Here is a 72089-nt window from a genome sequence, read left to right as displayed (position 1 = left end):
GGATTCGAGCTCTTACAGGTAGCCAGTGTAGAGAACGGAGAAGGGAAGTTGTGTGGGAGAACTTGGGGCAATTGAACACCAGGCGAGCTGCAGCTTTCTGGACAAGCTCCAGAGGTCTGATGGCCGACGCCGGGGCTCCGGCAAGTAGAATGGCGCCTGAACGCATCATAATGGAACTAAATGTACTTTATAACAGCAGCTGATAGCTGCCAGCCTAAAGGTGCGTTCACACCAAACGCGTTGAACGCGTTTGGTGTGAACACGGCTTAAGGCTAGCACTAGAAAGCTTTAAGGCCAATCTCCAGATCGCAGATCTTTACTGGATATCAGCTGACTTCTTTTCACACTATGATGGTTAAACTGTAATTATTCACATGAATTCCTGGTTATTTTCTATATCCTCACACGTTGCCGATATAAGGCACTTTTTCTGGTGGATATAAGGCTGCTGACTGTTTCACAGCTCCTCGTCTCAACCCTTCGGTGATTGGCATGACTCTCACACACACACACACACGTGTGTTACGTTGGAGAGAAGAGTTCACCGCACGCACAAACGTGTCTCGTGAGACTCGTTCTCACTGGACAACACTGCAGGAATCAGGACACCTTAGCTATCATCGCGGGTATGAAAGCGTGACTTATATAACCGCGGTTACTGCAGAACCAGTTGGTCCTGACATCCTGAGGTGTGCCCCATGTCTACAAAGTATAGAAGACTCTGCAGATAGTAAAAGCATGTGCTAGTGGCTCTGACAGCTACAGCTGAGGGGCTCCACAAATACTGTGCACGTGTTTGTCCATGTGTTGTACACAGCAGTACAGCACACAGTACCACACCCCTTCTCAATGTTTCGTCTGTCAGAGCTGCATCTACTCAAGGCCTGCTGCTGCTTCCACATGTCATGTCTGGGTGTGGCCACTGGATTCATGCCCTGCTCAGGCTGTGTGATGGCATGTGAGCGCAGGGTGATATCTACTGAACCCACGGTCTACCCCTCACCTACTGAACAGAAAATAGAAAGTAGCTGGAGGTCATTTCACAAAATCCAACAACATGAACGATGGAGCTGAATGAACTGCTGAAGGTGAACTAATCTGTTGTTGTGTGGTGAAGAGCTGAAAGCAAAAGTAAACATGGGATATATGTGTGAATAATTAAAGAGCACCAGTGAGACACATTAAAGTGAGTGAAATGTATGAGAGGGGGAGAGAGGACAAAGAGGCCTGAGGCAGGTGGAGAAAGAGACCGGCCATCTGGTCCTCATTGTTCTCTCTACCATGACCCCTCTCTGCACACACACACACACACACACCACTGCAGACTGACCAGCAGGCGGGCACATGTTAAGGTCGGGTCATGCTTTATGCACAAGGGTGTTTGTGCTCCTCTACCTCATGAAACCGTCAACAGCAGTGACTCTGTGAGAAAATCCAGCTCCCATGGTGAGCCAGCACTTCCTCTTCCTCTCTGTCTGTCCAATTCTAGACATGGCTGCCATTCACACAGGTGTTTTGGACACAACTATGTCATTTTTGAAGTGATGCATGTGTCATAAAAGCATGCACATGTGTCATGTAGACCTCAGCTCACTGTTTACCTGCATCTCCTCACAGCAGCCTGCTGCTTCACAGTCTTGCATGTGTCGATGAAACAGCCTAAATCTGATCTGATATCATGTTATCGTATCATTTATCAGCTCATCGAACAACACAGAAACAGCAACAACACGTGTCACTCGCTGACCTATCCGCACCCCCTGCTGACAGCTAAAGTTAACTAGCATGTTAGTTACATTGTGGAGCGTTCAAGCTCCATTCAGTAAAAACAAGTGAGTACCTCGGAGCAGCAGAACGATGAAGGGCTGACGGACGGTTAAGGAAATGACTAAACTCACGTAATCTATGTGAGGCACTGTCAAGGTTACAAATAGAACAATACAATGAAGGACAGAAAACAACAGAAAGGTGAGACGGGAAGTCAGAGGAGCCGTGGGACAGTTGTGTCAAAGGTAAAGAGAGACGGGGTGAGGAGGGAGAGAGAGACGGGGTGAGGAGGGAGAGAGAGACGGGGTGAGGAGGGAGAGAGAGACGGGGTGAGGAGGGGGAGAGAGACGGGGTGAGGAGGGGGAGAGAGACGGGGTGAGGAGGGGGAGAGAGACGGGGTGAGGAGGGAGAGAGAGACGGGGTGAGGAGGGGGAGAGAGACGGGGTGAGGAGGGAGAGAGAGACGGGGTGAGGAGGGAGAGAGAGACGGGGTGAGGAGGGAGAGAGAGACGGGGTGAGGAGGGAGAGAGAGACGGGGTGAGGAGGGAGAGAGAGACGGGGTGAGGAGGGGGAGAGAGACGGGGTGAGGAGGGAGAGAGAGACGGGGTGAGGAGGGAGAGAGAGACGGGGTGAGGAGGGAGAGAGAGACGGGGTGAGGAGGGGGAGAGAGACGGGGTGAGGAGGGAGAGAGAGACGGGGTGAGGAGGGAGAGAGAGACGGTGTGAGGAGGGAAAGAGAGACGGGGTGAGGAGGGAGAGAGAGACGGGGTGAGGAGGGAGAGAGAGACGGGGTGAGGAGGGAGAGAGAGACGGGGTGAGGAGGGAGAGAGAGACGGGGTGAGGAGGGAGAGAGAGTTGTGAGACAACACAACTCCTTCTACCTCTTCATCAATATATTATATATTGTATATTGAGGAAGAGTTTCTCTCTGGCCTACATGAATGGAAGCCTCCTTCTTCACAGCTACATTTCCATACAACTGCCAGCACAGTTAGGCGAGGAATGTTTCCATCAGCAGGGTTGAAGGGAATAAATGATCTTCTTGGACATGAGAAGAAAACATAACTATCAAAGCTGATGATTGGATCATTGAGTGGAGTCTAAAACACATCCTCCTTTTCTCCGTGTTCTGCTTCCATCTGGTTGATTCCCCGCTCATACCTCATACACATATACGTATGATGCTCTGTAGGTTGGACAAACGGATCAGAGCAACATCCATTCTAAATAGTGACAGAAACATAGAGATAAGCTTGGATAGAACAGCTATTCAGGAATTTGTAAATCCACTTAAATTAATGTATCATTGCACTTTAATAAAGTTGTGAGATTTACATTTTATATTAAATAATGATCCAAAATGAAATCAGCAGAGGTTATCTGTCTGTCGGTTGCCGTCTGTCCATCTATCTATATCTATAGCTATATCTATATCTACCTATCACTCTCTAAGACACACACATTCTCTGGCACTACTTCTGTCTTTCTTTTGTTCCATCTCATCTCTTCGCCTCCCCGTGATCCCCTCTAAACCCCATCACATGAGAGTCATCAGCCACAGGCAATCCACTGTGTGTGTGTGTGTGTGTGTGTGCGTGTGTGTGCGCGTGTGCGTGTGCCTGGTCAGTGCTTCCCACATATAAAGATGTGACTGGTGTGCTTGCAGTGTTTGAAGGGCTTCTGAGGCGATGCGTTGTTGTCCATAACCACAGTGGGATGGATGATACAATAACACAGCAGTGACATGAACATGTGATGTCTTCACAGGCTCTCATATACGTCCACTCACTGTGTGTTTCAGAGCAGCCAGTGAGTGATGTCCCCCCCGAGTCCACCCTCAGAGTAACCCGACACGCAGAGTTTCCTCCACCTCTTCCTCTTCCCTGCTCTGGTTTCCTTCCCTCTTCCTTCCTGTGATTTATGTCTGACCATGCCGAGTCCAGTCTGCTAGCTTGAAGCTAAGCTAGTTCTTCCTATCACGAAATAGTGTGAGTTCTATTAATGATGTGAAAGATAATAATAATTCCTATTTTAGTTTTCATGTATCTGCCTTGACAGCTGTATGCAAATATAGGTTAGTGGTTCTTAGAACGATCCGGTCCGATCAGGTCACTTTAATCTTCCTCCTGACCTCTTCCTCACTTCATCTTTTCTTTTTCCATCCCCCTCCCTGCTGTTTACCTTTCTCTAACACTTTTTCTCACCCTCTCTCCTCTGACTGTCGGGCCGCCTCCTCCCTTCAGCTCTCTCTGCGTCTTTGTCTCTACTTTGTCTCACCTTGGTAGAGTCCAATCCCCTGAGTTCTGGGTTCAGGGTCAACTTTCAGCTCCAAAGAGGTAGTGAGAGATAGATCAGGCGTCAAGACAAAAGAAGAGAGACCCTAACCGTTACAGTCAAAATGCATCCAAAACTCTCTACAGGAAGTACTGGATTTGCATATGCAATCATTTATGTACATTTGAATAGTTCTACATGTGAAAACTACAGTAACGTCATTTCTCTATGGAGTTCACAGGTACAGGTAATTGTTGAGGAATTGCTAAAAATCTGAATTATCATACAAACTACCAGCAGTGCGTCTACATGTCTGCTCTGTGAGATGATTTCACGACATCATGTTAACAAGAAGCAGTTTCCATGTTAGACACACAGTTCACACTGCGACATGTCATCTGGACAAAGACTGGTGCCGCGCGGCCAACATCACTAGCGCCAATACATTCTTTTATATATACTTATTTTACAAGTCATCTCTTAGACTTGAAAAGGACTACTTTTCCTTTTTATTTGTCCTCGAAATTGACTCTTCTGTCTAAATATAAGAGGCCATATAAGAACTTTGCCTAAATTCAAGAGTGTAAAACTGGCAAAATTGTGATTGAATGGTGCATTAATGAATATGATCTGCAATGTGAAAGGTGCAGCTGGCAACATCACTGCCAGCTTCAGTCCCACGGCTGCTGTAAGCTACATGCAGACAGACACATTGAGCATCGTGTACAGCAGTGGGTCTCAAACTGTTGGGCGCGCCCCTCTAGTGGGGCGTGGCGGTATTGCAGGTGGAGGTCTAAACGGACGTGAGTACAGCTTCCTGCTGTCACAGTGTTTTAAATACATTGATAAGACAGGGTATGCTAAATGCAGCCTCTGCTCCAAGGAGATAAAGTACAGCAACAAGAGCTCACGTGTCCTCTCATCATACTGACAGACACAGTTCACTGTGATGACAACAGCCAGAGGACTAACAGTCCCACGTGCAGTTAAATCACAGCTATTATTTTACTCTTGAAAAGCTACCTTAGCCAGAGTAGATTATCATTTTCATTGAAATAATTGAACTGGATTGGATGCATATTAATTGCCAAATAGAATATTGGCCACAATCCTAACAGCTGTACAGTAACAGTAGAAGTTAATATGAAGCCATACAGTAATGAAAACTAATCACTTTATTTGTACAGGCGATGGTTCTCACTACTTTTGCTATCTTTGTTTTTATATGACTAAAACTTTTAAAGATTAATAATAATAGAGCTGAAATACTGATTAATAACTGAATAATAAATTCGTTTTTTGCTTAAAGTAAATGTTTTATCACTTAATTTTCTTCTCAGAGTTCACCAGAATGCTACATTTTAAAGCTCATATTTAAAATAGAATTCTCCTGGTATGTGTAAACATATGGAGTCACAAAATGTTATTTCAATAACAGTTCAACATGGACCATTTTGTTCCAATTTTGTTGGGGCGGTGGGGCATGAAAATGTTACTTCCTCCAAAGTGGGGCGTGACAGGAAAAGTTTAGAACCACTGGTGTACAGTGTCATGGAAGCTCAGGTGGTGTGGTTGGTCTAAACCTGTCGTGAGCTGACTCCTTCCACTCACCTGGGTTGTTGTGTGCATGTAAATGTTGTCAGTGTTCATGTTTGGTTCCACTCCCTCCTTCCCCCTCTCTTGTCACCACAATACCCCACCCCCCTTGTGTCTCTGGGGAGTCCAACCCTTGTCTCCCCCCTCCTCCCCCATGACCCTAACACCCCTGGGCATTGTGGGGGTCTGGGAATGTGTCTCCTTCAGCAGGACCAGCTGGAACGAGAGGAGCAACAGGCTGCAGGAGCAGTGAAAAAGTTTGAACAACGCCCCTCAAAGAAACCGATGACAAGTAAGGTTTTAAAAGTGCCATGAAATCAGAGAGGGGGACTTAGCTTGTGTCTCCTAAGGGGCTTGAGGAGTTGTAGCATGTATTCACTGACTAATAAAGTGTACACACACACACACACACACACACACACACACACACACACACACACACACACACACACACACACACACACACACACACAGTGCTTCGTTACTGATAACTTCATACTCCTCATCTCAAACAGACACTCGCTACCGTTAGGCTGGGCTTCACCAGTGTAAACCCTGAGAGTGCCAGGCCGACCTCACCGCTCAGGTAATGAATGACTTACGGGGAAAGTGGCCGCTTGCTCTCTCTGATGGTGAACTTGTTAGTGTCGCGTTGTTGCAGCGGTATTGGATGCGGTTCGGAGTCGTGTTACAAGTACCAGTATGATAGTGGTGAGCGGCTCATGTGGATTTCAAAAAAGGAACTGATAAATATTTAAAGAAACTTTAAAGTGTTTCAAGAAGTGTTTCAAGAATCTCAATAAGATTGTAGATTCTGTCTGAAAAAAACACACACATGAAAAATAGATGGGATGAGAGCCACTACAAGCTTGATGTTGGCAGTACTACTGTGGGAAAATGGCCAGTTCAGTGCAATACACATGTAAATAGACTGTACTTGTATATCTCTAGTCTTCTGACCACTCAAAGCTCTTTAACACTACATGTCATCATTCATTCATACACTGGTGAGAGGGGCTCCCATGCACGGTGCCCATCAGGACTCTAACTAACATTCATACAACATTCACACACCGGTTAAGTGTCTTGCCCAAGGACACATCGACATGGACTAGTGGAGCCGGATATCGAACCGTCGATCCTCTGATTGAAGAACATGTCATGTATAACGTAACATATACGACGGAGAGACAGAGAGGCAGAGAGAGAGAGACAGAGAGAGAGGGAGAGAGAGAAACAGAGAGAGAGAGAGGGAGAGAGACACAGACAGAGAGGCAGAGAGAGAGACAGAGAGAGAGAGGGAGAGAGACACAGACAGAGAGGCAGAGAGAGAGACAGAGAGAGAGACAGAGAGCGAAACAGAGAGAGAGAGAGGGACACAGACAGAGAGGCAGAGAGAGAGAGACAGAGAGAGAGAGGGAGAGAGAGAGAGAGGGACACAGACAGAGCGAGAGGGAGAGAGACACAGACAGAGAGAGAGACAGAGAGAGAGAGGGAGAGAGAGAAAGAGAGGGAGAGAGACAGTAAATATCAGTAAAGTTGTCATGTAATGGTACAGTGTAAGTTTCAGGGTGTCTATGAATAAACACATCAGCTCCTCAGGACTAAACTACTACATGTTTAGCACATGTTAACAACATGTTTACCCCATGTTTACAACATGTTTACCACATGTTTACTACAGGTTTATCCCATGTTTACAACATGTTTACTTCATGTTTACCACATGTAGTAAAACTACATGTTAACAACATGTTTAGCACATGTTTACTACAGGTTTATCCCATGTTTACCTCATGTTTACTACATGTTTAATACATGTTTAGCACATGTTTACTTCATGTTTACCTCATGTTTACTTCATGTTTACTTCATGTTTACCACATGTTTACTACATGTTTACTTCATGTTTACTTGATGTTTACTACATGTTTACCACATGTTTACTACATGTTTACTTGATGTTTACTACATGTTTACCACATGTTTACTACATGGTTACTTCATGTTTACTACATGTTTACAACATCTTTACTTCATGTTTACCACATGTTTACTACATGTTTACTTGATGTTTACTTGATGTTTACTACATGTTTACTTCATGTTTACTACATGTTTACTTCATGTTTACCTCATGTTTACCACGAGGCAGAGTGATCTAGATGTTGAGAGTGGTAGAGCCATAGTCAGTGCACACCTTAGCTTGTGTGATTCCTTCTGCTTTGTCTTTTCTCTGAATTAATTTGTTATTCATTTATATGATTATTATATTACATGTTTACAAGGCTAGAAGTTACAAGTTATTATATTCTACTGTAACTGAAGTTTTACATTAAGATGTGTAATAAAGATAAAGATAATAAAGAATGCATCATACAACACATGTTGACTGTATCCAGCGGTGTGTTGGTCATACTTTAGAATGACTTAGTGCTGGTTGACATTGAACAATGCAGAAGATAAGGATCTTAATTAAAGGTCTGACAGCTCGAAGCCCTGTGAGCAGCCTGAAGAGATGAGCTTAGACATGAAATGACAAGTATGTGAAGCAGTGAACAGCAGCAGGTGTGACTGAACAACTTACCTGACACTACAAAACATCCTGACCAACAAATGACAACATTTATATCATGTGCATAAACGTTCATAGGGACATTTCAGAACTGAAACTGATGTGATCAGTGAGATTGTACTGCTTGTTTGGTCTTGAATGTTGTGTTCACTGCGCCTCTTAAATCAGAAAGAGCTCTACAAAATAAAAGGTTTGATATGGGAGTGTCCGAGTCTAGCAAACCTCAGTATTTGGCCAACCTACAACTGGAGTCACATGGTTATCAGAGCCCACCGTTGACTGCTCTCTTTTCTCTTCCTTCCCTCCATCTCCCTCTTCACTGAACTGACCCCCCCCCCCCCCCCCCCCCCCCAGTCTTTCACCTCCTGTGTGTCTCACAGCCGCGATGGATAACTCACATCTGTTCAACAAAATCCAACAATGGTGGAGGAGCGAAAGACGGAGAGAGGGGGAGAGAGAGAGAGAGAATACAGACTCCCCCAATTATCTCACTCCTTCTGCAACCACCACTCCCAATCTGTGTCCATCCCCCACTGCACACACTCGCACTCCTATCTGTCTATCTCTCCCATGTCGAAGCCAAAACCAAAAGGCCCTTGGGACTTTTGCCTATTGACGAAACTAAACACTTGCACCGGAGAGAAGGAGAGGAAGGGGGAGAGGGTGACAGACCCCAGGGAGACGGGGGAGGGAGAGAGAGAAGGGGTGGGGGGTACAGAGGGAGAACAACTCAAGTGAACTCTCTGCTCATTGGGCCTTGATATATTCCATTCTTTCCACAGAATCAAGGTCTCTCTCTGTTTCTTCGTGTCAGGAGTGTGCAGCTGCTGCGTGTGTGCGTGTGCGTGTGTATGTGTGTGTGTAGTGCTAGTGGATAATAGCTAAAGAATGCAGCTAACTCAGTGGTGCGATGGTCATTTGCAGCTGCTCCACACCATCATATTGTTGAATTTTAACCCAACACAGCCACCAAACGCACACACACACACACACACACACACACACACACACACACACACACACACACACACACACACTTTCTCTTTGTTTCTGCCCGACAGAAGTCCCACTCTTAACTTTGAAAAGGAGCTGAATCAATACAAGGGTGTATAGAGCAAATCAATAGAAGGGTTTAGGACACTAAATAACTGCATGTATGAGCATTTCAACTGCATCAGAGATTTATTCGAATCCAAAGAATTCTATAATAATATTGTTGGATGTGGGTAAAAATTGCTCCATATCAAATCAAGCGCTTCCCAAACTAGCAGCTGATGAAGATGTTTTGTCTTCACTTTGGGGAGCTGTCATGCCAGCAGCAGCATGCGAAAAAGTTTCCTGAATGTTGCAGCTGCGGTCCAGAGTAATACACTCTATTACTTGTTCAACGAAAATGCCCTGAATTCAGGTGAAGAGGGACCTTAATTTAACTCTGACTGATGCAACGATTTGTCAGTTTGCAGGAATGAAGCTCACCACGGAAGTCGAAGCAGCGCTCCGCTCATTTGATTTTACGTAAAAAGTGGTTGTGCAATTTCATTTTGCTTCTAAGAGATGCTCTGTGTCCAGTGTTGATACAAAGGTTTGCACATCAGCAGGGATGTAGCCCAACATGGAAGTGAAAGCAGCGCTCTGCAATCTAACATGTTGGCCCTAAAACTAAAGAACACCTGTGATACATAATGATGGTGTTAATGTTAATCAAAAGGATTGTGGTTATCATTGTGCTACTGTTTTCTCATACTACCATATCAGCATGGCCCTGCATGCAATAGGCTCGTAATAACAGACACATAACGCATAAGGTTCGAATTACAGAACATGTTAAGTTATAATCCCATTGACCTGGACGCAGAGTATCAAACAGCCGTTCTTCTCCTGCCCAGAGAAAACTATCCAACCACCATGCTCAGAGTTTTTGCTGAGTACAGAGGAGAAACACCCACAATTCCTCTTCTCCATAACATCTGCATGAGTCTATTGTGGTGACTTTTTACTCAAATGTTACTTAAACTCTCGAATATGTGTTCCAGGAGTGAGCATAAAAGGGGCCCCCACATCTCTAACAATCAAACAGCACAGCAATGATTTCTGGTTATAACATGGCATTGTTTCCATAAGTGCTGACTGTTGGCACAGCAGGAAAACATGCCAATAAGTGCAATTAAGACAAATTGTAAAGCAGACAGATGCTGTTTTTTTTCTCCTCCTATAACTCAAACTTGACACGTATATGTGTAAAGCAATCACCACCGTATCATGTCATTGTTGTCATCGCCCCCAGATTTAGCTCTGTATACTGTCTATGAGCTGGAAACAATGACTTATATGTAGCTACACTGAAAATACTCACATGTGCTGCTTTGCAGGCTGTCCTAATATCTTAGACCTACACTCTGGAACTACACTTTGTAAACAAAGTTGGTGTCTTTATAAATGAGAATTCTCCACTGCAGGATGGCATTGACTGAATCTCAGACTATTCTGCATTTCCTATATGAGGGGTCCACACAGAACTGATTACGCCTTTGTGGTGTAAGGAGCCACACAGTATTTAGCAGTGGTGTGTTTTTGGGCCAACGATAACCTGAGGCATGCAGGTTGTTCAAAAGCCATGGCCATGATGGGTAGCAACCAGCACACAAGAAGCACAGTGTACTTGAAGGTGCCACAATAGCATGTAAAGCCTAGCACCCCGTTGATAGTGATATGGCCCTGACCACTCAATACAAAGCTCAAAGCCCCCCCCCCCCCCCCCCCATCGCTCCCTGTCTTACCTGTGTCCTGTCTGAACTGGTGCATGGACTGAAGATCGATGATGTACGGCGAGAGCCGGCTGTCCACTTGGCCGAGGACCACGCTCCCTCCGCGGGGGTCGCTGCTTCGGATGGCCGCCTCTATCTGGTGGGAGACAGCGGGGCTGTAGGGCCGCCAGCGTCCGTGTTCGTTCAGCCATTCCCACACCACCACGGCGGAGGCCAGGAGCATGTTGTTACTGTTGGCCCTGGAGAGGAAATGAAGGAGGAATAGCAGGAAAATGTTTAATTTGTTAGCTCGAAGTGTTGCTGAACACCTCGGAGATGTGTTTGCCAAAATGAAGCCTGCCCCCTCGAAGCAGAGGCCAACCACACAGCACACAAGGCGGCATATGCACACAACACATTTCTTTAGGGCGATATCAGTTTTAACCAAGCTCTTTCTGGTAGTCCTTAACCCTCGTGATAAATGAACACTGACCGGCTGCTCCCGTAAAACAAAGCCATTTTTGTTTGTTTCTTACATGGAGCCGCAGCTGAGCTAACGCCAGGAGAAGGCGAAACATTCTTCTGCGTAGACCCGAGCTCCTCGCGTGGCAAAACGGAGAAGAAATCACGGTCCTCGCTCGGCTGTTGTTGTTATAACACTGTAATAGGAGGCTATGCCAGCAGCACAGTACACCGAATGTGAAGCGGCCTGTGTGTTGACGTTTAAATGTGCTAGTCCTCGCTCCAGACGCACCGATAGCTTCTCCGACGAGTCGGTTATTTCCAGCGGCGGCCTTCCATTAATGTTGTGTGGGAGAAACCTCCTCGGTGTGGAGGAAAAACGATTCAAAACTATCGCTCGTCATTTAGTGTGGAGCGGGAACTAGATACGTCCACACATACAGCCCGACAGAAGTAGCATTGGCAGGGTGTAGATAGCACCAGCTCGCGTGTTTTTCTCCGGTAGTTCGGGGCGTAGCATACTGAATGTTGAGAAAGTAGTGGCAACCAACAGCGCAACCTCAGTAGGAACCCGGGTCATATCAGAACAGGTTCAACCGGGTCACTGTACACTGGACGTTTCTACTACAAGGCCAGGTGTTAGGAATCAAGTTTTAGTAGTTGCAGTTATTCTGGAGGCTGCTGCAGCTTTTATATATATATATATATATATATATATATATATATATATATATATATATGTAAATATGTACACACGCGAGCGCGTTCATACATCTGTTCAATCATGCACAGCCTCTTCCACCACTGCGCAGAAATGGTATAGGACCTGCATCAAACACTCACCTGTTGATATGAACTTCTGGGTCCACTCTCCTAGTCCAGGACACTTGGAACAAAAACCCCGGTTCGTCACAGACCTCTTCATGAATTAAATCGACCCTTTAGTCCTCTCGGCTCCCCCATGGCTCTTTCCTTCTCGCCCTCCACAAAGCCATTATACTATATCTATTTTAATATATTTATAAAGTCCAATCAGCGAGGAACTTGATTCCCTCTAATGGGTTGGTGGAAGGGAGACGGTGCGTCCATGATTCGTCGAAATAATGAACGGTGCCATGTTTATCCTTTCGCTTCCATCTTCGCCTCACTGTGGGAAAACTTGGTACGAAGCCACAAAGGCTAGTGGGGGGACAGCAGCCGGCTCCTGCCCCTCACCCCGCCTTGTTACCCTCATGGGGATTGGTGGCCGACAACCAATAGAAAGGCGGTCGCCAAAAACTTTCATGCACACCACCGACGTCTAATTAAAATGCCTTGGTTTGACCTATTTGACAACGTTTTGTTCGTCGTTTGTCTATGTGCCTCTGCACTGTAATCGATAACTACCATCATTGTACACGTGTGAACGTGAAATATGATTAAAGTCATGCTCTGATCATGGTACTTTTGTTTTACTTTTTCTTTGGCCACTTTGGAATTCCCTGACAGGCAGCAGGCAGAGTATCGTCAGGTCTGAGGAGTTGTCTGTGGGCTCTTGTCTTTGTGGTGACATGCTGCCACCTGGTGGATAAATGGGATATTCCAAATATGTTTCTGAAGCAGGTCACAGTCAAAAAACATGAAACTTAAATATGAGAATGTAATGTCGTCACATAACAGGTGTGCATGTAACTGTATTACCGTATCTATCGTCTGCTCAATAAACACTCTATTCCTACTTAAATACTCGCTTAGACAGATATTTAAGTAAGTATGACGTCATACGAGTTTGACGCGGGCTCCATAGCTCAGGGGTTAGAGCACTGGTCTTGTAAACCAGGGGTCGCGAGTTCAAATCTCGCTGGGGCCTTGATAACATTTTTATTTTCTTTGATCTACATATTGCGTTGTTACTGCATTGTTCTACGTAGATGCGCCCTAATTCCGCGGAATCGAATCCTGCTCGTGCCTATTTTGACTCGTTGTGATCATCTAGAAATATGTACGTCAGCAACTAAAATAACCATAGTAGTTGTTACTATGTTTCGGAAAGTTGATTATATTTGTCTTTTATTTAGTAACAAAAGATATCAAAAAATGTAGTGGAGTAAAAAGTACAATATTTGCCTTTGAGGTGCAGTGGACTAGAAGTATAAAGTAACATGAAATGTAAATACACAAGTAAAGAACAAGTACCTCAACATTGTACTTAATTACTGTCCAAACTAAGGACCTTATGTGATGATGAAGCAAACAAAGAATGTGACAAGGATTATTATTATTTATCAACATAGTTAAAAGTTCAGATAATCCTCTCTTGGGTAGATATTCAAAGTTGTAATTTTCTGAGTGAAGTTGTTGTAATAACTAAATAGAAAGAAGATGATGAAGTTATCAACTTTTATATTATAGAAAAACAATAACAAAAATGGTGATAAAGTGTAACATAAAGGACTTAAGGTATTAAATTCAATTCATTTTTGTACAGTCCAAAATCACAAATTTAACGGGGAGAAAAGAGGGAGAGACCTGTGGGAGAGGTATAAATAAACTAAAAATGTATGAAAGGACACACACACGCACGCACACACACACGCACGCGCACACACGCACACGCTTTTTTTTCGAGAGACAGCGAGATCCTCCTTGTGGCACTGGAGTGGCAGGTCTGTGACAGGTGTCGGAACTGTGGCAGGCGAGCGGCACTGTTCGGCACCCGAGCGGCACTAGTTCGGCAGCTGCCGAGCTGAGCGGGCGGAGTGGGCGGAGCCACATTTCCTGAGAACACCCATTGTTGTTACGAGAGGTCAGCTGCCATAAATCAGTTTTATGATTTTAGTTGAGCCACCCGTTCTCTGTATACATCCTGAGAGTAACCACGTTGTACTTTTTTGTTTCTCATTCATTTTATTTAAGTATGATTTTGCTGGTTTTGCAACAAAAGGGAACATAATACACTCTTTCCAAATTATTACTTTTATAGTCATTTACAACAATCGGCTAAAATAATGAAAATAAATCATCCGTTTTATTATCATTTAAAAGTATATATATAAAAACGTTTTAAAATTAAAACCCATAAAATCTCCAATCCAAAAATACATGTCTGAAAATATCTTCCTCTGCTTATATGTAGATGTCAGTAGTAGCCACAAGCTGCCAGTGCCAATAGTTGTCACTGGATTGCCGCCAGCAGTCAGAGGGGTGCCGGAGGGTGCCGCCAGCAGTAAGAGGAGTGTGCCCCCCCTGGTCCGTGTATGTTTTGATAGTCTGTTTTATGGTTTATTTGTTTTTCTTTTGAAGAGCAAAGTAAGACAGGTAGTCCGGAAGTAAGAATATGTCAAAATAAAAGTGAAGGTAATAGAATGATATTCTTTGCTAAATATTCAAAATAATTGCCTTTATTTTAAGAATGACAACAGATTCTGTACATTTATGTTTTTCAAAAAAACTAACATGTAACCTTTTGAACCTTGTGGATGATCATGAAGTGGAGTTGATTAAGATTAGTTCTTTGTCCTAATACATTATGGAAGCAGTTCAGCAGTTGAAGCAGTATTTCACTCATTATGTGAGGAGCAATAGTACACCCAGATGGACAAAACGTTTAAATAAAGTCCCTTTTCTGAAGATATAATGTGTTTAATAAAATGATGGTCCATTGGATTTTCAGTTTACAATATCCAGGCACAATAGCATGAATTTACTCATATGGCCTGTATATTGGGTGTGAATTTATGTTCTGGCTATGTACTGAAGTAACATAAATGTAAAAGCTACAAATCTGTTTTGACACATTACCCTCCTCAGAGGTTTGTCAGTTCAGACCGGGTCCTGACATCAATGCAAATGTGCACATGGACTGACCAGATGCACAGTCAGTACAGTACATAATCCATAGATAATTATTATTGACAGGAAGCACGGCAATAAATAATTATCATATTTTGTTTAAAAGTTTGGGCCCGGATAGCTCAGTTGGTAGAGCATCACACTTTTAATCTGAGGGTCCAGGATTCAAGTCCCTGTTCGGGCGCAGGAAGTCTTTTTATCCCAGAGACTGCGTCCCCACAGCAATGCATAATGACAATAAAACTTTGAAAACTACTCTTGGAGAGATCATGTCAGGTCATGTCTTGTACATTTAGCTGATATTGCTGTTGGCTGTTGTGTTCTCATTCAGTAAGGAATAATCCCCTGGGAATGCATTTCCTGTAGTTGAAGAGAGAGACTTTCCCCACCCCTTTGGATCAGATTATTATTGGCCATCATAGCTTGGAAAGCACAGGTGTGATTGAGATCATTAAGCAAAGCTGCATTCCATCATGTGTGGCTGTTTCAGGGCCTTCATAAATGTTGTTAGTGACAGCTGAGCATTTCCTGCTCGAACATGTTCAAATGTCACTGGTGAAAAAGGTCTACTATGTTAGCTGCTGTTGGTGTTGTTGTCTTTTTGGGTGCTGTTAGCAGTGGGGGTCTTGTTGCTGGTGTTGTTGTTCCACTTTGCTTTGCAGTGGGTGATGCAAACAGCCAGCACCATAATCAGCAGCCCAAAACCCACAACCACACAGTACCAGTGGGGAAAGAGAAACCAAGAGGAACCTGGAGATGAAACTGAGGAAATGCAGAGAGAGAAAATTAAGCTGAGACTAAAATCACAATTTCTAGATGTTTTTGAGAGCCGATTGTCAAAACTGTACGAAATGAAGTCACAGCGTCATGTGTTCTCACATAATCACACTTTCCCTGAAAGCAGCGGCTCAGTATTTCCTCTGGTTGGATTATGCTGCATGTTATGATAAGTCTTTCAGACTTGGCCGAGATTGAAGGGTGAGCTCTGACACCACACATCTCCTATTTGCATTATTACATTTCTGTATTTCATATAATAAGGGACGTCCCTTGGCCAATAAGTTGAGCCAATCCCATCCCAAAAAGGCTAATTTGTTATTTTCGACTGTGCAGCAATTCGGGAACTTGACCAATAAAGTTCAACCTGAAGTTCCCATAGAATGTGCAGGCAAAAACCTGAGTCTGGTTACTATCACTCCCAGCCTTGTAGAAAGACATTGGATTAGTAATAAAGAGTGCAGCTGCCTGCGGCTTTGAGAGAGAAACATGCAGGGTAATCTGCAGCATGGAAGGAAGGCCATTGCAATTCCTACAAGCAATTGTGCATCTAGGCCTGTCTAGTTAGCTACCACAATGCAAAACACATTCTCTTACCTTGAAGCATGGTTCCTCTCCCAACTGTGAAACGTGAGTTCACATTGGCCACACAGTAGTACAGCCCCAGGTCTGTTTCCTCAACACGAGTGATGCTCAATGCCAGAGATCGGTTCATCAACCCCACAGAGAAACGAGGGCTGAGCTGAAACCCTGAGAAAAAAGTTGTAGTCTGGTGAAAGCCTTTTAAATAATACTCCATTTTCTATAATTAGAACTTGCAAAGTTGTCCCTCCTTCCAAACTCAACCATCCACAATACTGTATGCCTGTGTGTCTGCTGAGGACAGCAGCAGGTATACTCAACCTCGACCTCTGCATCTCATGAGGAGTCAGGTGATAAACTACTATTTATCCAAGGCTATCACTCAAATACTCAAAGTTTTCTGTTCTGTGTTTCATACCACATTTGCCACTTAAACAGTGTTATGTACTGTGCCTATAACGTCTGAGTTTCATGCACTCTACAGCCTCAATTCAGTTGTGTTTAGAGCTCAGTTTTTCATGGTTCTATATTTGTTCTAATCAGCATTTAGATCATGTACTACCTTGTACTGGTCGGCCCTCTCTGAGACTGGCGCAGAGGACCACAGTGGGGGTGAGATCAGGGTGGTGCTTAAGCCACGTTGTGTCGTAAAGGTAGGAGAGGTTACAGCCAAGAGTGACTGTTGAACCGTACTGGACATGTTGGACCTCAGCAGCTGGCACAAACGGCATCCAAAAACCAGCCATGGTGATCGACCCTAGAGTGGAGCAAATGGATTTTAACAACTTAACCAATGAATGTTTAGTGAAAGTTTAGTCTTAAACAAACTTTTGATGAAAACATTGTCAACTGACATGAAAACAAAGTTTCAAAGCGAACACATTTTTGGCAACATTGAAAAGTAGGGCTGCCGCTGGGGTCATCTCTCCTGCTTCCACGGCCGTGCTTAGCGAGATATTTTTGACATATTTTTATTTTTTGGCAGTTGATGGAACTTCCTTCTTCATAGCCCCCTCTCTTCCGGTGTTCCTCTGGGATCAATCCTAGTTCCCCTTCTTTTCTCTATCTATCATTTATTCTTTTTTGGGTCCCTTGTACAACATGCAGTTCCACTGTTATGCAGTCATTGTCACAAATCAACTCCTGTTACCTATTGTATGTCATGTCTCTCAAAAATTGTTCCTGTCAGTCCCTGTCCTTCACACGTTTCACGTAAACGAGTAAAACTGCTTTGTTTGTTATGTCTGTAGATTGGTCCATTTGTAATGCAAAATGACCACTTGTCTAAATTCAAGCTGTGGTCTGTTGTTTGATGTCATCCGACACGTCTTCAATTCGCCTACTTAGTGTCATTTGACAGAGGAATAGTTTTCAGTTTATCTGCTGTGGATTGATCCAACAAATGCCACTTCAGTTTTGACGGCTTCATGCTTTCTTGTGCAAGAATCTCGCTGCACAAAACACATTGAGGTTTTTGCCCTCTTTTGACCTTAATGTAAGAAAATCTATCTATGTAGTCGGTGTCGTACTTGCATATCACCATGCTCAATTAGCACATGAAAACAAACGTTGTGGGTGTTCTTCTATACCAGGGGTATTCAAGTACATTTTCAAAAGGTCCAGATTGAGAAAATCTCCTTGTGCAAAGGTATACATTACAATAATATCTAACTTGCACTATTTAGTGCCATATATATATATATATATATATATATATATATATATATATATATATATATATTCAAGAAGTCTAGTAGTAGTAACGTCTCTGTGTAGTAAACAACTGTCAAATCAAATGAAGAAAGTACACATCAATTATATTTGAATACTTATTATGAATGAATGTGTTAGGATTCTGATGATTTTGGGCTCTTCAGCTTATTTTCTGTGTCTTCAGTTTAGATGTGAGTGGGTAGATTTGCTCCACATGAGACACACTGTTTTTAAGATGCCCGTGGGAAGAATTCACCTATACGAGTCTGTCCAGTCTTGGTTAAAGACTCTGGCCTCTCTCACCATTTTTCTCTTCTAGCGATCATCCTGTGATTTGACTTTCTCAACTAACATTATAATTGTCCTGCTCTGCTACCTATATCCTCATGTGTCACGGTCTTAGGTCCTGGGTCCGTATACAACGGCGTCTGGGTCCGGACCGCGGTCCGCCCATTAGTGACCCCTGTTCTATACTGTGAAATTGCGGGTGTCTATTAGCATTTCAAGGTATTAACGCCAAATACTGTTAAGGAGTGTGAATAACTCCCCTGCATAAAAAATCCCCTTCAAAATAAAAGCACATGTTACTCGCCCCCTAGCCTTTTATTTTACAATTACTATTATTATTAATGTATCCTCACTTTGCTCCCATTTAACATTTGAAATGATCCAAGAAGCAAATGAAACAGCCCCATCCTTCTGCTACCTCCACAGTACAAACACAGCAAGGTGTGACAGTCGCTGAGTCTGACTCGACCTTCATCTAATGAAAAGTGAATTCTCCTTCCCTATGAATAAAGGTAACTTTCTGTCTTTCTTTCCAAAATGATGGTACTCTGGGGTGCATTTATTACTCACCAACAAGAATGGTTGTTATCCAGTGGGACTTCATCTCTTTGTATCTTTATAAATCGCTATTTTCTCCTGAACGTGATGTCTGTGACATTATGGTCTAACAGACCACAGACTTCCGTTTTAGCTGCAAAACCACTGTTTCCACTGAAGGCCCACTCTCTTTATATATATCCTCTTTCGGTTTGGTTGTGAGAGCATTTTATTTCAAACTTCAAGCATTCGGACCAGGAGGAGCTGAAGATCTTTAGACTAACTGTTCGGTTAAATGCTATATTTTTGCCAATCTCTTGCTTCAGATGTTTTATAGTTTTATTTTTTAAATAATCTTTAGTGTTGTCTATGTAATTGCTTATATGTTATTTCACTTTTATTTATTTTCAGTTTCAATATATAATATAAAATATAATCTGTATATAAATTATGATATTATTATATCAGAAAGATGTACTGCTCACCAGGGAAAAGTCCACAAGCTACCCAGCAGTTTTTAAAGTAATATGTAAAATACATTTAAATAAACTAACATAATAATCCAACTAGAAAGCTGCACTCGGTGTAGATCTGTGTCTGCAATGACCACTGCTGTAATCTTTGATTGAATGAATACAACCCATAATTGGCTAACCTTGCATGTAGACTGCAAGTGTGAGACTTGTTTTTTCCCCTTACACGTCTCACACAACAGGTACACTCTGGTTTAAATCAAGACAGATGGCTGCACCCACTCTGTGCAGGCACGCATCTCAGCTCCATCTCACGGACTTGAAGCGTTTAGTTAGGCTTGCAGTCAGCTGTGTGTAAAACCGTTAGCTGTTAGCCAAACACCGTCCAAAACAATAAAAGTCGGGCAAACTGTTTTCCACTCAGCTGTGTTATCAATAGTGGCCTCTACCGGCTGGGGGCCGGTTACGAGTAGTGAGTGAGGAGTCAGTGGCAGTATAAAACAGGCATTTTAAGGTGTTTTGAGAAAGTGTGGATGTTTTTCAATATGCTAACTAATGCTTCATGCGTCCTCCAGACTCTCTTGACCCCTGACATTGTTCCCCCTCTGCATCAAGGAGGATCTTCTGATCCCTTACATGCACCTTGTGGAGAACAGGAGCGAGGAGGCTTGTGGAGCGGCTGAGATTTGTATTCATAGGTTGTAGTTATTGAGATCAAGCTTTCTGCCCCTCACTGTTTGTGCAGCGCCTCATCACACATCCACATTCCTTAATGACGTTTCACCTGATATTACTTATGTTTTTATATTAAATAGGTTACAATTCAACTGCTATAATCCTGACATGATGCTTACAAGTGCAAACAGCTGCTGACGTCAAATTATTATATAAATAATAACGTTGAATATATATAGATATATAGCCTGTGTGTTAAATAGAAATGTCACGTTATGCCACGTTGTGAATAAAATTTTTCGGAAATATCAAAGAGACCATAAAATCCACACCTGTTGCCTCGACTCATGTCTCTTCCTCTCCTCCTCTGAGGAAAGGATTTAAAAGACATGTTAGCATCTTGAAAAGCACCCACACAATAACTGCAACCATGAGAGGTCCTTGAACATGCAGCCATAACTGGCCATTGAAAATATTACGCAGTTTGCTGCTGTAGAATGTGAGATCAGCTGTGGACAGACCCGGAGGTGCACATTCACTCCCTCACTGAGTCACTGATTCATTCACTCACTCACTTTCAGGTGCACACACGTGAATGATCGCACGATTCTCCTGGCGGAGATAATAACATAATATATATTATTCTGAAATTGGCCGTTCTGCATGATGACAACATTTACTTTTGGTCCTTTATTTAGATTCTAATACTTTTGTACTTTTACTTCAGTGCCAGCTGATCCTGTGGTAAATCTTGCCTGTTGTTGGATCATTTAGTAATTAAAAGAATCGAAATGCCATAAAACTGATATGTTTATCAAAACAAGCTGTTGTTTTCTTGTTTTATTCTACTCTCAAAAGGCTCCAAAAGCCTTCCGTTGCATATTAAAACACAAACATAACCCCTGTACCCAACTTGAGTCTTCTATCACCTTTTTTCATAGAGTTTGCAGGTTTTAAAAAGGGGAACTGGAGAATGTGGTATATATATATATATAATATAATATAATTATAACTATAATAGTGTTGTATAAACTATATATTCTAAAGAAATAAAACAAATATTTTAAATAGAAATCCCATTCCCCCAGGATGTGGAGGGTACTTGGTACAGTCTGATTGACCACTTCCTGTATGAAACAGCTCTGCTTTAGGCTCAGGCCTGACAAGATGGTCTTTCACCAACGAGCAGTAGAACCCTGAGCAATGATAAGTCAACAGAACAAGAAATTAGAACAAATTAAGACCAACGTCTTAATTGGCAACTCAGGACAAACTCAAGTGGGACTGTACAGAAGTTAACTAATTGCGTACATTACAAATAGAAACTAATGTACATGCCCACAATACTGAATAAACTATACGTATGATGTATGAAACCAAAGCTATGTGTCATAATGTATCTGTTTCTTTATGCATGTGCAATGTGAGTGCGCTGTGAACAAAGTCAAAGTAGACTAACTGAAGACAAAGTGAACTTCAAATTGTAAACTAGAGAAAGCTAAGGCTTCTGTGATTGCAGTTACAGACATTTGTTTGTTTGTTGATTTATTTATTTTGCAGGGACAATGCCCACCAATCAACAGTAGTTAGCCAGGGAGGCTAATTTCCATCTGCAGTCCCCGGCCAGATGTTTCAAGGCAGCCTAAAATAACAAAATATCAAATGGCAACGGAATTAAAATTAATAGACAAATGGACAGCAATAGTATAGACAAATTTAAATCTATAGCCGCAGCCATCCGAGTGACTGAAACCAAACAAACTCAAAAACACGTAACCGTTGTGTTGCAGTATTCACCCAGTTAGTGTCTCAGATGTCTGCCTTTACCCCAATACGTGGAGGTAGAGTTGAAAGAGAAAGTCTGTATATTTCTGTAATTTGGGTAAACAAATCCTTAAAAATGGTATAAGCTGGTGCCAAAAGGTAATTTATGTTCTTCATCACTACTTCAGTTAGAATTTCATATATGGAAAATATATATTATATTACTTGTACTACTAAATAATAAATGTTCACAAAAATATGTTTAATCTTAATATTATATTTTGCTGTTTTATTATTAATGTGATTATTATTATTATTATTATTGTACTTTGATTGTATTTTAATTATGAATGTAATATTATATGTAGCAGAGTATCGCCCTCATTATTGTGATTATCACCAGCTGTTCCAGTCTGTTCTTTCAGGACTGCTGATGACGCAGCAGGTGATGACGCGGCAGGGTGAAGGTCTAGTCAGCAACAACATCCCGTTCATGCTGCACTGAGGAGAATGAAGCGAACCCTAACAGCTCTGTGTGTTGTAGCTGGGTAGTTGTCGAAAGGATAACAGGAGCAATGGCGGTCACAGCTGTTTGTGTATAAAAAGGACTTGGCGCTTAAACTATCGGACTGCGGACTGAGATAAGGAACCACTGGATGAAGAAGGAGAGTTCTCAGGTGAAACGCTGGCTAGCTTAGTGTTAGCATGTTCGTAAGCGTGCTAGCTGTCAAATCAGCTGTCAACGTGATGTTAGCTTATTTTTACTGTTGTCAGACAGTTTTAACCAGTGGCTGATTTTGCATAAAAAAGAGGAGACCTAACGTTAAGAGTCTAATTGTGTGTAAGTTTAGTCAAATGAAACATTTGCTGTGATGGACGTTTCACTCACATGTTGTTTTGTTTGCCACCTGATTAGCATGCTAACGTGAGAAGTTAAGCTATAGCCACGTATAGCATTTGATTCTGAGGCGTCTTTAACTTGTGGCAGCTTCTAATAATACCACTCACTTAAAGTGGTGGTGGCTAGGCTAACGTTAGGTTTTGGGTGGGCCAAGTATAAGAAATGAGACTAAGCTACACGCTTACTGACCTATATGACCTGTAGTGTTTCTGTAAAAGCTAGCTTTTGTCGTAACTGTACGTGTACAACGAGTCACGGGTCTGTTATTTAGCCCAGGACACGTCACGTGCGCGTTTCATGGACACTGATGCTGCTTTCCTCATTGGGATGAAAGTGCTGACGAGCCCATATGGCAAGCAATCTGTAATTACATTTCACATCATTTAAATATGTTTTTGTACTCGTCAAAACTGAAATTCAAGATGCCTTTAACTCCTTAAAAAGTACAAGTGGCTGTTTTAGCATTAAATAGCTAGACTGAATATGTATTGTAGATCAAAATGAACATTTCAGATGTCCACAATGTCATTTTTTAAAATATCTGTCTGCAATATATTTTTTACTAGGAACACATCTATGATCCACATTTTTACTATTCATAACTTAAGTGAGCCATTTGGCATATTATCATCTTTTCGGATATCCAGAACAGAGATCATTGTATATTTAGCGATATCTGCAATTGTATTGTTTGCAGTCATTATTCCAATGGTAGATATCTGAAATTGCTGTTTTGCATGCCAATTGTCGATTTACGTAACGTTTTAACTCTAATATATTTTGGATATTCAAAATGTAAATGGATATTGGTTATGCTTTTTTTGGGGATATCTGAAGTTTAAATGATGACTAGGAACAACTGGATCGTAGATATCTGAAATGGAGTTTTTCCTAGTTAGAATTGTATAGCAGATATTGATTGAACCATCTCTGTTTCAGGATGGCAGGAATGTTCGACATTGACTTGGAGACTGAGGACATCAGTGACACAGAGGTCTGTATCCCCCATCATTGATAAGACTACTGCTGATCAGTTCCCTGAAGTAACCAGGAATGAGAAAACCATGCCTTTGCTCCTCACAGGTTGTTTGTTTCCCCAAACACAGGAATTATATAATGTGGAATACATCTTGGGTTTTTAAAGGACATTTGGTGACAGTTTACAACAATTAAGAAGGAAGAAATGGACTAACTTATAACTTTGTTTAACCTCACTGACTTGCTGTTCCCCATCTGTAGGATGATGTCTGTGACTTCACTGTGAGAGAACCAGAGAAGTAAGTTTAGTTTACCGTTAAATTAAGCGAAAATGCTCCGATATGCAGGTATTCATAGCAGAACTGCTATTTCCCTGTGTCCCGTTTCTCCCAGTGTGCAGACAGAGGAGGTGGAGTTGACCAGTGAAAGTGTCAACAGAGACAGTGAGAGGGTTGGACCGGACTGTTTTGAGCTTCTTACTGTGCTGGGAAAAGGAGCCTATGGCAAGGTGTGTGTGTGTTTTACAGCACATCTGTGTTTCATCTGTGAAACGGGTAAAAAAAGTTTTAGATTTTTGCCATTTTCTTTGTCTGTTTGTCTGTTTGTTGTAATATTCATTTTGTCTGAAGTGTAGGGCCCTATGACTGTCACGATGTAGAAAACACGGACACGATCCCGGAATCTGATGATCAAAATGGAATGGGCTGTAAAAGGCAGAATGTCGTAGAATTTGCCAAAATGTATACGCAGTTGATGAAAATCCAGGTTTTCTCTTCCATTATAAGTGTTTTTTCACAACACCTCAGCCAAAGATCAGAAAACAACTATGCTGCTATGTTTTGAGACACAAGCATCTGTTTGTATCAGGAAAACACGGTTAAATGTTAAAATGTCAGCAACAGCTTTTATATATTTAATTAATTAAATAATTTCACAAAGTGAGGAACATCTAATGAAAATAAAACATGTTTTCTAAGGTATTTCAAGAACTTTAATGGTATTGGCAAGTACTCAAATGTAAGTACTTGGTCTGAAAATAAAGTGGTATTGGTGCCTCCCTGGAGGGGAATCTTGAGGGAGGGCTCAGCTGTTAGACATCCAGAAACCAGCAATTTGACACAAATAGCTGTTTGAAGCACTTTATTTTACAAAAGGATAGAATGTTTTGTTCTTATAACTATTATGTTAAATCACTTTCTTTGATGAAAAAAATAGTGCAATCTTTATTCATTACATTTTTTATACTTTATTATTTGTTGATTAGACACTTTTTCTGATGAGAAAATATGCTTGAATTGTAAAACAGAATTCAGTTAATTAAAACAGAAGACACTAAATTGTGTGGAGAAAAAAAAACAGAATCTGGAAAAAATGAAATGGATTTCATACGGACCTCTGAAGAGCATCGTGTGTGTGTGTGTGTGTGTGTGTGTGTGTGTGTGTGTGTGTGTGTGTGTGTGTGTGTGTGTGTGTGTGTGTGTGTGTGTGTGTGTGTGTGTGTGTGTGTGTGTGTGTGTGTGTGTGTGTGTGTGTGTGAGAGAGTGAATACTCCGTAGTAAGAACACATGAATGCTTTAAGTCCTATTTAGAACATGGGGTGAGATCCTGTTCTTCAGTCATAAACACAGTACAGAAAACTATTTAGACCAGACTAAGAGAATGGATCAACAGAATTCTCTCCATACACTACGTGAGACAATAAAATTGATTGATATTCACATTAAGATAAAATATCTTGTTTTTCAGGTTTTCCAGGTGAGGAAGGTTCAAGGTGGTCAGATGGGAAACATATTTGCCATGAAAGTTCTGAAAAAGGTATTTGGTCTCAGCCCACAGTTCCTTCTTAAGACAACTGTTGGTTCAGGAAATTGTTGCTCTCTTCCCTCCCCTTGTTTGTCCTCCTTTCTGTCCTCGGCCATCTCTTTCTATTTCTCCTCCTTGCCTCTTTTGACACCGTACTATGCTCACTTGTCTTGTTCGTTTGTCTTTAGGCGAAGATAGTATGTAATGCTAAAGACACGGCCCATACAAGAGCAGAGCGGGAGATCCTGGAGACGGTGAGACACCCATTCATCGTGGATCTGCTCTACGCCTTCCAGACTGGGGGAAAACTCTACCTCATACTGGAGTGTCTGAGTGGTAAGACAGGCTGAACTGATGGATGTGGAGGGTAAAAACATGGGGGCAGAGATATATACCTCAGGAGATCACTTCATTTTATGTCCATACGGTGGTTTGAAGTGTTAGACGTGGGAGAGGTGGAGGAAGAACAAGAGGGATGAATGAAGGATTGGATGGGAGGAAGGTTCTCTAATGACACTGATCCATCTGTACTATTGTTTATCACCAGGAGGGGAGCTGTTCATGCAGCTAGAGAAGGAAGGCATCTTCATGGAGGACACTGCTTGGTAAGGATACATACTCCTGGCTAAACCAGCACAATCTGCAAATTACAGCATACAATTAGGGGTGCACGTATTTTCTTGGTCGATTTCCATTTTTTCTGACCTGCTCAGTCAGATTTGTTTTAACTGTAGTTGACTGCATACACAACCATAATTGTAGCTTTTATTTCATGGAAAATTCAATTGTATGTTCATATTAAAACCTTGACTATTACATAACTTTCATTTTCTTCGAAACTGCATCAAGTTACAGGATCTTCTCTCACTGTAACTCCAAACAATTGTCAAAAGAGTCACACCCAAAAAATGTCTGGTAAACATCATGGGTGCTGTAAAGCCCCAGACCAAGAGCCAGCGGTCTTGGTGCACCGTTAGGGACTGGTCCCATGAGGGGATCCTCCAACACCGAGCGGCCGTCCCTGATCCGCCGAGATTGAAGTGTAGAAAAATGTTCTGTTCATTGTAAAACAGTGGCAGGCCAAGACGGTCTAGGTAATTAATGACGCAATGAAGGCTTGTGTATCGAGTGACCAGAGGAGCACTTTAACCTCTTGGTAGTAGCCAAGTCATTAAAGCAGCACATTTCCTGTCACACACTCGGAGGTTTCCCCCCACACATCATTTTTCGAACAAAATAGTTTCATGCCGACTCCACAAGTGTTTTTTACGCCATGTGTGGTCGTTGCACAAAGTTCTCTCCTTGAAAACGGTGGCGTTTTGAGGCTGCAGCCTGTCCTGCAGCCTGTCCTGCAGCCTGTCCTGCAGCCTGTCCTGTCTGTGGAGGGTCCACCCAGCTCTATCGGCCCGAGCCCCTCGTGTGCTCTGACTCAAGCAACGGAGGCGAGGGTTAGCCTGTGACGTTGCTGTCGGTGCTGCTGTCTGCGCGACTTAAAACCATCATCATCAAATCTGACTTCCAAAAAGTACAGGCAAATATGATTGGCCAGTTTATGGTCATGGGCGATCAGCTGACAACTGGCTGGTTTGGACGGGTGGCCGATCGATGGGTGCATCTCTACATAAAACCTCAGCATGATAACGATACATTTGTTCATTCCTACTTAGTTAGTTAATCATTCCTAGTCCCACTTTTGCAATTAAGAAGATCATTCTCCCTCTGTTACCACATGGACTCAAATCATTTCTGTCTGTTTGAAGTTTCTATCTAGGAGAGATCACATTGGCCCTCGGTCACCTCCACTCTAACGGGATCATTTACCGAGACCTCAAACCTGAAAACATCATGCTTAATCACCAAGGTAACACACCGTATGTTAATAAATGTGATCAATACAAATCAATTCACTTCAAGGTTGTCTTTAAATGCAGAATGATCATGCATATATCTGAGTAGGAAGGGGGCGGTGACATTTCTGGCTGTCAGAATTCATGTGTAGTCTGTGATTGTTTTTGGGCACAATCTGACATCCAATAAATAAATAGTGATCATGTTTCTGAATTTATCTCTGCATGATAATGGATTGAAGCTTGTGTGTTTCAGCTGTGACCTCAAACCCTCATTATATAGACCTTAAAGGACCAGTGTGTAGGTTTCTAGGACATCTATTAGCATGTATGGAACGTACTAGTCATAGCTATGTTTTCATTAGTGTGAACATGAAACTTGTGTTTGCGTTTCCTTAGAATGAGTCCTTCATATCTCCATAGAGAGCAGGTCCTCTTCACGTCCACCATGTTTCTACAGTAGCCCAGAACAGACAAACCAAACCCTGGCCTTTTCATTTGTACGTTACTGACAGGCTTGGGACAGGAGGAGTGAGCGGAGGGGTTTTCAGTCTGCTGTTAGATGCCACTAAATCCTACACGCTGCTTCTTTAAGTGCCCTAATGCATGTAACACCGTGTGGTTGCTTTGTGTCGTTTCCTGTTCCCCCTTTGCGTCGTTGTTGATCATCATTTTGTGATAGTGTCATTTCCTCTTACTTCTAAATTGTGCCTTACACATTAACATGGATAGTTTTACTCCTATATGCTTTCTTCTCTTTTTGAAGGACACATCAAGCTAACCGACTTTGGCCTCTGTAAGGAATCCATTCATGATGGAAGTGTCACACACACCTTCTGTGGCACCATCGAGTACATGTGGGTAACACTTGCCTCACTCCCACATAAACACATCTCTACAGACCACACACACACTGCCACTCTCTTACTCCCTAGATGTTTAACCTATATTGATCCAGGAGTATCTCTGGTGTTTTAGGAAACCACATTGCAACATCATTTACAAACTTCAAATGCAAAGTTTGTAAGCTCATACGCATTTCATAATTAAGAGTTTCAATCAGTATGTTTGCATCAATAGAAATATTAAGTGTTCTGCCATTTTGCTCTGCCCACACATTTCTTTTACTCCGATAACTTCCTCACTTTCTGTGTTTGTGTGTGTGTGTGTATCTTTTTCTCTACTAGGGCTCCAGAGATCCTGACCAGGTCGGGTCACAACAGAGCAGTAGACTGGTGGAGCCTCGGGGCCCTGATGTACGACATGATGACCGGATCAGTAAGTTGGAGTAGTAATTCATTATGAGGAAACTGTGTCTAGAGATCAGTGTAGGCTTCCTCCCGCGACCCTGATTAGGACAGCGGTCACAGGTAATGGATGGATGGATGGATGGATGGATGGATGGATGGATGGATGGATGGATGGATGTGTCTGGAGTTGATGACGGGCTTTAATAGTTTCAGTTTTAGTCGTTTGAACTGATATTTGTGTGTTAAGAACTTGCTCGAGAAGATCTCCTCTCCCAAAACCTTGAAAAGGAGGCATCCTCAGTGGTGGTCCACATCACCCTGGTTTCACTGGTCTTTTCAGTGACTTTTGTGATCGGTTTTGCCAGATCGTAACTCAGCTGTGTCCACATACGAGTCCACTCTGTTTATTGTTGTGTTACACTGTCAGTGGGTACATTTATCTGTTTCCCTAGCCTAATATTACAGTGAAATATTTAGTACCACACAACAATGTGATGCTGTTTATTGCTGCTGTGATGGATTTCTATCCCAACTACAGAAACGTCTTTGAGTAAGTACTGACTCCCTCCTGTGATTCTCCACCAGCCTCCATTCACAGCTGAAAACAGGAAGAAGACCATTGATAGGATCTTGAAGTGTAAACTCAATCTGCCACCATACCTGACCATCGATGCCAGGGACCTCATCAAGAAGGTAAAACACACTGAAATGAGCGCAAACGTAGAGTTGGATCATTTTCTGAGAAACATTTTGTATATTGTTTCATCACCCATAAGTAGGACTGTCTCAATCTTTATGTGAATTTTAGTTGATGATTAATTGTCATTCAAATAGATTATGGGCGATTTGTTTCCGTTCAATTTGTGCCGCACAGCACCGCTAACATTAGGAAAATGTCCTAATGTAACAAAACCGTGGTTACCACAGTTTATTCAGGTAGGAGGCTTGATTCTATTTTCAAAAGTGATTATAAAACAGCGAAACACAGCCATCAGAGCCGTGGATCGATCTATCCAAACACTTTTATGTGAATTATCTGATGAGCAAATCTGGATGACAGCGACCCTCCAGCATAACTTTCTCTAGAGCTGTCAAACACACCAGGAGTTCAGATCACGTGACCCGTGGTTGAGGCATCCAAACTTAATCACCAAAGATTTATCTGACATCTCCTTCCGGACAGCTACAGTTTCTTCTCCTGTCTCCCGCATTCGCTTTCTTCAAGGACATTGTCAGCTCAAATAATAGCAGTCAGTTGATTATGTAATGGACCTACACAAAGGCAATATTCAGAGGACATAGCAATGTGTTCTTTTTTGCTGATGGAACTGCGCTTGAGTCATTTTTATTCTCAGATGAGCCGTTACTCTATGAACACGTCTCATCAGTGCAATAGTACGAGATGCTTAAAGCACTAAACTACAGGAGTGAAGAGGAGCATTTCATCTATTGGTATTCATGTATCATTTATCATGGTCTGTCAGGCTCTCTAGTAGTGTTTGATATGTTAGTTTGAATTCTTCTCATTTTCATAACCACCATTAATGAGTTCCTCCTTTTTATGGAGCTAAAATGTGCCATGTTTTGATAATCTATCACAAAGCCAAAGCAATATGAAAGATGACAATTATGAATATTCTGTCAGTTGTGGTACATAATGAGAGTCTGCAAAAGGTCTTACTACAAGCTGAAGTACTGAAAGTACCTCTTTCCCAGTGCAGAGCGGATGCATGCTGGTGACCAAAATACACTTTAGATCAATAAATGAAACGACAATCATCGATGGTGTTGTTGGACTGGGAACATTATTCTGGATTGTTTGGAGAACGATGCCATGCCAGCCTTTTGTTTTATATGTAGTCTTTGTTTTAAGAACACTAACATGGGGGTGAACTTCCCACCTTTACTGCCAGGATTGAAGCTGAAAGCTGTGAATAAGCCAGGCTTTCTAAAGATGTAGATCAGTTGGTCCAAGCAGCACAGCATGTTCAGGCTGCATGTAGAGCCTTTACGCTTATTTCATTTCAATATTAAAGCAAATATTGATTTAATTAAAACCAGTTAAAGTTCCCATTGAATACAATACAGTCGGTGTGGGCAGATTAATTATCTATCCCTCTCTATTTTCATTTTTGTTATGTTCTTGGTATGATTGCTCATTAGAAACAATATCATGAAATGCATATTCTTTAAATTCAAACAAGTTATTGATCATTTCACACAATTATCAATCTTTATAGTGACATGCCCGACTCTGTTTCTTTCAGCTGTTAAAGAAGAATCCAGCCCAAAGACTTGGCTCCAGTAAAGCAGACTGTGCTGATATCCAGGTATCTTTTCCCTCACACTCATTCTCCAACAGCGGTGGGAACATCTGTTCACCCCGTTAGCATGATACCTGGTGTTAACAGGGTTTCCTTCTAACTGGACAAGCTAAAATACACCACATCCACGTGTGAAGGCACCAAAGATGTATTGAAGATGTAATGATTCAAACACCCTCCACCAGTGTGGCTCAGTGGTCGTCCTTCAATCAGAGCTCCACTAGTCCATGTCCAACCCCAAACTGCTCCTGTAGCTGTGCCTACGGTGTATGAATGTTAGATAGTCCTGATGGGCAGGTGGTACCATGCATGGTAGCCCCTCTCGTCAGTGTGTGAATGAATGACATGTAGTGTTGAAGAGCTTTCAGTGGTCAGAAGACTAGAAAAGAGAAATACAAGCGCAGTCCATTCACCATACACAGTAAGAGCTATACAAGCAAACCAAAGAGGCAGGCCAGCCACTACCATGCTTGTCATCGATGCACCGTCCAGATGTTAAAGGGATGGTTGTGCTTTTTGAAGTGTGGTTGTATGAGGTTCTTCTCCACAGTCAGTGGTTTACTACAATAAATGGAGTTTGTAGAAACAGACAGGAGAACCAGTTGTGGATGTATTTTAGACTCAATCATCAATCAATATCAGTTAAAGTGTACACTATATTTGGAATATTCTCACAGGGTTCGCTTGCTGTCAGACGGCCCTTTCTAATGGGGAACTGAAGATGTTTCTCCAGGAAATGCTTTTTCTAGTTCATTTGTGTTATTGTGACTTCAATGAATCACAATAACAAAGAAACTAATAGATCGATACAGCAACTCAAACTGTTGTTCTGCAAAGATTTACAGTTGACAGCAGAGAGAGGACGATGACATGATTAAGATGCTTCCCAATTCGAAGCATAACCAGAACGTTCACACAAGAGACGTGGACTCACAGTTCCCTTGTGTTTAGGGATTCATGTGTACATGTCAGGTAGAAGTTGGGGTCCACAGAGAATCTATAAATGTGCCCTTTTGATCCACTGCAGAAACATCCGTTCTTCAGGCACATCGACTGGGCAGAGCTGCTGAACAAGACAGTGGAGCCGCCGTACAAGCCACAACTGGTAGGTCATCAGCTGTCATGTTGTGCCCAGTATGTTATTGAAGGGCTTTTAAAGTTAATATTATGGAAGTTATTCTCGGCTCTTCCATTGCTGTTTGTTCTTCTCAACTACCACCATCTCTTTCATGATCATGTTCCATTCTTCCACATCTTCATCTCCTCTTTTTCAATCAATCCCTCTCTAACTTTTTGGCTGCCTCTGTTTTCCCATCTGTCTCCGTAGCAGTCGGACGAGGATGTAAGCCAGTTTGACACCCGATTCACCAGACAGACACCAGTGGACAGTCCAGACGATACCACACTGAGCCACAGTGCAGAGCTCGCCTTTGCTGTGAGATTCTCTTCTTTATATTTAGGCTCCAGTAGAAACCACAGTTTACTGGAAGCGAATACTGTATTCTTAATTAGTCAATGCACTGCATTCCTCTCTTTTTATTTAGTCTTAAAGAAAACCTGTTTTAATGAGGAAGCCAGTAACATGGTAACATTATCCATCTGCGATTTTCTATCAGGGTTTCACCTACGTGGCTCCATCGGTCCTAGAGAGTCTAAAAGAAGGCTTCTCATTCGAGCCCCGAACACGAGCTGTACGCCGACACAACAGCAGCCCCCGCACACCCATCAGGTACCGCACACGCATGGAGATACTTCTCCTTTCCTTTTGTCCTCATAAAGAAGATGCATACAATGATGAATCCTTTTGCAAACCATCTTATACCTCTTTTTATGTGTCTACTTCTTTCAGTCCTCTGAACTTTTCCTCAGCGGGACCTTTCAAGTCCAGCATCGATGGAGAGCCATACCTTTTCTGTCCCACCTCTCCACCGGCGGCTCCGGTTTCTGCGTCCCTGGAAAATGGAGGTGCCAGTCAGCCGATCAGGACGCCTGCAAGAAATAAGAAGCAGAAGGGACATCGGAGATGAGGACATCTTCAAAGAGCCAGCCTGCGCTGCAAGACCTCAGCCAGATTGACATTTTTCATAGTATATAGTAAGTGTTGAGGCACCGAGCTCAAGTGTTTTGCTGGTGTCATGCTTTTGTTAAGGCGGTTTAACTTGGAGGTCGCTGAAAAGCCCAAAAGAAAAGTGGAAAGCACTCCATTTTCTTTTCTCTCACATTCAGCATGGCAAAATCCAGTGGTATTGGGGCTGTTTGCCATATACCTATCTACAGGTAGATCCCTCTACACACATCCACTGGATCAACATGGAATTCTCATGCTTTTCTTTCATTGGTCTCAGATGGTAACTTTATTGCCTGGAGCTTAAATTTACAGCTTCCATATGTCTGCACTTAAGAGTTACACTGTGGCACTGATGTATGGGAAATGACTTAATATCAATATCAACCTTTTATACAAGAAGCACTGGAAAGAGGGAAACTACTAATGATGATTCTTCTCCACTGCATCTACCGTGAAGAGTCTAAATCCGGTAAATGATGGGTTGATCGTAGCAGTGTTTCGTTTTGTATGTACATGCTAGCTCAATTACAGTAAAGGGAAACTGATATAAAGCTTTTTGCTTTTAATTAGTTCATCAGCTTTTAATAAGCTCACCAAAGTCTGTGCAAAGCGGTTAGCTAACAATTAGAGAACTGATTAAGGATCACTTGAGGTTATCAAGTAAACCCTGACCGCACAAGCTTAAAGTAGTACGATTTGTTCATGGGTAGTTGTGGGACTATATCATAATGAAATCTACTGAATTAAATGCTCCATCGCATATGGAAAGTGATGTATTCACAAATGTCATATATGATCTTAAGTAAATATGGAGACGCTCATCAGTGTTTCTGATTTGTCTGAGCTGTCTTAACAGAATCGTAATGACTACTGCCAAAGCTTTAGACACATCCTGTCAGTGTACAACCGGACCAATCGCACTATAATAGAGTGCACTGTATTTATTCATTTGGGCAGTTGAGGAGGTTGTGCTCCTGTATAATCAAAATGTGTGTTCATATGAACACATAGTACCTCTATATAATTATTACAATGTAAAGTCAAAGCAGGCTGGTAAAAGCTGTGTGGTCAGAAAACAAATTGTAATGTTGGATAAAAAGTATTTTGGTTTACTGAACAAACATATTTTTACAAATGTAATACGTCAAATACTATTAAAAAAAGAATGAATTCCGAGATATTTTCTAGTGTTTGATTGTCATTGCCTGACATACCTGTGAAGGCCGATGCTGGGTTAAGTCACTGCAGGCTGCTTACAGTCAAAACCTAATTCAGCACTTGGATGGATCATGGAAAGTTATGAGGTTCATTTGATGCCAAAAATCGTTCAGCTTTTTGATTTAGATTTTTCTTAGAATAAATGACTCGTAGATTGAGGTAAATAGAAACAAAATGCTGTCCCTTGTCAGTATATCTTGTTACAGGACCGTATGAAGAAGTTAAAGGGCCAGTTTGTAGGATTTAGTGACGTCTAGTGGTGAGGTAGCCTCACCCCTCCCTTTCATCATGTGTACAAGAACGTGGCTTTCAGGTGCATTCACTTCAGCAAATTCAAGCTTCCACTTCAATGTGAAAACCCAAAAGGCCCTCTCTAGAGCAGGCAGCAACGTTTGAAAAGTGAAGCCCATACAATATGCTTTGCTGCATAACAAGCTCTCCCAGCTGCACGTGCCTGACTCCACCTGCAAGTGGATCACAGACTTCCTGTCTGACAGGAAGCAGCACGTCAAGCTGGGAAAACACGTCTCAGCCTCCCGGACCATCAGCACCGGTTCCCCCCAAGGCTGCGTTCTTTCCCCTCTGCTCTTCTCCCTGTACACCAACAGCTGCACCTCCAGTCACCAGTCCGTCAAGCTCCTTAAGTTCGCGGATGACACCACCCTCATTGGACTCATCTCTGGTGGGGATGAGTCCGCCTACAGGTGGGAGACTGATCATCTGGTGACCTGGTGCGGTCTGAACAACTTGGAGCTCAACGCTCTAAAGACAGTGGAGATGGTTGTGGACTTCCGGAAGAACGCAGCCCCACCAGCCCCTATCACCCTGTGTGACTCCCCCGTTGACGCGGTGGAGTCCTTCCGCTTCCTGGGCTCCATCATATCCCAGGACCTCAAGTGGGAGCTGAACATCAGCTCCATCACCAAGAAGGCTCAGCAGAGGATGTACTTCCTGCGGCAGCTGAAGAAATTCAACCTGCCAAAGACAATGATGGTGCACTTCTACACAGCCATCATTGAGTCCATCCTCTGCTCCTCCATCACAGTCTGGTACGCTGCAGCCACAGCCAAGGACAAGGGCAGGCTGCAGCGCATCATTCGCTCTGCTGAGAGGGTGATTGGCTGCAATCTGTCGTCCCTCCAGGACTTGTTCGCTTCAAGGACCCTGAAGCGAGCAAGAAAGATTGTAGCCGACCCCTCTCACCCTGGACAAAAACTGTTTGTGCCACTCCCATCTGGCAGGAGGCTGAGGTCCATCAGGACCAAGACCTCCCGACACATGAACAGCTTCTTCCCTTCCGCAGTCGGGCTCATTAACAGAGCCCGGGACCCCCACTGGCTGTCATCCCCAGGAAAAATTCCTACCGGTCACTCCCCTGCATCCCTTGGATCCGTATTTCACTCGACACTTTTACACTACACATCTTACTTGTTTATAGTCCTGTTATCGGTTCGTTGTTTATAGTCCTGTTATCTGTTCATTTGTGCACTTTATTTTATATTTCACTTTATTTTATATTTCATCCTTATTCTATGTTTCACTTTATTTTATATCTTACTTTATTTTATATCCCAATATTAATATTATTTTGTTTCTACTTGCACTGATTGTTGTTGTTGTTGTTGTTGTTGTTGATTGTTAAATGTTAAGCACCTTCCCGTCATGTCAAATTCCTTGTATGTTCAACATACCATGGCAATAAACGGTTCTGATTCTGATTCTGAATAGTGCCTTAAAGCTGCATTCTCTCTAGTGTCCACCAGGGGGCGACTCCTCTGGTTGTATAGAAGTCTATGAGAAAATGACTCTACTTCTCTCTTGATCTATTACCACAGTAAACATTTTTTGATACCCGCACCCACCAGACAAATTATGAGAACCCGACATGCAAAACCACCTACTTCATGCATTATAGTAGCACAGTTGTCAGACTGGTGCCTCCAAGGGGCATTCAGTTAACTCAGCCTCCTGCTGGAGTGACACGGTAGACTGTGTAGGTATGAAGGACTTATTGTATGCTAACGAAAACACAGCTATTCTTACATTCAGGTGATAATACACTAATGAACACTAATGTCATTGTCTGACAAAAGGTCTCCCTAAATCCTACCACTGACTGTACCTTTAAGCTTGCATGAGTCTTACACACCGGCAGCTCTTCAAGGCAACAGAATCAACTTGAGCAGGGATTGTATGCAAATATTATTTTACGTATGATTATTATGAAAATATTAGTTTGACACAACCTCCTGTGCCGAGTAGGATTGGCCACATGTCCTTAGGCCAGACTAGTGCAGTAGTAATTTTTTCAAATGCATTAAAGTAGGAGTCAACCTCGGACTCCCGAAACGTTGGCACTAAGGCAAAGTTTTTGCTAACATCAAACCACGGTTTGTGATGGATTATCTGGGAAGGTGCAGAAGTATGTGTTAATTGTTGTCCAGCAGAGATTCTCATGGCCTCTATGTCAAGCCGCCGTAACTTTACTTCCTTTTCAGCCTCTATTTCGAGCCTGCGTATCTGGAGAGCATGGTCGGCCTTACGCACCACCTCCTTCTCCTGTGCCTCTAGCTGAAGACGGGCTAGGTGTACCTTCAACTTGGCATTCTCGCTGGATCCACGGAATTCTGGGGAAAAAGGATCAAACCGAGGCAAAGTTGCAGGAGGAGCCTCACGTTCAACCACTTCCTCTGGAGGTGTAGCGGTTGCAACTTTACCTGTAACAGAAAAATCATCCTGTCCAGAAAAACAACTTGTAGGACCTACTTGTACTTTTAACTCAATTAGTCCTTCTAATATTTTATTTCTGATTTCTTTCTTAACGTGGTATTTTTTTACTGAAATTTCATAGTGGGTTGCTATACACAATAAATCATCCATGCGGCATGATTTAATCTTTTCAAACACGTAACACTCTGTACACAAGATGCTGGATGCTGAGTGGTTCACTACTATACTCTTCACACTGCCCTTTGTTTCTGTAATTACATTGTTATTACAAGCATTATTTAAGATGCAAGATGAAAGGAAACCGGGCTGTTTTGTTAGATTTTTTGTCTTTACTCTTTGTCAAGTTGCCACACGTTCGTCATGGGATTTGCAGTGTCAGTTTTGTGTATTTATTTACATCATTAAAAATAATTATAGACTGATTTATACAGTGCTGTGCAAAGGATTCTACACCTCTGGAGTTGATTAAAATTGCATTGATTTTATTTTGTCACGTTTGCTAACTGATGAATGTGTTAAGAATAAAAAAACATTAATTGTTGCATTGATAATTTTATTCATGCAGGTTTTAGTTAACTGATGGATGGATTAATATTTTCCCAAAGTAGATGAGAGCTAATTATGTCTCTAATGCAATCATGGGACCCCCCCCCCCCAGATGGACTCAAACACTATGAAGATCATCTCTAATAAACATGGAAAGAAGCATGGAAAAGATGCTCATATATATCAGTATATATATATATATATATATATATATATACAGGACTGTCTCAGAAAATTAGAATATTGTGATAATCCCCATACGTGTGATTTAGTTTACTGAACCAAGCTGAGTGTTTTTCAAGGCTCAGGAAACCCTTGCAGGTGTTTCGAGTTAATTAGACGATTCGAGTGATTAGTTGAATACCCTACTAGTATACTTTTTCATGATATTCTAATATTTAGAGATAGGATATTTGAGTTTTCTTAAGCTGTAAGCCATAATCAGCAATATTAAAAGAATAAAAGGCTTGCAATATTTCAGTTGATTTGTAATGAATCCAGAATGCATGACATTTTTGTTTTTTTAATTGCATTACACAAAATAAAGAACTTTATCACAATATTCTAATTTTCTGAGACAGTCCTGTATATATATACTAGTATTCCCCTTATAACAGAAGGCCTAACATCACAATGGGTTCAAAATGTTCTGATTTATAAAATTAAAATCAAAGAGACGTCATTATTTCTGTGAAACTGTGAATCAACCTAACGATGACCTGAAAGACCCTAAACACCCCTTTTGTTTAGATTCACTTAATCATCTATGGGTTCTTCAAAAAGTACGACACCTCCCAATTTACAGTACATTTATAGTAATTTCATCTATCGTTTGATTCGAGCAGCTCTTGCACCCGAGAGCCCCCCAATTGGATAGCGCGATACGATATTATCACGATACTGCGATATGTTGAGTATTGCGATAACATATATTGCGATTTATTACCTTTTTTCAACTGCAAATGATGTCCCCAAAGGAAAACTGTGTCAACATGTTTTATCTAATAAGATAAAGTTTTCAGTCTGTTCATCTCACTTCAATCATTTTTATTGCAGCAAAATGGGATTGTCAAGCAGACAGACTGACCAACACTGTCATAAATGTTGCATGCACCTGACAAACTTAACAGAATGCAAACGTGTCTATAACTTCTATAAGTACGATATAAGAGTTATATAACTGGTATAACTTGCGATGCGTGGACGTCGAGGGCAGAGAGACAGTTATGCGCTGCACTGTCCCCATGAGCCTGGCTGCTGTTGGCAGATTTAACGCCCGTTGTGAGGCCAGATTGAGCGGGTGAGCGAAACACTTCACATGCAGCCAGGCACATGCACCATATGGTGCAAACAATGAAAAGACGCTGCCGTATTTACGTCTAGTTGACGTCATGTTGAGTGTTGATGGAGCTGCTACAATGTTAGCATAGCCTAGCACTGATCGATCCGAGCTCCATTGAGAAAACAAGTACCAATCGGCATCATTACGTAGTTATTTCGGAGTCCCTTTTTGTCGGTTTATTGCCGTTAAATCACAGCAAAATCTGTTTATTTTGTGTTCATACAGCTGTAGTAAACAGCCGACGTGTGGCTCGCTAGACACAGTGAGCTCGATGAAATCCACGGAGCTCCTCTGGACAATGTTATGAACCCAGACATGACGGCGTTTAGTTCCCCGTGATATCTGGGACTTCCACAACACGTACTGAGCAGAAATAGAGGTGATTTTTTCCCACGGTTGATGGCGGACAGTTGAACGGCTTTCAGGGCAATAAGCCACGCCCCCTCTCCGGCGCGTCTTTGTTTTGACCAACTTCCTATCAATCACACTGACCCATGACCTCTTCTGACCTCACCAGAAAACAACTCAGCACCATCTAGTGGACTGAAAAAGCAATTGATTTTTCTAGTACCAAAAAGTTTATAGTTTATAGAATAAAAAATCGATACTTGGCTTCCGTGTATCGATACAATATCGCCACGCAAAATATCGCGATACTATGCTGTATCGATTTTTTCCCCCACCCCTATTGAATAGTACTCTAAAGCGCCACTAAGAAATGAGGGCTGGGCTGAGAGACAGGAGAGGGAGCTGAATTTGTTCAGGAATTCCTGGAATAACAACAATAAAACCTGGTTTTGAGATGTGTGTTTTCCAACTTCACACTTGGCGACTTGTTTCTAGATGACCTGAGAGTTTGGAACACCTTGCTGTATAATTTGCATCAACAAGGATAAACACATTTATTTAAAAGTGTTGTAACTCCTTCAAGCATTAAGATTGTTCTTGCAGAGAGATTTGTTAACTACTGCATGACTTATTGAGAAATAGCCTGAATCCCATTTGGAGCACTGAAGCTACCATGGTGATGAAACACCATGAAAGCTGTGGAGCTTTCTATCAGGGCCACGCTGCACACCCTGAATCACATTACATTTTTAATAAATGTCCTCAGTAAGACCTCAGTGTAGCTCTGGACATGGTCAACAATACTGTTTTAATCATTTGCCAAGAGCTTTGCTTTTCTATCAATTTTTCTTTGAAGACAGTGCAAAGTCCTGTTGGTACAACGGTAAAAAATGATGGAGCTGGGGGAGGGGAGTAATATTCAGGGAAAAAACTCAAATTTAAGAGATTGAAGTCATACATTTACTTTGAGATTAGGTTGGCCAACCTTAAGGATGGCCTCTGAGTGAGGTGAAGGTCCTGAAAGATACATGCATAGCTTTCATGTTCTTTTAGGAATGTAAATACATGCTACATTCGTAGCAGCAATGTGTTTTCTTTGCTTTGTTTCCTTGTTTTGTTTTTTAATCTGTGACTCTTTTAATTCATGACTTTAAATCTCATAGAGTTTTTTCTCACAAAAGTGATATTCTTTGAATATTACCCCCCTCCTCTGAATCTGAAATTTGCTAACAAAGGAAACAAAGAGAAGCTCACCATGAGGAAGTGAAGATGAACATCAGTGTTTTCTCTCTGTGTTGTTGCTTTAATGTCATTTCTTCAACTGTTCTCGTTTTAACATGTTGCTAGTAGATCTTTATTTCATCATGTTTGTTGATTGTTATTTTAAATTTGTCTCCACTGTGCAACAAACCATTTATGATAATCGTGTGCTTTCCCTCCAGGACCAGTGGTTATGGCTTGATGGTTCCTGGTTCTACAACAACACCTGGAGCAGCGAATCCCCGGACAGCAGCAACCCCTGCCTGTTGCTCAATTCTGATGGTAAGAAAACACACAAAAGAAGGTCCCGAGCTCTTAATAATACAGCGTTTAGGTAGGTTTTACAGACCACAGCAGTAAGCTGCCCGAGGGCCTGTAGCCAATAGAAAGCTGAATACAATAGGTTGGAAATCAATCACTGTCTGACCTCAACCCTTTAAATATGAACAAAGATTACATGTTAACCTATGAGAGAGAGTTACACCGTGAATGTAGCCGAAGGGCAGGCGTCATGTCGACTGTTAGTGAGTGTGCCATGGCAAAGAGACACACTGCCACTCTGCACACAGACGCTGTGGCACGTCGTGCACAGTGTTATTGCCTGGAGGTTACACCCCCACGTGAGGCCCAAAGGCTCCTTGATACTCGTCTTTGATGCCCAAAAACTTCCCAAAAATAATAAGAAAAGAGAATATCAAGGTAGAAGGCATTTTATATAAGTCCTGCATATCATCATACCTATAAAATGTAGGAAGAAAATTGTTGAAACTGAAAGGGGAGAAGTCAGAAAGTGATTGATTTCTGAGGGAATGGCCCAATATTGAGAATGATTGAGGTCATCACACAGATGGACTTCTTTTTCAGAATGAAACATCAGAGCTTGCAGACACTTGTGTGAGTTGAGGCATTTATTATCTGCACAGTTACATAACGCTCTGTTCCATTATTCTCATGGCCTATTACTAATCTCTTTTCACAGAGGCATGGAGCAATTCCCCGCGCAAAGCTGGTGGCTATTCCTCCATCTGTGTGAGAAACTTCAACGTCCGTGAGTCAATTAAGTTCTTTGCATGACAGAAAAACATATCAGGGAGGTTCATAGTGAAGTTACAACGTCTAAGAAGATGCATTCAGAAGAAGACAGAGACTTACATTATCCTTCATCGCTGTAAATTGTAGGACATGTATCATTTTATTTCTGTTTGACATTCACAGCACAAGACATGTTGTGTCCTGAAGGCTGGACAGGGTTCCAGGGCCGCTGTTACTACAAAAACGGTGAAGCTCTGAACTGGCCGGAAGCTGATGTAAATACAAAATATAATAAATAAAACATGCAGACAGTAGAGAAACTCAAATTCAATCAATTAAGATCAGATACATTTTCTCATAATTTGCTGTTGTAATATGTACAGTAACAAGTGGGCCCATGACATTATTTTGTTTTTGGGCTGTGTAGTCTTGTATTGTAGCTTTATTTGATGTTTTATGATCTGACACAAACCTAGATTTTTCAGCACTTTTTATAGAGAAACAAGTCCTTCAAATCACAGAGAAATGAGAAAATACATTTACTCAGTTTTTATCCTGTTAATTGTTCATTCACATCTCCTTTTATATGCAAAATATATGCAAAAAAAATCAGCTTATCAGTATCAAAGTATGTTTGACATCCAATCTGTCTTTTTTCTTCTGTAAAATGGTTTCAAATGTTTGATGACTCATCCTGCACTCAGGGGCGTTTACAAAAAGATATCCAATCAAATGACACTTTTGGCAACTAGCTAGAAACAGCGTTCATCTAAAAACTGCACTTCACTGTTTGTGGATGTAGTAGCTAACAGAGCAACAGGGAGAGAGACGGGAAGAGATGTGCTTTAGGACATCAGTGTGCGAAAACTTCAGTCATTTTCAAAACAATGTGCTTAGGGTCAAATTCTTTCAAGGGAGACTATGTTGATTTTCAACTGGCTCTGTGTCACTGTAGCATGGCAGAGATTTACTGGCGGGTGAGTAAGCAGGAAACTTGGGATTGCGAGAGGCCGGGCGTTGTTCATCTGTATGTATTGCCCGCACTGCAGTGACAGAGGTAGGAAATTGTCAATGTTCTTCTTTCATCTCTCCCTCAACTTCCTTCTACAGGTGAGGGAGAGATGTGTGAAGCCAACTATAGCTCCGTATCGTGTTAGACTGTAAGCCCACCTTTTCTTGTAACTTTACACTGTTCAACTATTCCGTTTCACTGTGAAGTATGTTACCTTACATAAGTACAGACTGACTCTCTAACTTCTGTTTCACTGGGATAACTAAATAAAGTTGCCCTTTTGTGAATAATGTCAATCAATCTATCCATTCATTGTTTTCCGCTTATCCGGGGCCGGATGGTGGGGGCAGCAGGCTTAGGAGGGTACTCCAGACGTTCCTCTACCTAGCAACGCTTTCCAGCTCTTCCTGGAGAACCAAAGGCAAAGAGATATACCTGTATATAGTCCCTCCAGTGTGTTCTGGGTCTACCAGGGTGGCCTCTTACCAGTTAGACGTGCTCGGAAAACCTCTTAATGGAGGCGTCCGGTAGGCTTCACACTCGGCTGCCAAACAGCCCCAGTGCGTGCTGAAGGCCACGCTCTAAAGAAACCAACAAAACCACATCATCTGCAAAGAGCCAAGCATCAATTCTAAGGTCCCCAAACTGGACACTCTTCTCCCCCCAGCGGCGCCTTGAAATCCTGTCTATGAAAATCACAAACAAGATTGGTGACCAGGGACAACTCTGGCGGAGGCCAACACGCACTAGAAACGTGTCTGACTTTATGCTCAGTTTGCAGACACAGCTCTCACTTTGGTCATACAAAGGCCAGATGGCTCGTAGCAACAACCCTGAGACTCCCCCGTAAGCTTTCTCCTAGTCCACAAAACACATGTAGACTGGATGGGAAAACTCCGCCAACAGACCTGCAATGTTAAAGAGCTGGTCCACTGTTGCACGGCCAAGACGGAATCCCTATTGCTCATCCTGAATCTGAGGTACGCTAATCGGTCGGAGCCTCCTTTCCAGCACCCTGGAATAAACTTTACCAGGGAGGCTGAGCAGTGTGATACCCCGATAATTACAGCACCCTCTCTGATTTCCCTTTTAAAAAATGGGAACCACCACCCCAGTCTGCCACTCCACAGGCACTGTCCCTTACCTCCAAGCAACACTGAAGGTGTGTGCCAGCCCAACAATGTCCGGAGCCGCCAGCATCTCAGGGTAAATCTCATCCACCCATGGCACCTTGTCGCTGAGGAACTTTTTGACTACCTCAGCAACCTCTGCCAGGCATATGAATGGGTCTTCCTCCGAGTTTTCAAACTCTGCCTCCTCTACAGGAGATGTGTTTGTTGGGTTCAGGAGTTCCTCAAAGTACTCTCCACAATATCCATAGTCAGGGTCAGCTGTTCTCCTCCCTTGGCCCATGGGGCTTGGCCGGGCACAGCCCGAAAATCTTCATCCCACCACTTGCAAGGATAGGAATTGGGGTCGGGTGCAATGTGAGGCAGGTGGCAGGCGGGGACCAAGGCGTGCCGACCCCTGGCAACGCAGAACAATGTCAAGCATCGAAGTAAGTGCACCAGGCAAGCAAGACGATATACATCTTGGCTAGTATTTTATTGGATGAAATAATACTTTTAACAGTATTTAGTTGGAGTTAAGAGTTATTTTAGTAACATTAGCATCATATTCAGCTTGGTAAGGAGCTATTTCTTTAATCTACTGATTGGACTACATTACATTACATTACAGTCATTTAGCAGACGCTTTTATCCAAAGCGACTTCCAATAAGTGTATTCAACATAGGTATTCAAGAGAACTACTAGTCACCAGAAGTCATAAGCACATCTCCTTTTTAAACAAGCATCTAAGAGCATAAACCAGAGCAACAGTGCAGTGCAGAAACAAATGAAAACAATAAGTGCAACAAACTAATACGAATACAATAAGTGCTAATTGGAAGGCTCAGGGTACTTCTTGAAGAGGTGAGTTTTCAGCCTGCGCCGAAAGATGGGCAGCGACTCCGCTATCCTGACGTCAGTGGGGATGTCGGGGCAACCAATCGCCCAGAGGCAGCAGAGCAAAGTGGTCGGGCGGGGGTGTAGGGCTTGACCATGGCCTGGAGATCAGAAGGAGCTGTTCCTTTCACTGCCCTGTAGGCTAGCACCAGAGTCTTAAACTGGATGCGAGCTCTTACAGGTAGCCAGTGTAGAGAACGGAGAAGGGAAGTTGTGTGGGAGAACTTGGGGCGATTGAACATCAGATGAGTTGCAGCTTTCTGGACAAGGTCCAGAGGTCTGATGGCCGACACCGGGGCTCCGGCAAGTTGAGAGTTGCAGTAGTCCAGGCGGGAGATGACCAGAGCCTGGATTAGCACCTAAATCCATGTAGCGTAGTTGTTAGCTTGCTAGCTATCCTGCTAACCCTAGCTACACAAAACAACAAGTAACATATGCTTTATAGTTAGATGCTTCGAACTGCACTCTTCCATGTCGCTTTGACAATGCCATATGGGAGGTCACTCTATGAGTATCTTTTTGAATGCTGGGAGGGCTAACAGTTTCAAAGGGAGGGAATTACATGCACCAACATGCACACGCCACCAAAACAAAGAAACTGGGATTACATCACACTCAGATCGAGTGTGTCTTCATTCTCTATTTACGATACCACTTCTCAGCTATATCTTTACATTTCTAATTGTTGTTTGCTGCTGTATTTTGTGTATAACACGCATATAACATGAAATGGGATAATTAGTGATTGTGGTCCTTTTTGCTTCTGCCCATAAGTGTGACTATAAAACAAAATGCAGGTTTGAAGTCATCAGACAGTTGAAAAAGAAGTCTTCTGGCCTAATACAACAGACACACCTCACATAGTCAAACTGAGATAACTATTTATATGTTTCTTTTTTCCTCCCACTTCACTATCTTTCCTTCTCTCACATCTCTCACTCTCTTTCTTCATGCATCCTTATCTTCATCTGTTACCTCTGTACCTCTTTATTGTTGCAATGTGTTCCTTTGCATTGGTTTGACCTCTTTGTCTCGATCTCCTGCTCTATTCCATCCATCTCTGTCTTCTTTCTCTCCACCAGGCTTACTGTGCTGGTCCCGATGCTAGCTTGGTCTCTGTCCACAGCCCTGAGGAGTATTCCTTCCTCTATCAGCAGACTACTGCTTATGGATTCAGCCCGAACTGGCTGGGGGGATTCTACCTTGAAGTGAGATGACTAAGCAATACATTAAGCATGACGATTTTCTTTGTATTATTGGTCTACAGAATTTTATATATTCTGTCAATCAAGTGTATAGAGTATATACTGTTGATATTCTACATATTGGCATTTTATTATTTACTTTGGTATTAGTATTGGCTTTCATTTCGGTAGCGTAACTGAAACATTTTACAGAAGGGAAGCACTCCTGTGCTTTTTACTACTGTTAAATGAAAATTGTTAATCACAAATGTGTATCAACATTACCTTTTCTACTCACTTCAATATGTACCAATTTTATTGTAGGGCAAATTGAAAATCTTAAATATTTTAGTGTTAAATAGGTTTTCTACAGTACATAGTATATGTGAGCTCCGACGCTTTTCGTGCTAACTGTACCTTAAAGAGTAACTGCACATTTAAACATGTTAAGCTATAAAGTAAATGCTATGACTGCACTGTGATGAAACACATCAATGCTGGGGTTGGTATTGACATTTCTTTGCAGATGTATAAAACTCTGCATCAGGGTTGAAAAAGGCTCAAAACGCCTTCTACTGTTTTATATCAGGCTTAATCTTGGAAGGCCAATTCTGAGATACATTCTAGCGTTTAGGACTAATCTACGTCATGGAATCAGAGAATGGTGACACCCTCTAATCAGACCCCCCCAACATCTGGTGAATCAGTGTTAATGATTATCTGGAGATAGCAATGTGCTTTCCAATGCTGTGACAACAGTTTGTAAACTAAGCATTAAGTTGATACATTTTTCTTATTTAGCGGCTGTCTAGTTCACTAGCTAGCATTAGCTGACTACTACCACCATGTTTTCAAGCTAACTGGTTCCCCGCCACTAGGAGACTACAGCAGGGAGGAGAGCAAGTGGACGCTACAGAGACAGAGGCTCCAGGGTTTGCACTAACTGAATTTGAGTTGTTACTCTGCGATGGTCCATCTCCGAAGCTTGTGCCCACTCTCCTATTGGCAAAGCAGTCTAACAGCGGTGAAGAGTGAGGTGGAGGGACCGCAGGGAGTAATTCTTGTCTCATTTGTGGTCTGATAAACTGTAAATATATCAAATTCAGAGCCACATCGCTACGTCTGTTTCCAAGCTACTCTAACTCATGTTTGTCGACGCTGCGTCCAGGCTTTCATAATCTGGAAGTGTGCATGGTTTCATCTCATTTTTCTAAATGATGCATTTGACTTTTGACTCGGGGGGAAGTTACACTTTACAGTCTCTCGCCATCATTCCAAATTGATCCAGTTGAGTATGTCCAGTAAGCTCACGTCTCATTATTCTTGCTAATGTGGTTTACATACAGGCATTTGTCGTGTACACAAAATCCACATCCTACATCCTACTATTTGAACACACTACAGACTCACTTGTATGTCATATTTATTATCAGGGATGTCAACCATTAATCTGTCAACTGACAGAAATTTTTGACTGGTTATGCATGTCGACCTATAGGTACATTTCTTGTGTAATATATTAACAGAATCAAATATACATCAGCACCCACAGGATTTTTTGGTACACATGTTAACTAATTGAGCTATTCAGACAGGATGCACTGTGAGCTCTGCAGCATTGTCCCAGCTGGACACACACACACACACACACACACACACACACACACACACACACACACACACACACACACACACACACACACACACACACACACACAATGCTGCGGAGCCATTTCAAACACAGCCTTGGGTCATTTCCGCCGTGTGCATCAGTTTTTAGAGTTCCCTGGAAACAGTTTCTGTTATTATGTGTGCTGCTTGCAGCACATTTATGTATTTGATAGTGCTTTCTGAATTAGCTGTGCATTGAGCTCTCAAGGCCACCATATGTTTCCCCTTCATTTTAGTCTTTATGCTATGAAAAACAATTGCCTCCTGGTGTAAGCCCCGCTGTGAAGGCACAGCCATGAAAGTGGTATCTATCCTCTTATTACACTCTCAGCAAGAAAACAAATAAGCGTTTTAGAAAAACACACACAAATTTTAGAAAAACACACACACTGGCTTTAGATACTAATGATAGTGTCACCAATACTGTTTCACTTTCACTCCAGAACCAATGGATGTTCCTGGTTTTATCAGGGCTTTTTTACTGCGCTGTCCCCAGTCAGCACCTTTCCATGCCTTACAACATACTACGCTGGTAAGGAACACACTTTTCAGTTTAATCCAACCAAAACATGTGCTCCTGGTCATTTTCTAAATCAAACTTTAGCTTTTAAGTGCTGTAAATGTAATGGTTGATTCATGTTGTTGAGGGAAAATAATGATTTATTTTATGATCCACCATGAAGTAGATCTATGAATTATATCGATACAGTATGGCTTTAGCCATTTTTGCAAAGACCCATACTGTTCTATTTAGGACATGTGTGTTACATTTTAGTCTCTCTCTCTCTCTCTGTCTCTTTACAGATGGCTGGAGCAATTACAACTGTGATGAAACCTGGCCCCCTGACAGACAGTCCAAGTACACATTTTACCCAAATGTGTTCTTAACTAAATTGAAAAGTTCTGTCTTGTGCAAATTTCCCAAACAAAATAAAGATGAATTTGTTATCCCAGAGTTTCCGACTGGTTACCTTGTCATTATATCACGTAGGGATTTTTCTCCACATTAACGAATGGTTCTTAACATATTAAAATTTACAATAGAATATAAAATAAAGTGTACAACAAACAGATAATGGGGGCGACTAGCTCACTGGGCTAAGAGGGTTCTCTTGGCTGGGACGTGTGAGTCACAGTGTCCTTGAGCAAGACACTGACCCCCTATAGCGGCTTGTCATGGGCAGTCCACTGCTCCCTGATACAGGGATGGGTCAAATGCAGAGACAAAGTTCCCCCTTACTATAAATATAGTATAATAAAAAAAGATAACAGTACTACTTGCTTCAGGGTCCTTGATTGCAGCCAATCAACATCAGAGCGAATGATATGCTGCAGTCTGCCCTTGTCCTTGGCTGTGGCTGCTGACTGTGATGGAGGAGCAGAGGATGGACTCAATGATGGCTGTGTAGAAGTGCACCATCATTGGTTGAATTTCTTCAGCTGCCTCAGGAAGTACATCCTCTGCTGAGCCCTCAGCCCTCAGTGACTCATCCCCATCAGAGATGAGTCCAATGAATGTGTTACATATTGCGTTACAAAGTTTGACAGATTATTACAAAATGCTGGTGTTACATTGTCTAAAATTATTACATAATGTAGTTTATTACACAATGCAAGAGGAGTATTTTGCAGCAGCATATAAAAGAGTGAAACTTGGTTACATTATATCTCTAATAGATGATATTACAGTTTCATATAATGCCAGTAGACGTTTAGGTGATGAAGCCACACATCAAAGCACTTCCAATTAACAGAAACTGAACTAAATCTGTGTTCTGTGTGCTCCATTCTGAAATACACACAGAGGAATGTATTGACTGTGGCAGCAACATGCCTGTAATAAGTAACTAAATACTTTGTAATTTACACAGCAAGTTGCACATCTTGTTTTAATTTCTTAACATATTTTAAAGATGTGGACTGACTTTAAATGGCTGCCATGGAGACCATCAGGCTGGTTTTTCTACATTCCCTTTGCACGTTTAAGTTGGTTTTAATAATATGAATGAATACTTTAATGTTTCCAATAATTGCACATTTTACTGTTTATATTATTGGGTTTGTTTATTGCTTGTGTGAGTTTTGTGAGTCGTTTGCATCGTATGCATCTTTGTTTTTTTTAACATTGTTTGCACTTTGTGTATTTGCACTTTAATTGAAAACATTAAGAGAACAGTTTGACATTTTTTGGAAAAGGGCTTATTTCCTTTCTTGCTGAGAGTTAGATGAGACAATTGATACTACTCTCATATCTGCTTGGTAAATATAAGGAAGCAGCCGGTTAGCTCAGCTTAGTTTAGATCAGGGCCCTATTCCTCGTACGTGGTTAACTGAGTTAGCCGGATAATTTCCAGGATGAGATTACATAAGTGAGGCTTTTCGGTTCCTCGAAGCAAGTTTGGAAAAATCACCATAGCAACACATCCATAAACCTGAACCTGCTCCAGAGCAGGCTTGAGCTAGATCCGCTGGATAAGCTGCCACTCCCCCGGGGAAAAGTGTCAGCTCCCTTCCTCAGAGATCCATCGATGAGGAAGCGATATTAGTCAGATTAGCGTTTTATAGGGAGAGAGTTCTTCGAGATCGCCAAGATCCGTTATCACATCATGATGACTTCCTGTACGAGCGCTATCGATTCTGCCGACAAGGAATCATTTATTTAAAGACCTTCTCGAGCCGTACATTGAACACCACACGCTGCAGCCGAGCATTGACTGTCTCACAGACTGTATCACAGCCTCGCGCTGTTTTGCGAGTGGTTCATGTTTGTACAGTGTCGGTGATGCGGAGAACATCGGGAAAGCCGCTGCATGCCGTGCTGTTCATAACGTTTATTTGGCGATTAAGAAACTTATGGATGTGTTCATTACATTACCATGGCACATGTTGTATTGATCACCATTCTGAATAATGTGTGTGTGCTTAGTGTTTACTTGCTCCCGTGTCCTCTTGATGGCTGGTTGAACTACATGATGGTTGAAAGCACTCATAATGATATGACAGTATTATTAGTACACCATAGATATCATTGTTGTAGAACATGATTAAGGTGGACTCATGATACGAATAGAGAGAATTACACACAATTTATTTTTACTGCTTATTATGAATAATACATACACACTGATCCGCCCATACACAGATTCACACACACATATTCAAACTCCTATTCTATATGGTAATCTACACATACATGTATATACACACATATATATATAGTACATGATACATACGTGCATACACCTACATATATCCTCATCAGTATCTATTAATTCGTATCAATTAGATTCTCTTTGGGCTTGTTTTTATCTACTTATTCTGAAAGAGTTGATATAATTATTTTCGCTATAGATCTCATTGGATGATGCGTTCCATTAAGCCTACTGCCAGCAGCACATTTAAAGAAATATCATCTGATTGATTGGGGTGATGAGGCTCTTACGTTTTCCCAACACTTGCGCATTTAACGAAGTCTGCGATATTTTGCCATGCTTCTCGTCTCGCCCTCGCAGCGTTAGATTTTGTCATGATTATGATCTTGAATTCCTCATATGCGTTCATGATCATCTCCTGCTCGTCAGCGGAGTAAAAAGAGGCTCTTTCTTTGCGTTTATTTGCCGTTGTACTGTTAGAGAATCATGGTTTCGGTGATCGACGCTTCCCCCTTTTGAAGTAGGACGGACACGCGTAATTATCCTGGTTACTGACGTCTGGTTCAAATTAACGAGACTGTTTGAGAGCGGATCAGCCTTTGAGGAACCGAGATAGCCTGATGTCAATCATCGAGTTAATTTAAGCTGGATAATAGGACATTTGATCGACTTAGTTCAACCACGTATGAGGAATAGGGCCCAGGGGTCTTCAACAGGGGGTCCGCGGCGCCTAGGGGGTCCGCGGAGGTACTGCAGGGGGTCCGCGAAATTTCTGGTTGATTAAACATGAATCTGTCCATTATTTTAATAGTTCAGTATTGTATGCAAGATAACAGGTATGTTTATGCATGACAGTGACACTAATAGGCCATCACTCATTTTCATTTCCACATTTATGTTTAAAATGAAAACGTCAATTTGAATAGCTTGTGTGCATGATTATCATGCAATTGACAGACAATGTTGATGTTGGCATTGGTATCAGTTGACAAGGTATGTTTCTAAATGGCAGTAGCACGGCCCCCCTACTCACTGTACCTTCACATGTTTAAAATAAAAACATGAATATATCAACCTGTGTATTATTTGAATAGCTTAGTATTGAATGCACAATAAAGAGCTATGTTTATACATGGTACTAGGCCCAGTTTAATATAAAACCCAATGTTATACAATATATATAGTCGGGGTCCCTGCTCCATTTCTCTATCAGTTTGGGGGACCTTGGCCTGAAAAACGTTGAAGACCCCTGATCTAGATTAAAGATGGGAAACCCATGGAAACGGTGAGCCTGGGTTAGTCCAAAGTAAACAAAATCCACCCAGCACCTCTAAAGCTCACTAATTAACATGTCATGTTTTGTTTGTTTACTATGTTCACAGCTAAAGTGACAACTTGGCCAGATTCATATTTAGCTTGCAGATATGAGTGATTCAATTATCTGCTTATATGACTCTTGGCAAGAATTTCCCCAAATTTCCTTGAAGCTGATTTTTAAATCTATGTGCAAGCTAATATAGCCTACTGCTGCTATCAACAATGATGTAATGCAGCTAATTTCAGAACACGTCTGGTAACTGATTCATCAGTTTTTGTGGTAAAATGTACCTGTCTACCGACCCACCTAACTAACTAGGTCTTAGGGTGGCTTACCATTAGATCAGGTGACATGGTGCAATTATATCATCTCAGTCCTCCTTATTGCCCTGCAGTCTATTCTTAATCACAGCAGCATCTATTTCCAGCTCTGAGCCTAATCTCAGGATTCATCACGGCCTGTGTTGACAAAGTGATGTGCCTCAAATAGTGCATTAGCATGCAGGCTCAGTGTACACCTTTATAATGTTCGGTGTGTCCCTGAGGTCAGCTCTCAGTGTTGCTGCAGACATGAAGGGTCAATGCAAATTTCTGCCATTTATTTATGTGTCCTGATAAAAAAAGAGTACATGTTAATGAGGACTAATTGCCTTATTCAACACATTGTCCTTATTGCATGAATGACTGACATTTTTACACTACATTTGAATGAAGTGGGAATTATGTAGGAGAGAAACTGGAATAATGTAGTAGTATGATGAACCTTCAGGTGTGCTCATATCCTGTGGTGGAATGTAACTAAGTAAGTACATTTGATCAAGTACTGTTCTTGAGGTACTTGTACTTTTGCATTTACATTTGCGACTTTATATTTCTGCTCCTTTAGTTGATAACTTTAGTTACTAGTTACAAATTAAGATTATTAATACAAAATACACATTTATACATTATGATTTATTATATTATAATACCATTGGGTACCGAGCGAGGACCATTTGGGGTTCCAGCGAGACAGTTTAGCGAAGATATAATGAATGCTACATACATGTTATATACCGACTTAATGAAGAAATTCTGGGTAACTAACTTCGAAGCCATTTTAAACACTGCAAACACAATTATACACAAACTAATATAATCAACGAGAAGATGTACCACAATATCACGTATTTGTGGCCATGACTCAGCGAACTACCACTCCGAAGAAAGCTACGAACAAAAAGCTAACGGCTAACACGGCCGACCAATACATCAGAAAGCATGAGAATTCGACACAGAATCCAGAGATATCTTCTGAATTTCTCTCCGTGAAACCATTACAAAGCTGTGAGCAAACAAACGCCAGAACAACAAACCGCTTCCGCTCGGGGATGCGTGGCACTTTTTAGATTTTTACTGGCTAACGATTCTGTCAATCAACACCAGGTTACTCCCGCCGCATTCCTGAGACTCTGACGTGTCGAAAGAGGTGTCCTCGTCTGGATTTGACCAATCATAGGCTGAGAAAGCCTCACATACACACATGAAGACTTGAACCCAGACGAGAATCATCCATGGTTTACAGGTTTAGAGAGGATTCTGGCTCTCAAAATGATGCCAAACTGCTGTATTTGGATGTATTGAACAGTATTAGTGATAAAACAAGTGAAATATATAGTTATATAATATATAAAAGTACAATGGAACAGCTGGTTCCAAAATGACAATTTAGCTTGACCTCGTCTGACCTCTCTGTACTAAAACCTCTCTAACTTTGTCCTGCTTCACTTTATCAAAGCCAAAAAATGTTTAGACTCCTGACATGTTTGGGGGAGTTTTAAGGCTAGCCAGGGCCTCATTTCAAGAAAAAAATAACAATAAAAGTGCTTTTATTTCAGGCGAACCTGAAGCCTTGCAATTTGAGCTGTGTTCCATCCTCATTTACTCTTAACCAGTAACATATACACTGATATTTACACATCTGAACAAATCTCACAAATGTTACCATTATTATAACATAAAAATTATTAAAATAGACCATGTAGTTACAGAATTACAGTCTTTTTGGTATGGGTATGCAATTTTCGAGCAGAGGCCTCAAAATAGGGCTAGGTATTTAAAGGTTTTAAACTAACAGCAGTATATATAGAAATGTCAACGTTTTTCCCAGTTGCACCATTAAAGTGATGAACACATTAATGCAGCATTTCTCAAACTGTGGGGCGCAGTGGTATTGCAGGTGGGGCGCAGGGGGAAATGCAGAATTTTTTTATTTCAAGAACTTTATTCATACTTGCAAACTTGTCGCTTTTCGGTGAAATTCGCCGTTTTGAATCAAAATATATCATCCACGTAAATCGTGTAGATCCGTAGAGGTTTTTTTTGGGGGGGGGGGGGGTCAACTGGCCAGCCAGCGTTTCTCAGATTGGAGTGAAAAACGCAACGTGATGAAACATGCAGCCCCCCCGGAACACCGAAGCATCTGGTTGCAGGTTGTTTTTTTTAACTCAAAGTAGAATGAGGCGATTTCGTGGTGATAACTTTTATGACCACGAAACATGAGGCCCAGATACTGATGAGATGATGAGGTCAAAGAGCTTCAGGAAGAGGAGGCTGTTTGTGTAGCGCAGGGCTGAGATGTGAGTGGAGCTGGGCCTGGATAAAGGTGGAGCTGGGCCTGGATAAAGATGGAGGTCTAAACAGACGTGAGTACAGCTTCCCGCTGTCACAGTATTTTAAATATATTAATAAGGCAGGGTATGCTAAATGCAGCCTCTGCATCACATGCCCTCATCACACTGCCAGACACTGTTCACTGTAAAGCAGTGGCGGGCCGTCAGGGCCTGCAAAGCCTTCTCTGCTGGCCGAAACAGAATCACAAAGATAGCTATTTTATAATTTAATAATTTTTCTTAAATACACTACATGTATTATAATTTATAAAAATATTGTTCCCATTATCTTATTTTCTCATTGCAGAGTTACTGTCTTCCTCAGTTGCTCTGCTTCCAGTGCAGCTTGTTTTAAGTAGAGCTTTTATCCAATCAGATTTCACCTCTGTGTCTCTAGGTAAGAAGAGAGGCCCCAGGCCTGCAGACTCACAAGTGAATCCATGTGCAGTTTAAGTGAATGGGAACGATATTGTTGATTGTCATAGTGTTCAACCAATCAGATCTTTAGTTTGACATGTTGGGTGTATTCTTTGACGTGTCAGAGCTGCTAGCTGGCCTACAAGTACGTGATTGGTCAGTGGGCTAGCGTGACATGTTGGGCGGTGACAATCCCAATATCTGCAGCCTCTGTGGAGCGGACATTTTCAGCCTCAAACGCATTAAAACGTATTCAAGAAATACAACTGGGAAGGCTCGACTGTCTTCACTGGCGTCCATGAATGGAGAAGGACTTCTTACTGGAACTAAAACGCATGGCTGTACTGAACAACCGTGAGATTAAACTCTTTATTAACAAAGAAAGCAGGATGGACTTTGTCTTTAAATAGTGAACAGCAGCTTTGGTAAGTTAACTGCTTTTGTTTTTACATCTGCAATAGCTTTAATATGCTTGTTTATATATTATTATTTGTACAACTTGTTTTTATGAAGATGGATTTTTGTTTGGTTTTAAATGTGATAGGAACTATTGTTATGTCCAATGTTGCTCTGGGGACATATTTAGCTGGTGCCAGTGTTGGCAACTCGGCGACTTTCTCGCTAAATCTGGTGACTTTCCAAACCCTCTTGGCGACTTTTTTTGTCAAAAGCTACTAGCGACAAATCTAGCGACTTTTTCTGGTGTTGTTGGAGACTTTTCTGGTGTTTAGACTCTGACGTGAAAGCACGTACGTTCTGCAGTTACTGTCGTGAACAAGCAGCGGGTGCTGCCGTGAGCCGCCCCAAAGCACTCACAGGCGGTTATTCTCACAGCAGCCTCGTGCAGCAGCAGTCCCAGCTGCAGTCAGAGCAGAAAGGAGACGCAGTCTCGGCGTATTCTCTGCAGTTAGTGTATCTAGAGGTGTTGAGCTTCATTTTTACACGAAACAAATAATAACCGTAGCTGTGTTTCAGCTGCAGGACAGCAGTGAAGGCCCAGGTATAAAATGCACGGCCCACCACTGCTGTAATGACCACAGCCAGTCTACTTCCATCCCAACAGTCTCATGTACAGTTAAATCACAGCTATTATTTTACTCTTGATAAGCTACCTTAGCCAGAGTAGATTATCATTTTAATTTAAATAATTGAACTGGATTGAAAGCATATTAATTGCAAATAGAAGATTGGCAACAATTCTAACAGCTTTACTGTAACAGTAGACGTTAATATTAAGTCATACAGTAACAGGGTTCAATGAAAACTAATCACTTTATTTTGTATAGGCGATGGTTCTCGCTACTCTTGCTATCTTTGTTTTTATATGATTAAAACCTTTGACAATGAGACCTCGGTCTCAATGGATTTTGTCTAAATAAAGGTTAATAATAATAGAGCTGAAATACTGATTAATAACTGAATAATAAATTAGTTTTTTGCTTAAAGTAATTGTCTTATCACTTAATTTTCTTCTCAGAGTTCACCAGAATGCTACATTTGAAAGCTCATATTTAAAATAAAATGCTCCTGGTATGTGTGAGAAAAATGTTGTTAATTCAATAAAAGTTCAACATGGACCATTTTGTTACAATTTTGTTGAGGCGGTGGGGCATGAACATTTTTCTTCCTCCAAAGTGGGGCGTGACAGAAAAAGTTTGAGAACCACTGCTTTAATGCATCAATACTTACAATCCAGTCATATATTACATATTATTCTGAAATGGCCAATCCTGCATAATGAGGGTGGTGTCTAGTTAATGGTAAACAAATGGACACACTTAATGTTACAGTGCAGTTTTTAAACTCATATTCACATCCAGTGATTACCAACAATTCCAATGAAATTCCTGAATTACATGTTTTCCTGGAACAGTAACAGCAAAGTGAGACACAGATGAAATGTTGAAACTAGGGAGGAGTTGTGAAGGATGTTTGGACAAACACTTCCATTTAGTACTGTTGTTTTTAAGCACCGTTCATCTTCTGGACAGTATGTTAAGGTTCATCAAATAATGCTATAATTATGATGAAGAAGACACTGCCGATCAAATGTAGCTGAGTGTCCTTATTTGGATCGGACGTAAAATGCTCCTTACAAAGAAAAAGTGTAAATCAAATTATTTTCTTGGGAGTGTGTTGTCTTTACAATCAACAAAAGCCTGTAATGCTGTGATATTAAGTTTTTTTTCTTTTTTACTGTATTTTACTGCTTAAGGGAAGAAAACAGCTCTGCTCTCATCCCAGAACTCAGTATAGTATTAAAGTAAATAAAATACGTCAAATAATAATGCTACTTCATCTGCTGATACTGACAGAATCAAATATGCTGTTTGTGCTTTAGTCTTTATTTTTATTATTCTAGACAATTAACCAATGTTAAACATTTCTTCATACAACATCATTCACACGTTTTTTTGGAGGTTTAGTAATTTACAGTGTTACAGGTCTGCTAGCTTTGTTTTGAATCACAATCTTGTCTTGGTGGTAGTGGTTTTGCTTGTGTTCCATGTGTACTGTGACACACGTTCATTCAGTGAGTGGTTACAAGTGTGATCAGTGGGCTGGATGTGTGTGTGAATGAAGCCTGTGCTCGCAGTATTCACTTACCTGTGTGTGTGATCGTTTGACCCTGTGTGCAGTTGATGCAAGTTGCTCTTGTGCTTTCTTGTGGACTGTGAAAAATATGAACATTTCAAAAACAAGAGTGACTTTCACGAGCATCACCAGATGGCTTCCGTTACTGGACAGGGACTAAAATGAATGAACTGCAACAGCTGTTGTTCTCATCGTAGTTTCTGTGAAGAATGTGAGACTAAGACCCAATCCCAGTGTCCCCCCTAAACTCTCAAACCCTGAACCCTCAAGGACTTACTGACGTCACCAGGGCCCCGTTCCTCGTACGTGGCTAACTGAGTTAGCCGGATAATTTTCAGGATGAGATTACATAAGTGAGGCTTTTCGGTTCCTCAAAGCAAGTTTGGCAAAATCACCATAGCAACACATCCATAAGCTTGAACCTGCTCCAGCGCAGGCTAACTTAAATATAGCTGGATAAGCTTGCCACTCCCCTGGAAAAACATGTCAGCTCCCTTCTTCCTCGGAGATCCCATTGATGAAGGAGGATATTACTTAGATTAGCGTTTTATAGGGAGAGAGTTCTTCGAGATCGCCAAGATCCGTTATCACATCATGATGACTTCCTGTACGAGCGCTATCGATTCTGCCGACAAGGAATCATTTATTTAAAGACCTTCTCGAGCCGTACATTGAACACCACACGCTGCAGCCGAGCATTGACTGTCTCACAGACTGGATGCAGCCTCGTGTTCTTTTGCGAGTGGTACATTTTTTTACAGTGTCGGCGATGCGGAGAACATCGGGAAAGCCGCTGCATGCCGTGCTGTTTGTAAAGTTTATTTGGCGCTTAAGACACTTATGGATGTGTTCATTACATCACCATGGCACATGTTGTATTGATCACCATTCTAAATAATGTTTCTGTGCTTAGTTTTTACTTGCTCCCGTGTCCTCTTGATGGCTGGGTTGCAACTACATGGGGATTGAAAGCACTCATAATGATATGACAGTATTATTAGTACACCATAGATATCATTATTGTAGAACATGATTAAGGTGGACTCATGATAAGAATAGAGAGAATCACACACAATTTATTTTCACTGCTTATTATGAATAATACATACACACTGATCCGCCCATACACAGATTCGCACACATATTCAAACTCCTATTCTATATGGTAATCTACACATACATGAATATACACATATATAGTCCATGATACATAAGCGCATACAGTACATCCTCAAGTATCTATTAATGCATATCAATTAGATACTCTTTGGGCTTGTTTTTATCTACTTATTCTGAAAGAGTTGAGATCATTATTTTCGCTATAGATCTCATTCGATGATGCGTTCCATTAATTGAACCCTAGGCCTATTTTGAGACCTCTGCTCGAAAATGTCATACCCAAACTCTAGAGAATGTAAATCTCTAACTACAAGGTCTATTTGAATAATTTAAATGGCAAAATAACACAAATAAATGTGAGCTTTGTTAATATGTGTACATATCATTGTATATGTTACTGGTAAATGCTGAAACGAATGTTACACACAGCTCAAATTGAACATTTTCAGGTTCGCCCTTTTTTTTTGTGTCTAAAAAGCACTTTTATTGATTTGAAATGATGAACAGCCAGGCCTAAACTCTCCCAAATCATGTCAGCAGTCCTTTTAAAAAAAAAATTGTCTTTGATAGAGTGAAGTATGCCTGAGAAATCAATGCCGGTGTACAGGTCAGCTGAGGTCAGCCAATGTCAATTCCGATTTTGAAGGAGCACATATCGCTGTCTTATTGTACTTATATATACAATATAACTATATATTTCACTTCTTTTATTACTAATAGTGTTCAATCTATCCAATACAGCAGTTTGGCATCATTTTGAGAGCCTGGGCCATATAAAAACTGAATTTCAAATTCTGAACAGAATTTCAGTTTTACGTGATGTATTCAAACCTAACACAGATTTGAACCCGGAAGAGTCTGGGCAGTGTAGTCATTTGTTCTTTGAGTTGTTTACAGAATTTTAAGCCAATAAAATAATCGAAAACTGTGATCCGCCCCCATGGGTCAAACCCATTGGCCATAACTGAAATTATTACTCATTCGTCATAGAAGCTGGTCAGAGACTCAGTTTTTTTCACAGCACGAGGAGAGAGACTGCTGCGAAATGGCCGCACTGATTAATTATTTTTTTTTTTTGATTTTCATCCAGGAAACATCTAAAAGGTATGGAGCGTTTCAATGTTTATGATGATGGGCTGAGTTGATATCTGTGGCAGATCAATAGTAACGTTATAATGGTTTAAAGTAGAATAATTTCGAAGCTATAGTTCGATGCAGTGTGTTGTGCTCGTGCTCCTGGATATGAAGTGTGTGTGTGAAAGTCCCGTAGATCGCGGCTGGGATCGATAACGGTGAACATTGCTCGCCTTCTCCTGGTGAGAAATAGGTGAAATTGTGGTAGTACTTATAGTACCTTGAAGTACTTTGTGTATATATATATGTTTTTGAGTGATTAAAATAGGTTACATGGTCCATTTGATCAGAATCTCTTCGTCATGTACGTTTTTGAAATATTTTAAAATATCATTTCATTCGTTCTCAGAAGTGATTTGTACTACATGTGTACACTCTTTGCCCGCCCTCTAGTCCCCCAAATGGGGGATTGTCGGGTGCAAGAGGTGAATAATGTGTGTGTGCTTAGTGTTTACTTGCTCCCGTGTCCTCTTGATGGCTGGTTGAACTACATGATGGTTGAAAGCACTCATAATGATATGACAGTATTATTAGTACACCATAGATATCATTGTTGTAGAACATGATTAAGGTGGACTCATGATACGAATAGAGAGAATTACACACAATTTATTTTTACTGCTTATTATGAATAATACATACACACTGATCCGCCCATACACAGATTCACACACATATTCAAACTCCTATTCTATATGGTAATCTACACATACATGTATATACACACATATATATATAGTACATGATACATAAGTGCATACACCTACATATATCCTCATCAGTATCTATTAATTCGTATCAATTAGATTCTCTTTGGGCTTGTTTTTATCTACTTATTCTGAAAGAGTTGATATAATTATTTTCGCTATAGATCTCATTGGATGATGCGTTCCATTAAGCCTACTGCCAGCAGCACATTTAAAGAAATATCATCTGATTGATTGGGGTGATGAGGCACTTAAAATTAGCCTATACATTTTCCCAACATTTACACATTTAACTTGTCTGCGATATTTTGCCATGCTTCTCGTCTAGCCTTCGCAGCGGTGGCAGTGTTAGATTTTGCCATGATTATGGTCTTGAATTCCTCATATGAGTTCATGATCATCTCCTGCTCATCAGCGGAGTAAAAAGAGGCTCTTTCTTTGAGTTTATTTGCCATCGTACTGTTAGAAAATCATGGTTTCGGTGATCGACACTTCCCCCTTTTGAAGTAGGACGGACACGCGTAATTATCCTGGTTACTGACGTCTGGTTAGAATTAACGAGATTGTTTGAGCGCGGATCAGCCTTTGAGAAACCAAGATAGCCTGACATCAATCATCGGGTTAATTTAACCCTTCTGTTATGTTCGTTTCTTAGGTACAGCCATGATGTTCGCGGGTCAATATGACCCAGTGCATGTTTAATCATCCAAAAGTTGTCAGAAACCAAAAAATCCTAATAAATATAGTTTGTACCTCATCACCAACACCCTTACTAACAATTCAATCAGTATTTAGTGGAATGAAGTTATTCACCCCTCCATAGATCAGAGTTCAATGAGGGTAACTCACTCGTTTTAATGAAAAATACATGTTAAAACTATTTTTTAGGTACATTGGAAAAACCTAGATGTAAATTGCATTAGTCTATCATAACATGTATTTTTCTCTAAATTATTTTTACATTTTGAAACATTATTTTTTTCATGGGGTGATGTAGATAAATGGAGATGAGACACCTCTGCTGTTCAGGGTCATATTGACCCGCTCACTCAAAATCAAGCCAAATGAGTCATGAGGATTTGTATTGAAATTAAACTGTACTCATGTTTACTTATAGTGTTAAGGAACAGACATTTACAAAAATTAACAAGATATGAACACAATGAACGAGGTGTATGTGTGTGTCTGTGTGTGTGTGTGTGTGTGTCTACACAGCACACGAGTGACATGTCGTCACGGTGTGCTTTGTGCTGATACATGTTGCCACTGTCTTTGTAATATTTTCGGTATACGTGTATTGGGTGAGGATGAACACTGTATTTCACAATTTTTTGACACAAATGTCTCGCTTGGAGGAACAGATATATCAGTTTCCTCATCTGATGGTTCATAATCAGTAACATTGTAATCTGAATTGACCTCAAGATGGTCTTCATGTTCAGACACATCCTCCTCTATTTCACTGTTGTGATCAAGGATGTGCTCCAGAGCCTCAAGGCCTGTCATCCTTTTGTTTCTGTTGCTCATGTTGTCCTCCAGTAAGCTACTGTGTTGCATGTAATGTATCTGCAGAGTGTAATGTTGGTAGGACTCCCAAGCAACCCTTTCGTATGTTTCTCCCCTCTCCTGCTAAGTGTGGGCGGAGTTTTCCCGCGAGAAAAAAAAAGGTTCTCGCCAAAATAGTATCTTTCTTGCACAGGTGCGGTAGTGAGACCGTACGTGTGTGTGTGTGTGTGTGTGTGTGTGTGTGTGTGTGTGTGTGTGTGTGTGTGTGTGTGTGTGTGTGTGTGAAATGGGGTGAAACATGTTGGGAGGAGTAAGAGATACTTTGTCTCACATTTTCAAAGAAAGAAATGGTCTAAACTTGACCCTTCTGACCCCTTATAGCCTCCACTTTCACTGCCGGGTCAAATTGACCCGAACATCATCTCTGTTATATAAACCTGCAGGGGGGGGTTGCACATACATGATATTTTTTATTTAATTTTTTTCACGTTGATTACCCTAATTAAGGCAAGCAGAAGAAGTTTCATACAGAAAAAGTACTTTAAAATATTTTTTCTAGATTTTCAAACTTTGAAACGGGTCAATTTGACCCGCAACATAACAGGAGGGTTAAGCTGGATAATAGCACATTTGATGGACTTAGTTGAACCACGTACGAGGAACGGGGCCCTGGTAAGTGGTTGAGTGTGAGAGACTGTGAGGGCTTTAAATGGTGTAAATATGAATGGGACAGCACTTTGCTGCAACATATCACGTTACCATGAAAACGACAATAAATATGATGTATAATTGTATTTATTTATTTTATATTATGTACTCCCTGATTTAAAACGTCTTCCAGGCTCTTTCCTCACAAGATGAGAAGTGATTTAATATAATCTATTCATTCGTTTTTGTCAAAACAGCTTCAATGACAAAATCAAATATTTGATGAATAAATAAATAAATATTCTCTGATTTCAAGTTTATTTTTTGTTCCATCTTTAACCGTTAATGTTTCTTACTAAATTTAATAGGACAGGCTGAACACATGTGAGCCATCCTCTTTCTTTACCTTTTTTTGTACGTCTCCGTGCATCCACTGGTTACCCCGTGTTTAACGTCACATTGCAATGCTTTGTGGGTAATTCTCTTTGGCAAATCCTATGCTGATTTACAGTAAGGGTTCATAAAGGGCTCTAAATGTCTGCCAGAGAGCCTTCAAACACTCAATGGTTTGACAGTTGGACATCCCTAAACCCTCACGGACTTCGCGGGAGCGCGCCTCAAAGTCCGTGAGTCCGTAAGGAGGGAGATTGGGCCTGAGACTGTTGGCAGGCTGCACAGTGGTCTTAATATTTGAGTAGATCACTTATCTAAATAGATGAGTTCAGTGTAACAAAGCATTCTCAGAGTGCTGGTGGTGAAATACAGATGGGTGACAAATTAATGTTAAAACCAACATAAAGTTGAAATGAAAATCTTTTAGAAGATATCCTCTCATTTAGTGTTTCAAGGTATGGTATTGAGATCTAGTGACTGTGAAGGCCACAGTATGATTCACATTATTTTCATACTTATCAGACCTCTCATGAAAGTGGACGCATCTTCATTTGTTGTGTTTCTCCAACCGCTTATTCCATTTTTTTCTTTAATTTGTAAGGAATGAAATGTATTTTGGTCAAATCATATCATTTTTATAAAGAAGTCTTAAAAAATACTAATTCAGCAGAATGTCCACCTCTTTAGAAAACATAAAAAGACTCCTTATTCAGGTGAAACAAATAACAAAAACTAATAGTTCATTTGAATCAAATTATCAAACGGTAGGCATATTTAGTTATTATATAACTTATATATATTATTATAATCATTGATTATATAATATGACGGGAGACTTTGGCCAATCCCAGCTCATTTCAAAGAGAGAGTGTTCCTATTGGTGATAATTCAACGGTGGTATATCCTGAAGGAAAAATCGCTATTCCAGCATTGGCAAAAACTGCCTACACTGCAAAGCAACCCAACAAATAAATACATAGATGTTGTCCAAAACAGAGTCTGACAATATCCACGAAGCTAGCACTTTTCTGCATGCATGTATTTGTGCTCGTTTGGTGGGAGGGGCTTAGGACAGAGAGCTGTGGGAGGACAGTTGTATTTTCAAATTCTGACTTTTTCTTATTTTTTTTGTCTTTTCCAGAAAACTGCCTACCCCAGCTTTAATGTAACCTGTTAACCTGCTTTCTACGTTCAGTGACTGGAAACCTCCGCCATGTAGACTCCTTGTTAAATGTTATATTATATTTTGGCACAGGATGTGAACAAAGTGTGTATTTGGAATTATTTTTAAAATTCTAAATATGAGACCAGAATTACAAAAATACTTCCTCAAATGCTCATTAAGTTTCACACAGCATAATGTTAGAGTCCTTAAAGCCTTGACATATGGGAGGAGTCACCAATAAACAACATGAAAATGCTAAATACTTCGAATATTTCGCATCAAAACTATTCATATGGACATTGATGCAAATTTGCAGTTGAAGCATTTAAAAAAAGAAAACAAAAAAATACAGTTTGCAATAGACATGAGAATAATCCCCTTTTTTATGATATTCAATCTTAAAAACACACAGAACATGCTGTGCTGAGGGCCCTACAGAAGAGGCAGACATTTGTCTTAAGAGGAAATTCATACATTGAAGTATTGAACCAAACCTCAACCAGCAATAAGTATAATGAATAGAGTTCCAGCCTGTCTGGATGTGAGATATAATGACATTTCTCCATCAATCACTCAGTGATCACCTCGTCACCTCCTGACCACGCTGATTCCCTCCTGTTGAACTGTACAGTACATCGTAGCCCACGTCCACCATTACAGCCTGACTCTGTGCTCTCACGGCTATAATTGGCTGTTAGCCTTGTCTGGCTAATGCTTTATAAAAGCTCCCCTGGCCTGGCTTATCCTCCAACAGCGCTTACAGAATCACACCTCCATGTCGCCGCAACATGTTCTGTACATGCGGAGAGCCTTAGCAAAAGCACATTCGACACCCACAGACTGCTGGCATCCTGGGTGAAAACAGAGAGGAGAGCAAAGGGAGCACTGGCAGAAAGAGAGAGAGAAGGAATTGCTGAGACATTTCCAGGTGAGTCTTTGTTTGGATGGAAATTCTTATTCAGTATTCCTAATGAGCTATGAGGACACCTTTTTATGGCTGCTTTGGGAGTTTTAGCAACCTAAGGGTTTACGTTGCAAAATATAAAAAGTTATTTTTATATCCAATAATTCTCCACCAGGATTCTGTTTCTGCACCAAAATGTTGTTCCTTACAGTATGAAGATAACTCTAAAAACACATAGAGATCCTCATAGGTGAAGTAAAATGGCAATGCTTTTTATTGCAGGACTCTATTAATATTCTATTCAGAAAGGCTTCTGGACTGAACTATGTAAAATGGTACAAATCTTAGGGACAATAGAGGTTTTGAGGAATTTTTAGGGGGATTTCCTTGAAAGAACTGCTCCAAATAGATAAAAGCTAACTATAAAAACTCAAAATAATAATAATAAAAAAGGAGACTTCTTTTGTTATGAGGGTAGTGGTGGGGAATGATTGGTGCAGCCATAAAATGCCGTCTTGGTGTCTCAAAATTTCACCCAGGATATAATATCCAACTACTGATCAACATTTAGGAGGAACTTTACTTTACAGATTATTGTGTCCTCCGTTTTGACTAGTGTCGTTTTAGACCTGCTACACCGAGTAACTAGCAGGTCCAGAAGGCAGGTATCATCTATTCACATTGTTGATTCAATTCAATTCAATTTATTTTTGAATAGCCCAAAATCACAAATTACTAATTTGCCTCAGAGGGCTTTACAATATGTACACATGACATCATCTTGTCCCGGAACCCTCACATCGGAACAGGAAGAACTCCCCCAAAAAAACCTTTAACGGGGAGAAAAGAGGAAGAGACCTGAGGGAGAGCAACAGAGGAGGGATCCTCTCCCAGGATGGACAGAAGTGCAATAGATGTCATGTGTTGAACAGCATAACAGAATTACAACACATTCAATGTATGACTGAACCACGTCAGGAGGAAAGACCAGGTCCAGGTATAACCCGGATCCAGAGGTACCTGCGAGGTGAGAAAGCACAGAGACTCTGGTGAAGAAGCAAAGTCAATAATGTGCATTAATGGTACCGGTAATATGAAATAGTAATGTAAGTAATAACAAGAGTGTTATTTATTAGTGGGAGTCAGCAGGGTCATGGCGGGAGAAAGGACCAGGGTCCAGATGAAACCAGGATCTATGGAAACCTGTGAGGAGAGAAAGCACAAAGAGTCCGGGGAAGAAGTAAAGTTAGTACTGATCTTTAATGGGACATGAATTCATACAGAAGGAGATGAAGAAGAGGAGAGAGGAGCTCAGTGCATCCTAGGAAGTCCCCCGGCAGTCTAGGCCTATAGCTGTCACGAATTCCCCTTCATATTAGTTTGTTTTCATCCTGTCTGCTTGTTTTATTAACTCTCCTGTCATTTGAGATCCCACCATTCACCTCTGATTCCCCTCACCTGGTCCTCCACACCCATCTCACCTGCAGCCCATTCCCTCGTTAGCTCTCTCTATTTAGGTCCCCTCACTTGCACTTGTTCCCTGCCAGATTGTCTTGTGTGTTAGTGCCAAGTTCTCCAGCGTATCTTTCTATTGTTCTTGTTCTGCCTGTTCCGACCCTGTCTGCCTGTTTTTGACCTTGGATTTTTGCCTGCCCCTTATTGGATTTGTTCGGACTGACCTCCTGGTTTTGACCCTGCCTGAAAACAAGTAAAAAGCTAACTTGTATTTCTTATCTCCGAGTTGTGCTTTTGGGTTCAAGTATCTGCAATCCTTACAATAGCAGCTTATCTAGGGGCTGGTCCAAGGCAAACCTGAGCCAGCCCTAACTAGAAGCACTATCAAAAAGGAAAGTCTTAAGCCTTCTCTTAAATGTGGTGAGTGTGTCTGCCCCCCGGACTGAAACGGGAAGCTGGTTCCACAAAACAGGAGCTTGATAACTGAAGGTTCTGGCTCCCATCCTACTTTTTAAGACTCTAGGAAATGCAAGTAACCCTGAGTTTAGGAAGCGCAGCTCTCTAGGATAATATGGTACTATAAGCTCTTTAATATATGATGGTGCCTGACCAGTTCGGGCTTTGTAAGTAAGTAAAAGGATTTTAAATTCTATTCTAGATTTTACAGGGAGCCAGTGCAGAGAAGCTAATACAGGAATAATATGATCTCTTTTCTTAGTTCTTGTTAGTACACGAGCTGCAGCATTCTGAATCAACTGGAGAGATTTAAAAGACTTATTAGAGCAGCCTGATAATAAGGAATTGCAGTAATCTAGTCCAGAGGTAACAAATGCATAATTTCTCTGCATCGCTTTGAGACAGGATGTGCCTGATTTTTTAAATATTACGTAGGTGAAAAAAGGCAGTCCTAGAAATGTGTTTTATCTGAGAATTGATCACCCATACAAATGCAAGAAGAAGAAGATGCCGACCTCTAATGGTTGTAGTAATGATGACCGGAGCAAAGGAGGAAGTCATGTGACGTAGTATATAGAGAGACAAAGTCCACATGGGGTGGTGGTCTGGGTCAAACACCAACAGACTTTCACCCAGGAGACAGCTGTTTGTGCTGGTTGTGCTGTTTGTGAAACCGAAAAGTCAACAATGACTTAATTTACCTAACTTTTGTTAAGTAACTTACGCAGCACACTATTTTTCCGAAACCACAATTTTTTCCTACGTATTACCAAATAGTTTTTTAGTCTAAACCTAAAGTTGTTTTGTTTCAATTCACAACGTTAAGGTTGACTTTCACAATGTGGTGGGTGCAGTCTGGCCCATCTGAAGCATTCAAATGGTAGTGATTGATTAAACCCAACTGGCTGCCATTACTGCTATAGTCTCATTGAGGAAATGTCTCACATGAGCGCAGGATGTCCCTTTTGATAAAATGAGGGAATCACCTTTACTGTTCACACCACAATAGCAACACTAAAGGACCTGCATTGTTTTACAGGATGAAGCCCAGATGCCTCCTGTCTTTAGTGGACCGACTTCCTACTATCAACGAGATGCAGGAGAGCGACACGGAGGACGGAGACCCGGAGTGTTCCTCACACACCATGGAGGAGTATTTGGACTCTATCAAAGAGCTGTCCCAGCCGGCTGCCTACCCTCTCCACGGACCCCTCAGAGGGCACCGCCGCTGGATGGTGCGCACATGTCCCGGGGTAACACCTGTGGCGCCATCTATACCTATAAATTCCTACGCACCCTGGATTCCTGTAGAACTATCAGATATATCAGTTACTTTAATTAACTGACCAATCAAACTGGGACTCATCGCTGCGGTTTAACCAGAACCTGCTGCCTGGTGTGAGCCACAGGGAGGATTAACGCGGTGAACAGATTACCTTCACCGCTGGATTTACTCTGTTCCCCCTGCAGCATGCTTTGACATCAGCTCCACGTTGCATGATTAATTTATGTGTAAGAAGTAACTGAGCAGCCACTTTCCAAACGTGATATGCATTCCCTTTGAAGTGCTAAATCAGCGCAACACATGAAACAAAAGATGAAAAGGGAAAAATATCAAGGGCAGAACAAACAAATGAGCAGCCCGAGGCGTGTGCAAACTAAGTGGTTGCGTAGGGCCTCTCAGCCACCAGGGGGCCCCAAAGAAACTGAAAATGTGAATTCTCTGTGGGTTTTGGGTCCTGATTTCAATTTATAAAGAGACACTGCCTGCTTTTTGCTATTTGACTCATGAGGGGCCAAGTATGGAAGATGTACAATACCTAAATAAAAACAAATATAACTTGGTGGGGCCCCCTCAAAACTGTTTATGTAGATATTCAAAGATGTGTTTGCTTACAGATTCTGCTGGCAGATTTAAAATACCTAAATTAAAATGTAAAAGTGTACACTATACACATTGTTATATGTAATTACTTTTTATGTCTGCATTGACTGTGTCATTATTAAATGAAAAACACATTTTATTCATTTTCTTTTCTGGATTTGTTTTAGTTAATGAACTTTGAATCTTCCATAGAAGGGCTTGGGCTGGCCCTGCAGATGAGATGAATGAAGCAATAAAGCACCTTCACTATTCCTGCCCTTTACACATGAACAGAACCAACCCGCTGTCACTCCCAACTCTCCAAATATCACCACTTTGTCGGTGCATCTGATACGACGCACCGAGGCACCCTTTGCTGTCCGAGACAAACCGGGCTTTCAACTAACTCCTATGGAAAGTCATCAGCGTCAGTATTAGCCTCAGAGTAACTAATGTAGTATAAAGAGAGAGAAAGTGTGTGAATGGGTCAAACAAACACAGGACTTTCACCCAGGAGACGAAACAAAGTAAACGTTGACTTTTTTCACCTTTTGTTACGTAACTTACATACTTTACTAATAGCAGTTATGTGGCAAACATACTTATTTTACCCTACAAGCATATTTATTTCAACCCTAACCATGATCTTAATCGTGGACCTAACCAAGTAGTTTTGTTGCAAACCTCTTGAACCCTAAGCCTATTTTTAGGCCTCTGCTCGAAAATTGCATACCCATACTCAAGAGAGTGTAAATCTGTAACTCCAAGGTCTATTTGAATACAAACATTTTTTTTGATAACAGAAACACTTGTGAGATCTGTTCAGATGGGTACATATTGTGTATGTTACTGGTTAATAGTAAATGAAGATGGCACACATCTCAAATTGAAAATTGTCAGGTTCGCCTGAAAAAAAAGCAATTTTATTGTTAATATTTTTTTTTATGAGGCCCTGTCTAGCCTAAAAACTCTCCCAAATCATAGTAAAACAGATCAGGAGTTTCTAAAAAAATGTGTCTTTGATAGAGTAAAGAATAAAATAGTTAGAGAGGTTTCAGTACAGAGAATTTAGGCGAGGTCATCATTTTGGAACCAGGTGTTCCAGCTGTTCCATTGTACTTTGATATACTATATAACTATATATTTCACTTGTTTTATCAATAATATTGTTCAAATATCCAAATCCAGCAGTTTGGCATCATTTTGAGAGCCAGAATCCTCTCTAAGGCTGTAAACCATGGATGTTCCTCATCTGAGCTTCAGTCATGTGTGTGTTGGGAGATCAGACAGCCTATGATTGGTCCATTTTAGGTTATGTCACCATTTCAGGCGTGTCAGAGTCTCAATAGTGCGGGGATAGAAGCCTGGTTTTGATTGACAGAGTCTTTAGCGCCTAAAAATGGAAGAAACGCCTTCCAACCCGTGCGTAAAATTCCATTCGCCCAAAGCTCGCCCCCCCTTCCCCCGGGTCCCACACGTTAGGCTGACCCCCCTTTCTCCAGGAAACAGAGGAGAGACACACAGGACATGCATAGCAACACAAGAGCTTAGCTTCGAACGGAATATCGAACGTTTTTCTTCATGATTCATCTCAAAGTAAGGAACTTTCACGGTAGTTCTGCTGCTGAGTGGCTTGGTGTTGTGGTGCTTGTTGGTTTATATCTCTGTAATGCTTTCACAGAGAGAAATGCAGTTAGATGTAATGGTTGTCCATGCTAGTTGTTAGCGCTTTGTGTGTAGCCTTCTCCGGAGTGCGAAGCACGCCGACTCATGGCCAAAAATACGTGATATTGTGTACAATCTTCTTAGTTAGTTAGTATAATGGTGTATAATTGTGTTTGCAGTGTGTAAAATGGTTTACATGATTAAGTTGCTCAGAATTTCTTCATTAATTTGGTATAAAGCATGTGTGTAGCATTAATAATATTTATTTATGAAAAGTCCATTCTATGACATTCGGAATCGACTCTCGGAACCGAACGTCCCCCATTTGGGGTTCGCTCGGGTCCGAGAGGTTAGGTAGACCTAAACAAACAGAACGAGTGGAAACTGACACGCTGTCCCTGATACGTCCAAAACTGACGCTAGATTGGAACCAATCGGCAGTATTTGATGAGTTGGGAGTGAGAATGTGTTGCAGTACTGTTCAAAAGTTTAGTCATATTCTGTATCTTTAAAGACATTTTGTTCAACTGTTAAATAAAACAATTTTGAGAAAATCATGAAATGTCTTACGCTTCAACAATGACTTTCTTGACACGTAAACATCCCAGCAGACTCTAAACACTGCTGCCCTTCATTATCTTTTGAGGCTGTGCTTTGTGTTAAACCATCTACTGTTAGTTTCTTTTCCCCTGAAGTTTTGTGACCATGTGGAAATTGTCTCCAGCTGGGTCTTGGCAGGAATCGCCTGAGTTTTGTCCAACAAGCATGTGGTGGGGGAGAGAGGGAGCAGAGCGGCCCCCCTGGAGACATTTCCACAGAACAAGCCTGCGAGTGTTATTCTAGCTGACCCTGAATTGCTCGTACACATTGTGCAACACTGCGTACTTCCGCCACACAGGATGTGAACGCACATATATTCCTCAGAAAGATGATAGTTGTGCAAAAACTTTAAGATGCATCATAATATTCCGGAGGAATACCCTGACTCATGTAATAAGTGAATGGTGAGCAGATAAGAAAAGACTTATGAGCCATAAGTTAACTTATTATCTACACTCAGTATTGCACAACATAGAGTGCTGCTTTAGCGATGTGTCTGTTGACAACATTGGCTGCTTTTAATTAATTCCACAGTGATGGTGAGGTGCAGATATCTATTCTCAAAAGTCATTAAATTAGAAAAGGAATGAGTTCTTGTAAGCAGCGCTCTGCAATAAGACAAACTGCAGCGTGCGAGAGGAGTGATATGAAACAGATTGGCTGTAGTCGATTCAAAGTTTGGTTGTCATATGCCAAAGACCCGTTTAATGTGTAAACACTCAGTGTGGCTTTACACAGGAAGAACAACTGAAGAGAGATGTCAA

General features: G+C 41.4%; 2 protein-coding genes across 4 annotated transcripts in view; one reads left to right on the top strand and one right to left on the bottom strand.

Moving 5' to 3' along the window:
- The window catches only part of LOC306695975 (E3 ubiquitin-protein ligase DTX4-like), a 36018-nt gene extending 23714 nt beyond the window's left edge, over positions 1-12304 (bottom strand). Inside the window, exons 1-2 of one of the 3 annotated variants that reach the window (XM_079159436.1) lie at positions 12260-12304; positions 10988-11214 (exon numbers count right to left, since the gene is read on the bottom strand). In XM_079159436.1, the coding sequence (XP_079015562.1) occupies positions 10988-11198 (211 nt within the window). In that variant the 5' untranslated portion in view covers positions 11199-11214; positions 12260-12304. Of the gene's footprint in view, positions 1-10987; positions 11215-11490; positions 11906-12259 lie in introns of those variants that run through there. The other 2 variants (XM_079159434.1, XM_079159435.1) reach the window with 2 other exon arrangements.
- Positions 12305-22061: 9757 nt separating this feature from the next.
- Positions 22062-34407, top strand: LOC306696524 (ribosomal protein S6 kinase beta-2-like). The gene is made up of 16 exons (XM_079160175.1): positions 22062-22733; positions 23897-23951; positions 24197-24234; positions 24329-24443; positions 25682-25750; positions 25927-26074; positions 26286-26343; positions 27499-27599; positions 28352-28442; positions 28773-28863; positions 29421-29528; positions 31103-31165; positions 32187-32264; positions 32487-32594; positions 32776-32888; positions 33009-34407. Exons 2-16 carry the CDS (start codon positions 23898-23900, stop codon positions 33184-33186), a joined length of 1413 nt encoding a protein of 470 aa, XP_079016301.1. The 5' UTR covers positions 22062-22733; position 23897; the 3' UTR covers positions 33187-34407.
- The last annotated feature ends 37682 nt before the right edge of the window (positions 34408-72089 follow it).

The sequence above is a fragment of the Pholis gunnellus genome (assembly GCF_910591455.1).
Source record: "Pholis gunnellus genome assembly, chromosome: 5".
NCBI lineage: Eukaryota > Metazoa > Chordata > Actinopteri > Perciformes > Pholidae > Pholis > Pholis gunnellus.
This window is presented reverse-complemented; position numbering and strand designations above follow the sequence as displayed.

Coding starts and splice junctions, on each gene's coding strand:
- LOC306696524 (XM_079160175.1), top strand. CDS start 23,898: ATGGCAGGAATGTTCGACATTGACTTGGAGACTGAGGACATCAGTGAC. Junction 23,952..24,196: donor AGGACATCAGTGACACAGAG/GTCTGTATCCCC, acceptor CCCCATCTGTAG/GATGATGTCTGTGACTTCAC. Junction 25,751..25,926: donor CCATGAAAGTTCTGAAAAAG/GTATTTGGTCTC, acceptor GTTTGTCTTTAG/GCGAAGATAGTATGTAATGC.